At 44.1% G+C, this 72,089-nt stretch overlaps 3 protein-coding genes across 8 annotated transcripts in view; 1 reads left to right on the top strand and 2 right to left on the bottom strand.

Annotated features, from left to right (window-relative positions):
* The window catches only part of LOC109885024 (oxysterol-binding protein-related protein 3-like), a 130,139-nt gene extending 109,152 nt beyond the window's left edge, over positions 1 to 20,987 (bottom strand). Inside the window, exon 1 of the mRNA XM_031820522.1 lies at positions 20,773 to 20,987. The gene's annotated coding sequence lies outside the window, so the exon portion shown is untranslated. The remainder of the gene's footprint in view (positions 1 to 20,772) is intronic.
* Positions 20,988 to 25,595: 4,608 nt separating this feature from the next.
* LOC109878214 (uncharacterized protein C7orf31) lies at positions 25,596 to 34,513 on the bottom strand. Of its 6 annotated transcripts, none has more exons than XM_031820535.1 (10): positions 33,710 to 34,506; positions 32,058 to 32,883; positions 31,341 to 31,559; positions 30,871 to 30,942; positions 30,601 to 30,630; positions 29,147 to 29,337; positions 28,903 to 28,991; positions 28,328 to 28,508; positions 27,733 to 27,827; positions 25,596 to 27,333 (listed from the first exon to the last, which is right to left on the bottom strand). In XM_031820535.1, the coding sequence occupies exons 2-10, from the start codon at positions 32,360 to 32,362 to the stop codon at positions 27,058 to 27,060; spliced, it is 1,458 nt and encodes a 485-aa protein (XP_031676395.1). In that variant the 5' UTR covers positions 32,363 to 32,883; positions 33,710 to 34,506; the 3' UTR covers positions 25,596 to 27,057. The 6 variants fall into 6 exon arrangements, with proteins under 6 accessions (XP_031676395.1, XP_031676391.1, XP_031676393.1 ...); XM_031820531.1 differs by having other exon boundaries at positions 25,959 to 27,333; positions 27,529 to 27,827; positions 33,111 to 34,513; XM_031820533.1 differs by having other exon boundaries at positions 25,959 to 27,333; positions 27,529 to 27,827; positions 33,654 to 34,513.
* Positions 34,514 to 41,347: 6,834 nt separating this feature from the next.
* LOC109878213 (dual 3',5'-cyclic-AMP and -GMP phosphodiesterase 11A-like) lies at positions 41,348 to 62,967 on the top strand. The gene is made up of 20 exons (XM_031820521.1): positions 41,348 to 42,250; positions 45,820 to 45,978; positions 48,094 to 48,183; positions 48,744 to 48,884; positions 51,157 to 51,221; positions 51,349 to 51,469; positions 51,907 to 51,982; positions 52,106 to 52,173; positions 54,441 to 54,533; positions 56,019 to 56,069; positions 56,968 to 57,114; positions 58,319 to 58,426; positions 59,542 to 59,651; positions 59,833 to 59,923; positions 60,071 to 60,171; positions 60,531 to 60,608; positions 60,712 to 60,775; positions 60,905 to 60,979; positions 62,220 to 62,303; positions 62,555 to 62,967. The coding sequence occupies exons 1-20, from the start codon at positions 41,471 to 41,473 to the stop codon at positions 62,942 to 62,944; spliced, it is 2,892 nt and encodes a 963-aa protein (XP_031676381.1). The 5' UTR covers positions 41,348 to 41,470; the 3' UTR covers positions 62,945 to 62,967.
* Positions 62,968 to 72,089: the final 9,122 nt, after the last annotated feature.

The following is a 72,089-nucleotide window of genomic DNA, read 5'->3' as shown; positions in this document are numbered from 1 at the left end:
TCCTGTAACCGGTCACAATGTGCTGTGTTGTACTAAGCAGGTGCCCTCAGAAATGAGCCACAACTCTCATTGAGTTTCCCTACAGTCCTGGCGTGTCATTCTGAGTGGTTAATAGCCTAAAGAAATGTAAGATTAGGACTGAGGGACTCTGCAGCTTTCTGCCTTCCATTTCCACTAAGAAGGTTAAAGGATATTGGTCAATCTGTTGACCACGACAGGCAGGGGATGGAGACACTGAGGCATGATAAATGGCCCCCTATTTCCTACATAGTGCCCTGCTTTAGACCAGAGCCCCACGGGACCGAGTCAACAGTGGTGCTATATGAAGGGAATAGGGGGCCATGTGGGATAAAGATCCTGCCTCCAGCCGCAGGATCCTGGCATGAGGAACTGGCATCATCAGGCTGTCAGTCACTGTCCTGCCCTGGCTGAGACCCTTCTGTCTGTTAACAGCCCTGTTACTGTCACTCAGTCAGTCACTGTCCTGTCCTGCCTGAGACCCTTCTGTCTGTTACCAGCCCTGTTACAACTACTGCTCAGTGCTCAGTCACTGTCCTGTCCTGCCTGAGACCCTTCTGTCTGTTACCAGCCCTGTTACAACTACTGCTCAGTGCTCAGTCACTGTCCTGTCCTGCCTGAGACCCTTCTGTCTGTTACCAGCCCTGTTACAGCTACTGCTCAGTGCTCAGTCACTGTCCTGTCCTGCCTGAGACCCTTCTGTCTGTTACCAGCCCTGTTACAACTACTGCTCAGTGCTCAGTCACTGTCCTGTCCTGCCTGAGACCCTACTGTCTGTTAACAGCCCTGTCACTCAGTCAGTCACTGTCCTGTCCTGCCTGGGACCCTTCTGTCTGTTACCAGACCTGTTACTGTCACTCAGTCAGTCACTGTCCTGTCCTGCCTGAGACCCTTCTGTCTGTTACCAGCCCTGTTACTGTCACTCAGTCAGTCACTGTCCTGTCCTGCCTGAGACCCTTCTGTCTGTTACAAGCCCTGTTACAGCTGCTGCTCAGTCACTGTCCTGTCCTGCCTGAGACCCTTCTGTCTGTTACCAGCCCTGTTACTGTCACTCAGTCAGTCACTGTCCTGTCCTGCCTGAGACCCTTTTGTCTGTTACCAGCCCTGTTACAGCTACTGCTCAGTGCTCAGTCACTGTCCTGTCCTGCCTGAGACCTTTTTGTCTGTTACCAGCCCTGTTACAGCTACTGCTCAGTGCTCAGTCACTGTCCTGTCCTGCCTGAGACCCTTCTGTCTGTTACCAGCCCTGTTACAGCTACTGCTCAGTGCTCAGTCACTGTCCTGCCTGAGACCCTTCTGTCTGTTACCAGCCCTGTTACAGCTGCTGCTCAGTGCTCAGTCCCTGTCCTGTCCTGCCTGAGACCCTTCTGTCTGTTACCAGCCCTGTTACTGTCACTCAGTCAGTCAATGTCCTGTCCTGCCTGAGACCCTTCTGTCTGTTACCAGCCCTGTTACAGCTGCTGCTCAGTGCTCAGTCACTGTCCTGTCCTGCCTGAGACCCTTCTGTCTGTTACCAGCCCTGTTACTGTCACTCAGTCAGTCACTGTCCTGTCCTGCCTGGGACCCTTCTGTCTGTTACCAGCCCTGTTACTGCTACTGCTCAGTGCTCAGTCACTGTCCTGTCCTGCCTGAGACCCTTCTGTCTGTTACCAGCCCTGTTACTGTCACTCAGTCAGTCACTGTCCTGTCCTGCCTGAGACCCTTCTGTCTGTTACCAGCCCTGTTACAGCTGCTGCTCAGTCAGTCACTGTCCTGTCCTGCCTGAGACCCTTCTGTCTGTTACCAGCCCTGTTACAGCTGCTGCTCAGTGCTCAGTCACTGTCCTGTCCTGCCTGAGACCCTTCTGTCTGTTACCAGCCCTGTTACAGCTACTGCTCAGTGCTCAGTCACTGTCCTGTCCTGCCTGAGACCCTTCTGTCTGTTACCAGCCCTGTTATAGCTACTGCTCAGAGCTCAGTCACTGTCCTGTCCTGCCTGAGACCCTTCTGTCTGTTACCAGCCCTGTTACTGTCACTCAGTCAGTCACTGTCCTGTCCTGCCTGAGACCCTTCTGTCTGTTACCAGCCCTGTTACTGTCACTCAGTCAGTCACTGTCCTGTCCTGCCTGAGACCCTTCTGTCTGTTACCAGCCCTGTTACAGCTGCTGCTCAGTGCTCAGTCACACAGAGGGAAAGTAATGGTGGATAGTTGGCTCAGACATCAACACAAATCCCCAGAGACACTCACAGCATAGACTCCATCCATCTTTACCCTGAACCACCCTTCAAGATAACATGCATGCTGGATGGATTGGCACAATGGCAGTTCCTGCACCCTCAAAACCTAATAACCTACTTTCGTTTGACTGATCTACATTGGTCTTTTTTTTTGGGGGGGGGGGGCTGTTGTCCTCTTGAAATCCCTTTAAGAATACAATAGTAACTTCAAATGCACACTTCCACTTAGTTTCAAGTATTCCTTTTCAAGTGTGAATGATCTCAGAACTAGGACAGAAGAGCAGTGAACTGAAGTAAAGTGGAGCAGTGGAAAGCATCTGTAATGCTACCAAATCCCCCTAAGTCCTGGAAGTAAGTAGTGATAAATGTAGTATAAATAGAATCCATTTCCTTTTCCAGGTCCGTTTATGGACAGTTAGTGATTCACACAGCCTGACTGACTCAGTATCTCCCACATCTTAAAGCTGCCATATGTAACCTGTTGGGCGACCTGACCAAATTCACATAGAAATGTGTGTTATAGATCTGTCATTCTTATTAAAAGTAAGTCTAAGAAGCTTGAGCTACATGAGCTACATGAGCTATTTCTATGCTTCCCGTTCTTAACTTTATTTTTTGTACAACAGTTGAAAATACAATATTTTATTATTGAAAATATATTATATTATATTTTGTTATTTAAAATATATTATATTATATTTTGTTATTTAAAATATATTATATTATATTTTGTTATTTAAAATATATTATATTATATTTTGTTATTTAAAATATATTATATTATATTTTGTTATTTAAAATATATTATATTATATTTTGTTATTTAAAATATATTATATTATATTTTGTTATTTAAAATATATTATATTATATTTTGTTATTTAAAATATATTATATTATATTTTGTTATTTAAAATATATTATATTATATTTTGTTATTTAAAATATATTTCACAGTGGTTTAGATGGTTTAGATGGTACAATGATTTTATACGCCATTTTGCTTGTTTTGTCACATAAACTGAAATTAGGTGAACTATTAGAAAAACATATATTTTTTTAATGTTACCCCCCTTTTCAGGGTGTCCAATTGTTAGTAGTTACTATCTTGTCTCATCGCTACAACTCCCGTACGGGCTGGGGAGAGACGAAGGTCGAAAGCCATGCGTCCTCCGAAACACAACCCAACCAAGCCGCACTGCTTCTTAACACAGCGCGCACCCAACCCAGAAGCCATCCACACCAATACGCCCGGCCCGCCACAGGAGTCGCTAGTGCGCGATGAGACAAGGATATCCCTACTGGCCAAGCCCTCCCTAACGACGCTAGGCCAATTGTGCGTCGCCCCACGGACCTCCCGGTCACGGCCGCCTGTGACAGAGCCTGGGCGTGAACCCAGAGTCTCTGGTGGCACAGCTAAAGCCGCGATGAGGTGCCCTAGACCACTGCACCTCCCGGCAGGCCCCAACTATTAGAATTTGAGCAACCAGGAAATGGCCATTTCTGCATATTGCACCTCAGTCAAGCCCTCGGCTAACAGAAACTAACTGCCACTTTTCTACAGTAGAATATTCAAATTGTGTGGCAACGCGAACTCTGTGAACCCCAAAGTCAGTGCTAACCTACTCTGGAGCAGTCCCTCAGCTAAGGGTGATGTTAACTCACTTTAGCATGTGCAATGTTGACCAGTCACTTAGCCCCGGGCTAAGATCTCTTTTTAGCTCTGGGCTAAGATCTCTTTTTAGCTCTGGGCTAAGTGCAGTATGAACACAAGCAGAAACCAGGCGTAAATACATGTCATTGGGATGCAGATGTTCATGGAAGGCCGTGTTCTATTTGCAGCAGTTGTGATGCTGTTTCAGACAGTGATCAGATCTCTCAGCCTCATGAAGCAGCCAGTTGTAATGCTGTTTCAGACAGTGATCAGATCTCTCAGCCTCATGAAGCAGCCAGCTGTGATGCTGTTTCAGACAGTGATCAGATCTCTCAGCCTCATGAAGCAGCCAGCTGTGATGCTGTTTCAGACAGTGATCAGATCTCTCAGCCTCATGAAGCAGCCAGCTGTGATGCTGTTTCAGACAGTGATCAGATCTCTCAGCCTCATGAAGCAGCCAGCTGTGATGCTGTTTCAGACAGTGATCAGATCTCTCAGCCTCATGAAGCAGCCAGCTGTGATGCTGTTTCAGACAGTGATCAGATCTCTCAGTCTCATGAAGCAGCCAGTTGTAATGCTGTTTCAGACAGTGATCAGATCTCTCAGCCTCATGAAGCAGCCAGTTGTAATGCTGTTTCAGACAGTGATCAGATCTCTCAGCCTCATGAAGCAGCCAGTTGTAATGCTGTTTCAGACAGTGATCAGATCTCTCAGCCTCATGAAGCAGCCAGTTGTAATGCTGTTTCAGACAGTGATCAGATCTCTCAGCCTCATGAAGCAGCCAGTTGTAATGCTGTTTCAGACAGTGATCAGATCTCTCAGCCTCATGAAGCAGCCAGCTGTGATGCTGTTTCAGACAGTGATCAGATCTCTCAGCCTCATGAAGCAGCCAGTTGTAATGCTGTTTCAGACAGTGATCAGATCTCTCAGCCTCATGAAGCAGCCAGTTGTAATGCTGTTTCAGACAGTGATCAGATCTCTCAGCCTCATGAATCAGCCAGCTGTGATGCTGTTTCAGACAGTGATCAGATCTCTCAGCCTCATGAAGCAGCCAGCTGTGATGCTGTTTCAGACAGTGATCAGATCTCTCAGCCTCATGAAGCAGCCAGCTGTGATGCTGTTTCAGACAGTGATCAGATCTCTCAGCCTCATGAAGCAGCCAGCTGTGATGCTGTTTCAGACAGTGATCAGATCTCTCAGCCTCATGAAGCAGCCAGTTGTAATGCTGTTTCAGACAGTGATCAGATCTCTCAGCCTCATGAAGCAGCCAGCTGTGATGCTGTTTCAGACAGTGATCAGATCTCTCAGCCTCACGAAGCAGCCAGTTGTAATGCTGTTTCAGACAGTGATCAGATCTCTCAGCCTCATGAAGCAGCCAGCTGTGATGCTGTTTCAGACAGTGATCAGATCTCTCAGCCTCATGAAGCAGCCAGTTGTAATGCTGTTTCAGACAGTGATCAGATCTCTCAGTCTCATGAAGCAGCCAGTTGTAATGCTGTTTCAGACAGTGATCAGATCTCTCAGCCTCATGAAGCAGCCAGCTGTGATGCTGTTTCAGACAGTGATCAGATCTCTCAGCCTCATGAAGCAGCCAGCTGTGATGCTGTTTCAGACAGCGATCAGATCTCTCAGCCTCATGAAGCAGCCAGTTGTAATGCTGTTTCAGACAGTGATCAGATCTCTCAGCCTCATGAAGCAGCCAGCTGTGATGCTGTTTCAGACAGTGATCAGATCTCTCAGCCTCATGAAGCAGCCAGCTGTGATGCTGTTTCAGACAGTGATCAGATCTCTCAGCCTCATGAAGCAGCCAGTTGTAATGCTGTTTCAGACAGTGATCAGATCTCTCAGCCTCATGAAGCAGCCAGTTGTAATGCTGTTTCAGACAGTGATCAGATCTCTCAGCCTCATGAAGCAGCCAGCTGTGATGCTGTTTCAGACAGTGATCAGATCTCTCAGCCTCATGAAGCAGCCAGCTGTGATGCTGTTTCAGACAGTGATCAGATCTCTCAGCCTCATGAAGCAGCCAGCTGTGAGGCTGTTTCAGACAGTGATCAGATCTCTCAGCCTCATGAAGCAGCCAGCTGTGATGTTTCTCTTTGTAGAACCACAGTCCTTCTTCCCTCTCCATTAACACCACTCTATAACCCACTCCTAAAGCCCAGGGGCTGCATGTCAAATGGGTCCCTTCTACCTGCTCAAAAGTAGTACACTATATAGGACATAGTCCAAGACCTCCGTCTGATGCAGATAACAAGATGCAGAACTGAAGAAGCTTCCTGACAGCAGCGTTCTGAGTGACGACACTCAACCCATTAACATATCAAATCATATCTAATTGTATCTGACACACGGGCCGAATACAACCGCTGTAGACTTACAGTGAAATGATTACTTACAAGCCCTCAACCCACAATGCAGTTTGAAGAAAATACCCCCAGAAAGTAAGATATAAGAATAACAAATCATTAAAGAGCAGCAATAAATAACAATAGCAGGGGGTACAGAGTCAATGTGCGGGGGCAACGGTGTCGAGGTAATTGAGGTAATTATGTACATGTAGTTAGAGTTATTAAAGTGACTATGCATAGATAATAACATAGAGTAGCAGCAGCGTGGGGGGGGGGGGGGGGGGGGCAATGCAAATAGTCTGGGGAGCCATTTGATTGGCCGTTCAGGAGTCTCATGGCTTGGGACTAGAAGCTGTTTAGAAGCCTCTTGGACCTGGACTTGGCGCTCCGGTACAGAGAGAACAGTCTATGACTAGGGCGGCTGGTGTCTTTGACCATTTTTAGGGACTTCCTCTAACACATCTACTGCGCTGGCTGGAGGTACTGGGAGTGAGTGGTCGCTTCACTTAGCCTACAGCTTAGTAACAATCCTACCGTCTGAGGGATCACTCAGGTCAAATATCGGAGAATCTGAGTGAACAGACTGATATTTTCACAGAGCTAGAAGAAGTAAATGTGAAAATAGCCCGTTCTGTAATTCCAACTCTGCTGAATACAAACAGTGTAGAACTGATTCAGTACCAGGTGGCCGTGCCGGGTCGGCTCCCTGCAAAGGTTTCAGACAACCACCCACAATACAACAGAGGTGGTGAGACAGGCCTTTCATTAAAGTTTCAATATGGTTTTATAATGGTAAAGTCCTGGAGGTGGACTTACAGTATATACAGCCTTTTAAAGTACCAACAACTCTACATTATTGAACAACTTGAGAGCTGTAATCTCTTAACGTGTTTGAATAATTCAGAAGATAGTAGTTGTGGAAAACAGGAAGAGACGTGACCTATTGGGAGGGTGGAGGGGTTTCTGTAGAAAAGCCAGTTGGGCTCCTCCTCTACTGGTTTGTTGAAAGGTTTTATGGAGGTGGAAGTAGTGAACCACCTTGTTGAACATGTCATGTTATAAAACAAACATTTTGTAATGCTGGCGGTCGGGAGCGACCTTTCACTGTACAGAGGAGAGTAACCTTTCACTGTACAGAGGAGAGTGACCTTTCACTGTACAGAGGAGAGTAACCTTTCACTGTACAGAGGAGAGCGACCTTTCACTGTACAGAGGAGAGTAACCTTTCACTGTACAGAGGAGAGTGACCTTTCACTGTACAGAGGAGAGTAACCTTTCACTGTACAGAGGAGAGTAACCTTTCACTCTACAGAGGAGAGTAACCTTTCACTCTACAGAGGAGAGTAACCTTTCACTGTACAGAGGAGAGTAACCTTTCACTCTACAGAGGAGAGTAACCTTTCACTGTACAGAGGAGAGTAACCTTTCACTGTACAGAGGAGGGTAACCTTTCACTCTACAGAGGAGAGTAACCTTTCACTCTACAGAGGAGAGTAACCTTTCACTCTACAGAGGAGAGTAACCTTTCACTCTACAGAGGAGAGTAACCTTTCACTGTACAGAGGAGAGTAACCTTTCACTGTACAGAGGAGAGTAACCTTTCACTCTACAGAGGAGAGTAACCTTTCACTGTACAGAGGAGAGTAACCTTTCACTCTACAGAGGAGAGTAACCTTTCACTGTACAGAGGAGAGTAACCTTTCACTCTACAGAGGAGAGTAACCTTTCACTCTACAGAGGAGAGTAACCTTTCACTGTACAGAGGAGAGTAACCTTTCACTGTACAGAGGAGAGTAACCTTTCACTCTACAGAGGAGAGTAACCTTTCACTCTACAGAGGAGAGTAACCTTTCACTGTACAGAGGAGAGTAACCTTTCACTCTACAGAGGAGAGTAACCTTTCACTGTACAGAGGAGAGTGACCTTTCACTGTACAGAGGAGAGTAACCTTTCACTCTACAGAGGAGAGTAACCTTTCACTCTACAGAGGAGAGTAACCTTTCACTCTACAGAGGAGAGTAACCTTTCACTCTACAGAGGAGAGTAACCTTTCACTGTACAGAGGAGAGTAACCTTTCACTCTACAGAGGAGAGTAACCTTTCACTGTACAGAGGAGAGTAACCTTTCACTCTACAGAGGAGAGTAACCTTTCACTCTACAGAGGAGAGTAACCTTTCACTGTACAGAGGAGAGTAACCTTTCACTGTACAGAGGAGAGTAACCTTTCACTGTACAGAGGAGAGTAACCTTTCACTCTACAGAGGAGAGTAACCTTTCACTGTACAGAGGAGAGTGACCTTTCACTGTACAGAGGAGAGTGACCTTTCACTGTACAGAGGAGAGTGACCTTTCACTCTACAGAGGAGAGTAACCTTTCACTCTACAGAGGAGAGTAACCTTTCACTGTACAGAGGAGAGTAACCTTTCACTGTACAGAGGAGAGTAACCTTTCACTCTACAGAGGAGAGTAACCTTTCACTCTACAGAGGAGAGTAACCTTTCACTCTACAGAGGAGAGTAACCTTTCACTCTACAGAGGAGAGTAACCTTTCACTCTACAGAGGAGAGTAACCTTTCACTGTACAGAGGAGAGGAGAGTAACCTTTCACTGTACAGAGGAGAGTGACCTTTCACTGTACAGAGGAGAGTAACCTTTCACTCTACAGAGGAGAGTAACCTTTCACTCTACAGAGGAGAGTAACCTTTCACTGTACAGAGGAGAGTGACCTTTCACTGTACAGAGGAGAGTAACCTTTCACTGTACAGAGGAGAGCGACCTTTCACTGTACAGAGGAGAGTAACCTTTCACTCTACAGAGGAGAGTAACCTTTCACTGTACAGAGGAGAGTAACCTTTCACTCTACAGAGGATAGTAACCTTTCACTCTACAGAGGAGAGTAACCTTTCACTGTACAGAGGAGAGTAACCTTTCACTGTACAGAGGAGAGTAACCTTTCACTCTACAGAGGAGAGTAACCTTTCACTCTACAGAGGAGAGTAACCTTTCACTCTACAGAGGATAGTAACCTTTCACTCTACAGAGGAGAGTAACCTTTCACTCTACAGAGGAGAGTAACCTTTCACTCTACAGAGGAGAGTAACCTTTCACTGTACAGAGGAGAGTAACCTTTCACTCTACAGAGGAGAGTAACCTTTCACTCTACAGAGGATAGTAACCTTTCACTCTACAGAGGATAGTAACCTTTCACTCTACAGAGGAGAGTAACCTTTCACTCTACAGAGGATAGTAACCTTTCACTCTACAGAGGAGAGTAACCTTTCACTCTACAGAGGATAGTAACCTTTCACTCTACAGAGGAGAGTAACCTTTCACTGTACAGAGGATAGTAACCTTTCACTGTACAGAGTAGAGGAGAGTAACCTTTCACTGTACAGAGGAGAGTAACCTTTCACTCTACAGAGGATAGTAACCTTTCACTCTACAGAGGAGAGTAACCTTTCACTGTACAGAGGAGAGTAACCTTTCACTGTACAGAGGAGAGTAACCTTTCACTCTACAGAGGAGAGTAACCTTTCACTGTACAGAGGAGAGTAACCTTTCACTCTACAGAGGAGAGTAACCTTTCACTCTACAGAGTAGAGGAGAGTAACCTTTCACTCTACAGAGGAGAGTAACCTTTCACTCTACAGAGGAGAGTGACCTTTCACTGTACAGAGTAGAGGAGAGTAACCTTTCACTCTACAGAGGAGAGTAACCTTTCACTCTACAGAGGAGAGTGACCTTTCACTGTACAGAGTAGAGGAGAGTAACCTTTCACTGTACAGAGGAGAGTAACCTTTCACTGTACAGAGTAGAGGAGAGTAACCTTTCACTGTACAGAGTAGAGGAGAGTGACCTTTCACTGTACAGAGGAGAGGAGAGCGACCTTTCACTGTACAGAGGAGAGTAACCTTTCACTGTACAGAGGAGAGGAGAGCGACCTTTCACTGTACAGAGTAGAGGAGAGTGACCTTTCACTGTACAGAGGAGAGGAGAGCGACCTTTCACTGTACAGAGGAGAGTAACCTTTCACTGTACAGAGGAGAGTAACCTTTCACTGTACAGAGTAGAGGAGAGTAACCTTTCACTGTACAGAGTAGAGGAGAGCGACCGTTCACTGTACAGAGTAGAGTAACCTTTCACTGTACAGAGGAGAGTAACCTTTCACTGTACAGAGTAGAGGAGAGTAACCTTTCACTGTACAGAGTAGAGGAGAGTAACCTTTCACTGTACAGAGTAGAGGAGAGTGACCTTTCACTGTACAGAGGAGAGGAGAGTGACCTTTCACTCTACAGAGGAGAGTGACCTTTCACTGTACAGAGTAGAGGAGAGTAACCTTTCACTGTACCGAGTAGAGGAGAGTAACCTTTCACTGTACAGAGTAGAGAGTAACCTTTCACTCTACAGAGTAGAGAGTAACCTTTCACTCTACAGAGTAGAGAGTAACCTTTCACTCTACAGAGTAGAGAGTAACCTTTCACTCTACAGAGTAGAGGAGAGTAACCTTTCACTCTACAGAGTAGAGAGTAACCTTTCACTCTACAGAGTAGTAGAGAGTAACCTTTCACTGTACAGAGTAGAGGAGAGTAACCTTTCACTGTACAGAGTAGAGGAGAGTAACCTTTCACTCCACAGAGTAGGGGAGAGTAACCTTTCACTCCACAGAGTAGAGGAGAGTAACCTTTCACTCCACAGAGTAGAGGAGAGTAACCTTTCACTGTACAGAGTAGAGGAGAGTAACATTTCACTGTACAGAGTAGAGGAGAGTAACCTTTCACTCTACAGAGTAGAGGAGAGTAACCTTTCACTCCACAGAGTAGGGGAGAGTAACCTTTCACTCCACAGAGTAGGGGAGAGTAACCTTTCACTCTACAGAGTAGAGGAGAGTAACCTTTCACTGTACAGAGTAGAGGAGAGTAACCTTTCACTGTACAGAGTAGAGGAGAGTAGAGGACAGCAACCTTTCACTCCACAGAGTAGAGGAGAGTAACCTTTCACTGTACAGAGGAGAGGAGAGTAACCTTTCACTGTACAGAGTAGAGGAGAGTAACCTTTCACTCTACAGAGTAGAGGAGAGTAACCTTTCACTCTACAGAGTAGGGGAGAGTAACCTTTCACTCTACAGAGTAGAGGAGAGTAGAGGACAGTAGAGGACAGCAGCCTGTCACTCCACAGAGTAGAGGAGAGTAGAGGACAGCAGCCTGTCACTCTACAGAGTAGAGGAGAGTAGAGGACAGTAGAGGACAGCAGCCTGTCACTCCACAGAGTAGAGGAGAGTAGAGGGCAGCAGCCTGTCACTCTACAGAGTAGAGGACAGTAGAGGACAGCAGCCTGTCACTCCACAGAGTAGAGGAGAGTAGAGGACAGTAGAGGACAACAGCCTGTCACTCCACAGAGTAGAGGAGAGTAGAGGACAGCAGCCTGTCACTCCACAGAGTAGAGGAGAGTAGAGGACAGCAGCCTGTCACTCCACAGAGTAGAGGAGAGTAGAGGACAGCAGCCTGTCACTCCACAGAGTAGAGGAGAGTAAGTGATACCACCACCACAATTTGACGGATAAGATTGGACTCGTGAGGCAAGAGGAAGAATTACTGTGTGTTTATGTGATCACTCATATGAATCCTAATGTGTAGAAATCTGATTATGACTCCCCCACTAACAGTGGAGGCTGCAGAGGGAAGGACGGCTCATAATAAAGGCTGGAATGGAGTGAATGGAATGGCATCAAACACATAGAAACCATGTAAACCATGTAAACACATGTAAACACATGTAAACCATGTAAACACATGTAAACCTTGTAAACACATGTAAACCCATGTAAACACATGTAAACACATGTAAACACATGTAAACCATGTAAACACATGTAAACCATGTAAACACATGTAAACCATGTAAACACATGTAAACCTTGTAAACACATGTAAACCCATGTAAACACATGTAAACACATGTAAACCATGTAAACACATGTAAACCATGTAAACACATGTAAACACATGTAAACACATGTAAACACATGTAAACCATGTAAACACATGTAAACACATGTAAACACATGTAAACACATGTAAACCATGTAAACACATGTAAACACATGTAAACCATGTAAACAAATGTAAACCATGTAAACACATGTAAACACATGTAAACCTTGTAAACACATGTAAACACATGTAAACCATGTAAACACATGTAAACACATGTAAACACATGTAAACCTTGTAAACACATGTAAACCATGTAAACACATGTAAACCATGTAAACCATGTAAACACATGTAAACACATGTAAACACATGTAAACACATGTAAACCATGTAAACACATGTAAACACATGTAAACCCATGTAAACCCATGTAAACAAATGTAAACACATGTAAACCATGTAAACACATGTAAACACATGTAAACCCATGTAAACCATATAAACACATGTAAACCATATAAACACATGTAAACCATGTAAACACATGTAAACCATGTAAACCATGTTAACCATGTGTTTGGTGTATTTGATACCATTCCACTCATTCCTGCTCCAGCCATTCCCACAAGCCTGTCCTCCCCAATGAAACCAACCTCCTGTACTCATTAATCACATTGGTGTAGACCTAAATCTCCACTCATTAATCACATTGGTGTAGACCTAAATCTACACTCATTAATCACATTGGTGTAGACCTAAATCTCCACTCATTAATCACATTGGTGTAGACCTAAATCTCCACTCATTAATCACATTGGTGTAGACCTAAATCTCCACTCATTAATCACATTGGTGTAGACCTAAATCTCCACTCATTAATCACATTGGTGTAGACCTAAATCTCCACTCATTAATCACATTGGTGTAGACCTAAATCTCCACTCATTAATCACATTGGTGTAGACCTAAATCTCCACTCATTAATCACATTGGTGTAGACCTAAATCTCCACTCATTAATCACATTGGTGTAGACCTAAATCTCCATTCATTAATCACATTGGTGTTGACCTAAATCTCCACTCATTAATCACATTGGTGTATATCTAAATCTCCACTCATTAATCACATTGGTGTAGACCTAAATCTCCACTCATTAATCACATTGGTGTAGACCTAAATCTCCACTCATTAATCACATTGGTGTAGACCTAAATCTCCACTCATTAATCACATTGGTGTAGACCTAAATCTCCACTCATTAATCACATTGGTGTAGACCTAAATCTCCACTCATTAATCACATTGGTGTAGACCTAAATCTCCACTCATTAATCACATTGGTGTAGACCTACATCTCCACTCATTAATCACATTGGTGTAGACCTAAATCTCCACTCATTAATCACATTGGTGTAGACCTAAATCTCCACTCATTAATCACATTGGTGTAGACCTAAATCTCCACTCATTAATCACATTGGTGTAGACCTAAATCTCCACTCATTAATCACATTGGTGTAGACCTAAATCTCCACTCATTAATCACATTGGTGTAGACCTAAATCTCCACTCATTAATCACATTGGTGTAGACCTAAATCTCCACTCATTAATCACATTGGTGTAGACCTAAATCTCCACTCATTAATCACATTGGTGTAGACCTAAATCTCCACTCATTAATCACATTGGTGTAGACCTAAATCTCCACTCATTAATCACATTGGTGTAGACCTAAATCTCCACTCATTAATCACATTGGTGTAGACCTAAATCTCCACTCATTAATCACATTGGTGTAGACCTAAATCTCCATTCATTAATCACATTGGTGTTGACCTAAATCTCCACTCATTAATCACATTGGTGTATATCTAAATCTCCACTCATTAATCACATTGGTGTAGACCTAAATCTCCACTCATTAATCACATTGGTGTAGACCTAAATCTCCACTCATTAATCACATTGGTGTAGACCTAAATCTCCACTCATTAATCACATTGGTGTAGACCTAAATCTCCACTCATTAATCACATTGGTGTAGACCTAAATCTCCACTCATTAATCACAAAATGTATTTAGTCACGATAACATCTGTGAAATCAGAACTTGAACAGATCAGAGTAGCAGTGGTAAGTTACACCCAGGCATCCCTCCCTAGTGAGACTGCTATCCACCACCTGAAACCACACTCACCTGGACCCAAATGCCACGTGTTCCTTATATAGGGGACTACGCATGACGACGGCCCATAGGGCTCTGGTCAATAGTAGTGCACTATGTAGGGAATAGGGTGTTATTTGGGACGTAATCTACATTTCCGACCGCCATGTATTATGCATGTGCCCGCCCTCGCAGGAGGCAACACCTGCCACTGTGCATTATGGGTATTATTGTCAACAGCTGCTCTGCTCGTCCACCTGCATTCACAAATATCCTTTCTGTCTCTTCAAAGACGCAGCACGGACCCCAGAGTCCTGCTCAGCTTGTCCACCTGCCTTCACAAATATCCTTTCTGTCTCTTCAAAGACGCAGCACGGACCCCAGAGTCCTGCTCAGCTTGTCCACCTGCCTTCACAAATATCCTTTCTGTCTCTTCAAAGACGCAGCACGGACCCCAGAGTCCTGCTCAGCTTGTCCACCTGCCTTCACAAATATCCTTTCTGTCTCTTCAAAGACGCAGCACGGACCCCAGAGTCCTGCTCAGCTCGTCCATCTGCATTCACAAATATCCTGTCTGTCTCTTCAAAGACGCAGCACGGACCCCAGAGTCCTGCTCAGCTCGTCACAAACAGTTGTTTTATTGACCATTTTTAAACCAGGATTAGACCCTTGTGGCTACGAAGCTCTTTTGCGAGGGAGAACTGGAGTTAACCTGGTGGGGTTATAGATCTAATGGTCATTGGTTATAGCTACTAAATATAGGTCTGAAGAGACTGGTATATTACACATATTACCCACACGACCACATTGCCATGGCTGACATCTCATTCACACATCAGTGTCCATGGTAACTAGGCTAACTATGACTGTACCATTGTCTGATTCATCTCTGTGGCTGATATCCTGAGGTATGGCAGAGGCCACCTCCCAAATGCCATCCTATTTCCTACATAGTGCACTACTTTCAGCCAGGGCCTATGGTCAAAAGTAGTGCACTATGTAGGGAATAGCGTGCCATTCAAGCCTCAGGCTGGGTTGCAGGAAACGTCTGTTGAACAGAGGGCAATGCAGCACGATGCCGACCTACAGTACAGAGAGTAGGTGACCTGGAAAACTGCAGAAGTTATTCAGTGGTTAATGCTGCTGTGAGGCTGCTGCTGCAGGCAGGGAAAAGAACTGAGGGGTTAAGACAGAAGTCGTTGTCTCAAATACACCCTATTCTCTGTACAGTTTATCAAATCTATTTGTTTACCTATATTTAACTAGGCAAGTCAGTTAAGAACAAATTCCTATTTACAATGACGGCCTACCAGGGAACAGTGGGTTTAACTGCCTTGTTCACACACACATATAATATGGAACTATGCTGACATTATTATATATTATACAGTACATGGCCAAAGGTATGTGGCCACCTGCTCGTCGAACATCTCATTCCAAAATCATGGGCATTAATATTGAGTTTGTCTACCCCCTTTGCTGCTATATGCTCCTCCAGTCTTCTGAGAAGGCGTTCCACTAGATGTTGGAACATTGCTGCGGGGACTTGCATTTAATTCAGCAACAAGAGCATCAGTGAGGTCGGGCACTGTGAGGTTCGCAGTCGGGGTTTCAATTCATTCCAAAGATGTTCGATGGGTTGAGGTCAGGGCTCTGTGCAGGCAAGTCAAGTTCTTCCATACAAATCTCAACAAACCATTTCTGTATGGACCTCGCTGTAAGCATGGGGGCTTTGTCATGCGGAAACAGGAAAGGGCCTTCCCTAAAGTGTTGCCACAACGTTGGAAACACAGAATTGTCTAGAATGTCATTGTATGCTGTAGTGTTAATATTTCCTTTCACTGGAACTATGGGGCCCGAACCATGAAAAACAGACCCACACAATTATTCCTCCTCCACCAAACTTTACAGTTGGCACTATACATTAGGGCAGGTAGCGTTCTCCTGGCATCCGCCAAACCCAGATTTGTCCGTTGGACTGCCAGATGGTGAAGCGTGATTCATCACTCCAGAGAACACGTTTCCACTGCTCCAGTTCAATGGTGGCAAGCTTTACACCACTCCAGCCCACGCTTGGCATTCCGCATGGTAATCTTAGGTTTACGTGCAGCTGCTCAGCCATGGAAACCCATTTCATGAAGCTCCCGATGAACAGTTCTTGTGCTGACGTTGCTTCCAGAGGCAGTTTGGAACTCGTTGTCAGTGTTGCAACCGAGGACAGACCATTTTTACGCGCTACACACTTCAGCACTCTGCGGCCCTGTTCTGTGAGCTTGTGTGGCCTACCACTTCACGGCTGAGAAGTTGTCCTCCTAGACATTTTCACTTCACAATAACAGCACTTACAGTTGACCGGGGCAGCTCTAGCAGAGCAGAAATTTGACGAACTGACTTGTTGGAAAGGTGGCATCCTATGATGGTGCCACATTGAAAGTCAATAGGGTCTTCAGTAAGGCCATTCTACTGGCAATGTTTGTCTATGGAGATTGCATGGCTGTGTGCTCGATGTTATTCACCTGTCAGCAACGGATATGGCTGAAATAGACAATTCCACTAATTAGAAGGGGTGTCCACATACTTTTGTATATATAGTGCATTATAACCACAACCTATGGACTCATCATGTCAGCTCAACAGTAATGGAAGATTCTAGCATGTAAAGGACAATGGTGAACTCAAGCTGTTTAGATAGAATATCACAGTGAAGGTGACCTCATGGACTGAGCTACGTTCTCCAATCCCCACTTTTTAATATCCAGGATATTGTTCACATCCTGTTGAGTCTAGGGCTGCATCTCAAATGGCACCCTATATAGTGTGGGCCTTGGTCAAAGATAATCCACTACATAGTGTGGGCCTTGGTCAAAGATAATCCACTATATAGTGTGGGCCTTGGTCAAAGATAATCCACAAAATAGTGTGGGCCTTGGTCAAAGATAATCCACTACATAGTGTGGGCCTTGGTCAAAGATAATCCACTACATAGGGTGGGCCTTGGTCAAAGATAATCCACTACATAGTGTGAGCCTTGGTCAAAGATAATCCACTATATAGTGTGGGCCTTGGTCAAAGATAATCCACTATATAGTGTAGGCCTTGGTCAAAGATAATCCAGTATATAGTGTGGGCCTTGGTCAAAGATAATCCACTACATAGTGTGGGCCTTGGTCAAAGATAATCCACTACATAGTGTGTGCCCTGGTCAAAGATAATCCACTACATATTGTGGGCCTTGGTCAAAGATAATCCACTACATAGTGTGAGCCCTGGTCAAAGATAATCCACTACATAGTTTGGGCACCAGTCAAAGATAATCCACTACATAGTGTGGGCCTTGGTCAAAGATAATCCACTACATAGTGTTGGCCCTGGTCAAAGATAATCCACTACATATTGTGGGCCTTGGTCAAAGATAATCCACTACATAGTGTGAGCCCTGGTCAAAGAAAATCCACTACATAGTTTGGGCACCGGTCAAAGATAATCCACTACATAGTGTGGGCCCTGGTCAAAGATAATCCACTACATAGTGTGGGCCCTGGTCAAAGATAATCCACTACATAGTGTGGGCACCGGTCAAAGATAATCCACTACATAGTGTGGAACCTGGTCAAAGATAATCCACAACATAGTGTGGGCCCTGGTCAAAGATAATCCACTATATAGTGTGGGCCTTGGTCAAAGATAATCCACTACATAGGGAATAAGGGGCCATTTCGGACACACCCTCAGTTTCCTCAGGGTCTTTTTTGGTATTTTATTAGGATCCCGATTAGCTGTAGCAAAAGCAGCAGCTACTCTTCCTGGGATCCAACACAGAACATGAAACATGACATCATACAGAACATTAATAGACCAGAACAGCTCAAGGACAGAACTACATACCTTTACAACATATATAAAAGCTAATGTAGCTTAAATATCAATGCATACACACAAACTATCTAGGACACATAGGGCACGTTGTGCCGTGAGGTGTTGCTTTATCTGGGTTTTTAAACCAGATTTGCTGTTTATTTGAGAAATATGAGATGAAACTACACAGAAATGCAGTCAACATGCCTCTGGGCTAAAGGCTGAGGGAATGTAAAGAGCATGGACGTCAGGTCAGGAGCAAAGCAGGCACAGAAAGGACACCTACCTCACAGGTCAGGAAAACCCTGTTCTAAACTGTTGATGAGACTGAAGACAACGGTGTTGGAGAGGCATGAGAAAGACTACCCTGTTAATGAGACTGAAGAGAACGGTGTTGGAGAGGCATGAGAAAGACTACCCTGTTAATGAGACTGAAGAGAACGGTGTTGGAGAGGCATGAGAAAGACTACCCTGTTAATGAGACTGAAGAGAACGGTGTTGGAGAGGCATGAGAAAGACTACCCTGTTAATGAGACTGAAGAGAACGGTGTTGGAGAGGCATGAGAAAGACTACCCTGTTAATGAGACTGAAGAGAACGGTGTTGGAGAGGCATGAGAAAGACCACCCTGTTAATGAGACTGAAGAGAACGGTGTTGGAGAGGCATGAGAAAGACCACCCTGTTAATGAGACTGAAGAGAACGGTGTTGGAGAGGCATGAGAAAGACTACCCTGTTAATGAGACTGAAGACAACAGTGTTGGAGACACATGAGAAAGACTACCCTGTTAATGAGACTGAAGACAACAGTGTTGGAGAGGCTTGCTGGTTAGAATACCTGACTGAGCAGATAGATTCTGATAAATGCTTTAACCTCATGATGTGTTGTGGAAATACCTGGAATGTAAATGGTGCAGTGATCTCTGTGAGGAAAAGACACCATTTACAAAGGTAGAGTCTGATAGTGATACACCATTCATTTATACTAATGTGTTGTTCATACAACCACAAGGTCAAGGTAAATAAGTATCATTTCATTCAACAACACTATTGTCTGAAGTGCTTATGGACTGGGCTGGGCACACAGCCAGAGAATCTGAAAATGGTTCATTCCCACAACACCTCCCTGTAATATCAAATCACATGTCATTTGTCGCATACACATATTTAGAGGAATTTATTGCGGGTGTAGGGAAATGCTTGTGGCATATTATACACACACACACAGACTAACAAATGATTCACACTGTTCATGTTTTTCTGCTTAGATTCTGTGATGACTGTAATAATGAAGAACACATGTAAGGAAGCTTAGATTCTGTGATGACTGTAATAATGAAGTACACATTGAAGGAAGCTTAGATTCTGTGATGACTGTAATAATGAAGAACACATTGAAGGAAGCTTAGATTCTGTGATGACTGTAATAATGAAGTACACATGTACAGTAATGAAGCTTAGATTCTGTGATGACTGTAATAATGAAGAACACATGTAAGGAAGCTTAGATTCTGTGATGACTGTGATAATGAAGTACACATGTAAGGAAGCTTAGATTCTGTGATGACTTTGATAATGAAGAACACATGTAAGGAAGCTTAGATTCTGTGATGACTGTGATAATGAAGAACACATGTAAGGAAGCTTAGATTCTGTGATGAATGTAATAATGAAGTACACATGTAAGGAAGCTTAGATTCTGTGATGACTGTGATAATGAAGAACACATGTAAGGAAGCTTAGATTCTGTGATGACTGTGATAATGAAGAACACATGTAAGGAAGCTTAGATTCTGTGATGACTGTGATAATGAAGTACACATTGAAGGAAGCTTAGATTCTGTGATGACTGTGATAATGAAGTACACATTGAAGGAAGCTAGCATGGCAGATATAATCCACTACATGATAAAGGAATGTTCCAAAGGAGAGGAGTTTCCATGGAAACAGTGAAGGATCCATGGGTATCTTGTCTCCTGATAAAAAATCTGAAAGTATTAAAAGAGCAACTAGTTGAACGGAGAGTTTGATGAGTTTTTGAGTTTTCATATCATCATTTGAGAGAAGTCTGTCCAATCACTGTATCATAGATGATCTGAAATGATCATGTAGGCCTACAGTTCTATTCCATTCCAGTCTATAATTTTCTCATCTATTTTACTCGATTCCATGTCATTCCATCCTATTACATTCACTTGAGCAATAACAGTCTGATGGAAGGTAGTTATAGAGTATTCTTATGACAACATAAGGTCAATTGAATAATGTATGTGCTGCACTTAGCTGGAACAGGAGCATAGCTCTAACTGTACCACGCAGCTCAGTAGACTATTCACGGAAAGAAAGGTTGGCTGCTGCAACTGAAAGTGTGAAGCAGTGTGCACTGCTGAAACATGGGAGTAGCACTTCAGCTGGAAGGATTATGAGCAGGTAAAACGAATAGGTTTACTATAAAGTTGTAACAAATCAGTTAAAATACTGTCATATGCCTACATACTGAATATCGGTCAGGCTACATCAGACTAACTAGCATAAAGTATTTAGGCCTACCGAGAATACAATAAAACAACATGGGACTCACCTTTGTAAAGTTTCTACTGGGGTTTAGATTCCCGAGAGACGATAAACGAGAGTCAAATATTTTCGCTGAACTAATGTGTTATTTGTTGGCGAATAATATAAGACTATAATTTATATTTTGCGGTATAAATAAATTAAAAACTAAGTTTTAAAATGAACCTACAGTACTAGTAGCTTTCTTCCAGTCTCCAGACTGACGACTGACACCATCGTGAATTGAATGTTTCCGAAGTGCGTGCAGCCGCAGCCAGCCTCCTTCTCAGCTAAGCGGTTTATAAGGGGGCGGGGCAATATGTAAATGACAAGTACAGTCTCAAATCAGAACACTGAACCGTGGAGGACATCTCATGTTCAGAGGCGGGATTGGGTACCGTTGACAGCATCTTTTCCGTGACGTAGATAGTCATCACGAGAGAGCACCCACGAATTGTCCCAGGTATGCTTTCTGAGGATGGCTCAGGTTTCCCTTTATAGTGCGCTACTTTTGACCAGGACTCATAGTGCCCACAGGATTCTGGTCAAAAGTAGTACACTATATATAGGGAATAGGGTACCATTTGAGGGAATAGGGTGCTATTTGTCATTTGGGACGTAACCAAACAAAAAAACGTTCTAACATGCGCCCTTTGTCCTGATATTGTCCGCATTCTGAATAGTGGCCACATTTTTAGACACGTGTAGATGATTAAAAGACACATTGTGATCTGATTGTGATCAGATCTTCCTTAAACACCTCCAGAGGTAGTCCGGCACCCATTGTGTCTGGATATCAATCGAGTGTAAACAGATCTGGAGGGTCAAACCGTTTAATAAATGATCATTATACTGGTCTCTGGTCTCTAAAACCATTGACAGGTAGCACCATTGGAAATCCAATGGAATTTGTAACTGTCTAAAATGTATATGTATGTAAATGTATATATATATTTGTTTTTGAATTATTTGCATACAGGGAGATACCAGCTAATCTGGTCACAATGTGGAGACAGTGGACAGATAAGAGACACATTTTAATACAAAATGTAGAAGCAACAAACCTTGATCAGATAGTGATTGGATCATATTGATCAGATCACAAAACTGACATTTAAAAAAAAAGGCTTGATACACAACTTCTGTATGTAGGTAGGCTAAAAATGTGTTTGTCTCGTTCATTGACCTCTATCGTGCGTTCAAAAACTTGCCCAAAAACACCTGAGGTAAAGGTGTTCATCCAGCATGGCCTACTCTGAGGTAAAGGTGTTTATTCAGCATGGCCTACTCTGAGGTAAAGGTGTTCATCCAGCGTGGCCTACTCTGAGGTAAAGGTGTTCATCCAGCATGGCCTACTCTGAGGTAAAGGTGTTCATTCAGCATGGCCTACTCTGAGGTAAAGGTGGTCATTCAGCATGGCCTACTCTGAGGTAAAGGTGTTCATCCAGCATGGCCTACTCTGAGGTAAAGGTGTTCATTCAGCATGGCCTACTCTGAGGTAAAGGTGGTCATTCAGCATGGCCTACTCTGAGGTAAAGGTGTTCATCCAGCATGGCCTACTCTATGGTAAAGGTGGTCATTCAGCATGGCCTACTCTGAGGTAAAGGTGGTCATTCAGCGTGGCCTACTCTGAGGTAAAGGTGGTCATTCAGCGTGGCCTACTCTGAGGTAAAGGTGTTCATTCAGCATGGCCTACTCTGAGGTAAAGGTGTTCATTCAGCGTGGCCTACTCTGAGGTAAAGGTGTTCATTCAGCATGGCCTACTCTGAGGTAAAGGTGTTCATTCAGCGTGGCCTACTCTGAGGTAAAGGTGTTCATTCAGCATGGCCTACTCTGAGGTAAAGGTGTTCATTCAGTGTGGCCTACTCTGAGGTAAAGGTGTTTATTCAGCATGGCCTACTCTGAGGTAAAGGTGTTCATTCAGTGTGGCCTACTCTGAGGTAAAGGTGTTCATCCAGCATGGCCTACTCTGAGGTAAAGGCCACCTACTCACCATCTTAAACAGCTACACCAGACATGTTCTGTGACCAAAAGAGCGTCCTCTCATATGAGTGATTACAACCCCACCTCTCGAACTGCGGCTGCAGATGTGTTTGTTTTGTTGTTTTTGAATGGTATAAGTGTGTTCCTAAAGCCCTGGTTAAACAATCACTGCCCCTTCACTGGTGGGGAATGTGAACGAGGTGGAGAAACTTGAAGCAATTAATAGCTTTGGTCATGATGTAGGTTCCAAAAGACCTTCCCCTGGAGTTGTGCAAAACATGGTCTGCTCCCACTGTCACCATGACTACACATACAGGAGCATGATGCATATTTGTGGCCACACCTGTCTCCTTGAGATTATACCTAGTCATTATTCATGCCAATTATTTCAAAGTATAACATGTAAACAATCATGAGCATTACTGGTAATGATACCTTGTTGCCATCGGCCACTGTTTCCCAGGCAATGCACTTGATTCTAACCCTGGGTGGTGCGCTGGTTTACACTGTGAATGACTCCACTAACTTGTTTACTTTTTCAGATGTTTTCATTTGAAAGTTTAACTGACAGATTTAGGATAGATCCATATCCTGTCCTGCACATGTGCTTCTTTACCTCTATTTTACACACAGTTTTATGGTCACCCTCCCTTCACATTTCTCACTGTCAATTGTGAATGAATATTCTTCAAGTTGTACAGGTGAAACGTCCATGCAGCATCTGCATGCCAACCATTTGATCTCAATCAGTTTCATGGGACAATGCATTTGGATCTTCTTAGTGCTGTATGTCTACAGTGTTGTTCTGAGTTAGTCCTACAGTGTTGTTCTGAGTTAGGCCTACAGTGTTGTTCTGAGTTAGGCCTATAGTGTTGTTCTGAGTTAGGTCTACAGTGTTGTTCTGAGTTAGGCCTACAGTGTTGTTCTGAGTTAGGCCTACAGTGTTGTTCTGAGTTAGGTCTATAGTGTTGTTCTGAGTTAGGCCTACAGTGTTGTTCTGAGTTAGGCCTACAGTGTTGTCCTGAGTTAGGCCTACAGTGTTGTTCTGAGTTATGTCTACAGTGTTGTTCTGAGTTAGGTCTATAGTGTTGTTCTGAGTTAGGCCTACAGTGTTGTTCTGAGTTAGGCCTACAGTGTTGTTCTGAGTTAGGCCTACAGTGTTGTTCTGAGTTAGGCCTACAGTGTTGTCCTGAGTTAGGCCTACAGTGTTGTTCTGAGTTAGGTCTATAGTGTTGTTCTGAGTTAGGTCTACAGTGTTGTTCTGAGTTAGGCCTACAGTGTTGTTCTGAGTTAGGCCTACAGTGTTGTTCTGAGTTAGGCCTACAGTGTTGTTCTAAGTTAGGCCTACAGTGTTGTTCTGAGTTAGGCCTACAGTGTTGTTCTTTTGTTTTTACAATCAAAACACATATTTTACATGGTGCCATGCTGTTGAGTTATGGCCACATGAGAGAATTATGCAACAGGGTAGTGGGGTCAAAGGTCACTTGTCTGAGGTCAGCTGAGCATCCTTTGAGAGGCTTCCGGGAACTACCCACACAGTTCTAAAGACCAGAGACAGTTGGGAGATCCTGGCCTATACTGCCATCTACTGGACAAACGGTATAATAGCCACTGATGTACCAGAGAAGCTGTCATAGGAAGAAATTATGGTCATAAACCTACTGAAAACAATGTCTATATTTTCTATGTGAATGAAACTGATTTACACAGTGAATTGGCACTACACATCTAGCTAGATAAAACATTATCAAGAGCTTTTAAGTTATTTCACATGCAGTCTTATACAAAACTAGTTATATTTCTCTGAACAACATCAGTACATGATCAGTGATCAGTAGATCTCTCCAGATCCCTGCTGTACTCTGAGCGTCATTTCTTAGAGAGTATGTACCTGACTAAGATGGAATGACAGACTGCTGTAGAACGCTCAAGGACATTCCACTCCGGCATGACTCACTGGCATGGAACACAGAACAGTCTTTTGTGTCAAGCTGTAAAGCCGATCTGACTGGCAACACATGGTGTTGGAGGTGAAAAGGGATTTTTCTCTCTCAGATGCTGCTGCTCGAAAGAAGGTCAATGCAGAACTTGCGTTGTGAAAATATGGATTCTGTATCTGGATTCTGTATCTGGATTCTGTATCTGGCTCTGTATCTGGATTCTGTATCTGGCTCTGTATCTGGATTCTGTATCTGGCTCTGGATTCTGTATCTGGCTCTGTATCTGGATTCTGTATCTGGATTCTTTATCTGGCTCTGTATCTGGCTCTGTATCTGGATTCTGTATCTGGCTCTGTATCTGGATTCTGTATCTGGACTCTGTATCTGGATTCTGTATCTGGACTCTGTATCTGGCTCTGTATCTGGACTCTGTATCTGGACTCTGTATCTGGATTCTGTATCTGGACTCTGTATCTGGCTCTGTATCTGGACTCTGTATCTGGATTCTGTATCTGGCTCTGTATCTGGACTCTGTATCTGGATTCTATATCTGGATTCTGTATCTGGATTCTGTATCTGGATTCTATATCTGGACTCTGTATCTGGATTCTGTATCTGGATTCTGTATCTGGATTCTGTATCTGGATTCTGTATCTGGATTCTGTATCTGGATTCTGTATCTGGATTCTGTATCTGGATTCTGTATCTGGCTCTGTATCTGGACTCTGTATCTGGACTCTGTATCTGGCTACATGCACATCAGTATATTGTCTGAGGTGGACTCCTTGGTCCACTTGTATTATTAGTCATCTGTAGATTTCTTTAGGCTTTTTTAACGGACCATAAATGTGTCCCTTTCATGTGTTCATCAGTCATTCCATCTGTCATTGTGTCATGTATAGTGCCGCATATATACACTCAAAGCATGTAAACTACTTCTGGATGATTTTATTAGAACCATCTGCACATGGAAAGACAGACATCATAAGACAGACATGATAAGACGGACATGATAAGACAGACATGATAAGACAGACATGATAAGATAGACATGATAAGATAGACATGATAAGATAGACATGATAAGATAGACATGATAAGATAGACATGATAAGATAGACATGATAAGATAGACATGATAAGACAGACATCATAAGACAGACATGATAAGATAGACATGATAAGATAGACATGATAAGATAGACATGATAAGATAGACATCATAAGATAGACATCATAAGATAGACATCATAAGATAGACATCATAAGATAGACATCATAAGATAGACATCATAAGATAGACATAAGATAGACATCATAAGACAGACATCATAAGATAGACATGATAAGATAGACATGATAAGATAGACATCATAAGACAGACATCATAAGCAAAACATGTCAGTAGCTTTGAGTAAGCGACAGTATATGGTTGGATTTCCCATCATGAAGAGAGAACGTTGTAGACCGTAGACCCATTCCACTCACGAAGCCCTCTGATGTCTTCCACTCCCTACAGACTGTGGGCATAGTGGTAGGTCTACAATACAGTGCTCAGTTGTGGAAATAGAAGGAGTTGAAGCCGTAGAAGCGGTGCTTTCTCCCGGTGTGTACATTGTCCTGCAGGTCGACCGCGCCCCCCTGGAGGGAGCTGTGGAAGAGACGGTGGACCTCCGACTTACTGAAGGAGTCCTGGAGCTCCAACAGGGCCAGCTGGCACCGGCCCCTCTCCCCTGGGTGGGTGGAAGGCAGGGCATGTGGACGGGGTTGAATACAGGGGTTGGAGATACTGCGTGGGATGGGGATCTCGCTGTTCTGCCACTCCCGATCCTGTTCTTCAAGGGTCTGATAGACAGTCATCTCAGAACCCAGAACTAAATTCCTGCCAGAACGCCAGTTACGGATGTTGGGAGAGACCAGATCAGCAGCAGACAGTTCTGTCTCAGATTCATATGCCGCCCCTGTGTTGTTAGTAGCCAATGCTGGAACTGGCTGGCTCAGGCTGAACAGGTTACCCCCTGATGCTGTGTAGCTCTGCTTCTTGCTGCTAGGAATGTCCTCGTACCACACCTCTCTCTGGGTGTTATTCTCTTTGGTGACCTCTGTGGTCTCATTTAGGGGAGAATGGCAGCTGTACAAGGCCAGAGGGCTCTCTGTGTCTGTGACCTTCTCCAGGGAGGCTCTGGGAGCCTGGCTGCTCTGCTGGGGGTCTGATGCCCCTGGCCCTGGGTGATGGAGCCCTTCTCTGACCTCCTTGACCTGGCACTCACACCTCTCCTCCCCACACCTCTCACACCTAGAGCCGTGATCTTGAAGGTGGTGACCAGGGAACACATAGCCAGACACCTGAGCAGGCTCCGGCACAGACACATCTCCAGCCCCAGGCCTGGCTAGAGCTCTGAGTGGCCATGGCTGTTGTTGGGATGGCCGTCCTGAGTAGAAGGGTTCCTCTTTATCTCCTGATGACTTTGATGACCAGACATAGTTCCTAGAGGCCCAGCAGGGTGATTCTGTGTGGAAGTCTGGTCTGTGCTGTGGGACTCTGCTGCTGGGGCAGTGACAGGAGGGTGGTAGGTGCTCTCCACCTTATGACGGCCCTGGCGTATTCTGGCCTTGCGCCCGTCTCGTGGTTTAGGGGGCAGCAGGACGGGGTGGGATCGCTCCCTCTGAGAGAGACGAGCACAGGTTTGTTAGGAGGAGGTTTGTCTTGTTCAGTCATCAGAGTAAAGTGATACTGAAGAAAAACTGTTTGTTTAAGCAGTCTAAAACTATTTCTATGGTAGTTGGGGAAGTTAAAGAAGGTTTGGAGGCTAATGTGTTGTGTAGGGAGTTGTCTTCCCAGTGATCATGTCTGTACGTACCAGCTGTGTTGTGTAGGGAGTTGTCTTCCCAGTGATCATGTCTGTACGTACCAGCTGTGTTGTGTAGGGAGTTGTCTTCCCAGTGATCATGTCTGTACGTACCAGCTGTGTTGTGTAGGGAGTTGTCTTCCCAGTGATCATGTCTGTACGTACCAGCTGTGTTGTGTAGGGAGTTGTCTTCCCAGTGATCATGTCTGTACGTACCAGCTGTGTTGTGTAGGGAGTTGTCTTCCCAGTGATCATGTCAACGGTGTTCTCATGGTAGTCATCCAACCTCCAGGGATTAGTAGACCCAGTGCCTGGAGTAAAAACATATGACATGCTTGCCATATTTAATATGATATCTGAGTGAGACTGACTATCCAAATCAATGGGGCCCCCTGGTCGGTGATTCCACCATGATTACTACAGGTTTAGATAGCTGGCTAGACTAACTAACCAATCTAAACAATGGTAGTGGACATGGGGCTAATTGAGTGACTGTAGAAAAACTGCTGATCCACAACCAAATTTCAAAACTTGCACCTTGTGTATTCTACTATTCTAACTCTTAACAGGAAGTTGAGACCCAGACTGAGTTCCTAAAAACATGTACAACAGTAATTGTTAAATTGATCCGCGGGCCGCCAGTTCCCTGGTCCAACTAGTGTGGGTATTCCTCCATGTCTCTGGTAGCGTCTCAAATGGCACCCTGTCCCCTATAGAGGACACATCTTTTGACCAGAGCTGTATGGACTATATAGGGAATAGGAAGCCTGTTGGGATACAGCCTGCGTGTTCGGGGCTCTGCTCTCTATACCTGTGTAGTGAAGCTGGTAGGAGGTGACCCAGTGGGACTTCTCCACGTTGCGGAGCATGTTGGCTGTTCGTTCAGACAGCGTGACGTCCCAGTCACGCAATGTGGGGTTGGGAAACACTGTCTTCTGGGACTTAGGGTAGAATACCTGGGTCTGGGCCTCGCCCTTAACTGGCTTGGGGTGCTGAGAGAGAGACAAAGGTGACACAGGTGTCAGGAACAGATGTAGTGTGCATGTGACCTTCTTCCTTAGGTTGTTTCCCGAATGGCACCCTATTCCCTTAAGAGTGCACTACTTCTGAGCATGGCCCTGGAATAGGGTACTATTAAGGAATAGGGTACCATTTAGAACAAATCCCTAGTCATTCACTTCATTGAGAACATTCATTTATTGGGCTTCACTGGTCAGATGAGATGAACTATAACATTAAGGATCCTATTCTGCCTCCCAAATAGCACTCGATACCCTATGCAGTGCACTCTATGGGGAATAGTTTGCTATTTTGGGACGCACATGTTTCTGTGTACAGTGAGAGGGAAACCTGACTTAGCTAAATGACTGTACTGTAGCTACTCACATCCAGGAAGCCATGTTGTCCTGGCCATGAGATGGTTTTCTTCCTGGTTGTCATGGGTGCCTCCAGTACCTCATGACGGTAAGGACCTCCTGGGATTGAAGACAAGACACTTCATCTGGGAATGAGGCTTGTGCTTGTGTGTGCAACCTTATACGGGCAAGCACACAGACACACACACACACACACATACAGACACGCACAGACACACATGCAGTTCGCACACACAAGCACGCACGCACACCACCTTTTGTCTTTCTCAGCACGGTGACCTCTGGAGCAGAGGACGGGACGAGGGGGTTCAGGGGTCGTAGGGACGCAGCTCTCACGCCTGTGTCGGGGTCGTCTGGTGAGCGGAACGTTGGGAACAGGGCGAAGCGGGAGATGTGGGTCTGATACGGATGTTCTTTTGGAATTGGAACCTTTATCATTATCTCTCTGTAGGGAGGGAGGGCAAAGCAGTGAAGGGAGGACAGCCATTACAGCTGTATCATCATCTCTCTGTAGGGAGGGAGGGCAAAGCAGTGAAGGAAGGACAGCCATTACAACTGTATCATCATCTCTCTGTAGGGAGGGAGGGCAAAGCAGTGAAGGAAGGACAGCCATTACAACTGTATCATTATCTCTCTGTAGGGAGGAATGGCAGAGCAGTGAAGGAAGGACAGGCATTACAACTGTATCATTATCTCTCTGTATGGAGGGAGGGCATAGCAGTGAAGGAAGGATAGTCATTACAACTGTATCATTATCTCTCTGTAGGGAGGGAGGGCAAAGCAGTGAAGGACAGCCATTACAACTGTATCATTATCTCTCTGTTGGGAGGGAGGGCAAAGCAGTGAAGGAGGGACAGCCATTACAACTGTATTGAAGCAGTCAGTGTAAAATTATATTAGCACTATAAACTGCGTCCTCCTTTCTCCACTCTCTGTTGGGAGGGCAGAGCAATAAAGGACAGAGACAACATTTCATATACAGTAAGCAGTTAGATGGATATGAATCCTGTACATTTTATAATGATCTTACTGTTGAGGAGGAGGGCATAACAATAAAGGAAGCAGAGATCAACTGTATATAAGTAGTTTCTGTAGAACTGGGGTCTCCAACCCTGTTCCTGGAGAGTTACTGTGTTACCCTCCTGTAGGTTTTCTGCTCCAACCCTGTTCCTGGAGAGATACCTTCCTGTAGGTTTTAACTCCAACCCCAGTTGTAACTGACCTGATTCAGCTTATCAACCAGCTAATTATTAGAATCAGGTGGCTAGATTAGGGTTGGAGGGAAAACCTACAGGAGGGTTTCTCTCCAGGAACAGGGTTGGAGGGAAAACCTACAGGAGGGTAGCTCTCCAGGAACAGGGTCGGAGATAAAACCTACAGGATGGTAGCTCTCCAGGAACAGGGTTGGAGATAAAACCTACAGGAGGGTAGCTCTTCAGGAACAGGGTTGGAGATAAAACCTACAGGAGGGTAGCTCTCCAGCAACAGGGTTGGAGATAAAACCTACAGGAAGGTATCTCTCCAGCAACAGGGTTGGAGATAAAACCTACAGGAGGGTAGCTCTCCAGGAACAGGTTTGGAGTTATAACCTACAGGAGGGTAGCTCTCCAGGAACAGGGTTGGAGAGCCCTGCGGTTGAAGGATATTCCAGTAGTACTGTAACAGTTGAGAACGAGAAACTGATCTAGATCACAGAATGAGTACTTACCCGATGTTGATGTCCGTTGGTTTTGGTATACTGAAAATAAATGTTTGTAAAATAAGAGGATAATCAATATGAACATTATATTGGTGTAAAACTGATTTCAGCCATGGTCCAGTGATGAACTATAGCAGTTCATCCCAAATGGCACCCTCTTCCCTTTATAGTGCACTACTTTTGACCACAACCATATGGGCCCTGGTCAACAATAGTGCACCATATCAGGAATAGGGTGCCATTTGGGACACACTATATAATATGTAAAAGGCGACCTACAGCTGGTCGTTGAGGCGGAGGTTACTTTTCTTGGTAGGTGTAAGGTCATAAAACTGTTGAATGGTGATGTTCCTGTGAAGACATTAAAGGAGAAGAACCCTCAGTTGCCTCTCAAATGGCACCCTATTCCCTATAGAGTGCACTACTGGTCAAAAGGAGTGCACAGTGTAGAGAATAGGGTGCCATTTGGAACACAAACCCAACCTATACAACATACCCTTGGTAGGTGAATGTGGACATTTCAAAGGAGAAAAATGGTTAGTACATTTTCAATCAATCCACAATCTCACAATTACTCGAAATCAAGGACTTTGGCTCACACTTGGAATAGTTAAAAAAAAAAATGTTTATATTATTTTGAGAGAGAATTTTCTGAATGCTACTGAATGCTTGATACTCAGAAGGGTTCAAGTAAATCAGAAGACAAGTTTCCGCCATTAAAAAGTAATGGTCCTTAATGCTAATCTTACTCAGGTGGGACGGATCCTCCGTAGCTTAAGTGGCGATGGCCCTTAATGATGGCAGGTGTGTGTTTACTCTTCTGGGAGGAGGAGGAGGAGGACGCCATCTTGTGGCTGGAGTGCTGGCTCAGTCTACGCTGGGTACGATCCGACGGTAAAACACTGCTGCTGCTACTGGGAACTCCGGGAAGTGGTGGGACTCTGCTGCTAGGGCCTCTGGGAAGAGGACTGCAAGAGGACATTTACACCTGTTGCTGATGAACAAGTCAAGGTCAAGGGCATCCCTAATGGGACCCTATTCCCTATTTGGACAGGTCAAAAGTAGTTCACTGTAAATGGAATAGGATGGCATTCGGGATGTAGACTAGGGTTCCCAACGACACTCCTGTTCAGATGTGACCCGCTAACATTCCCATGTGACATCATTCATAACATCTCTGACCATCAAGTCTATGACAGACTAAAGGATTTCATTCCATCAGCTAAGCTACATGTAGTTCCCATAGTGCACCAAGACATGATGTACAACACAGACAGTACATAGTGCACCAAGACATGATGTACAACACAGACAGTACATAGTGCACCAAGACATGATGTACAACACAGACAGTACATAGTGCACCAAGACATGATGTACAACACAGACAGTACAATAACCAAATATACTGTAGGGCACTGGCAAACAAAATGGAGTCATGCAGGAGGATAAGACTGTTCTCTTACCTGGCCAGAGGTGGAGAGTGAGGCTGTTGCTTACACCATGGCTTCCTGCTCTGTACCTGTTTCAGATCCTTGTTCTGTTTGTACATGTAAGTCTCCTCTTTCAGACGCTGGAGGAGGGAGAAGTAGTCACCCAGCGACGGCGGGTCTGTCTGGGGCTCAACGACAGCATACGGCCCCCCAGCCTGGTGCAGGTGTTTCAGGAGGGGCAGGGAGGAGGAGGACCTCTGTTTGTGAGACAGGAGTAAAGGACTCCTCCCTATCTGTCTGTGGTCAGTGGGACGTTGCTGGATCCCTAGGCTGGTCATAGTGACGATGGCGTTGTCAACAGCAGTAGGCTAGCATCTGCAACAGGATCTGGGTTAGTGACACCCTATCCACTGTCTAGGCTGAGCAGCACACAGGCTTCATCTCTGTGTCTGTGCTCTCAGCAGGACCTGTACCATACAGGAAGATACTACTAATATCACAGCGTCACAGCTCAGTGAAGTGTCATGGAGTCTCCTCAGTGATAATATCACAGCGTCACAGCTCAGTGAAGTGTCATGGAGTCTCCCCAGTGATAATATCACAGCGTCACAGCTCAGTGAAGTGTCATGGAGTCTCCCCAGTGATAATATCACAGCGTCACAGCTCAGTGAAGTGTCATGGAGTCTCCCCAGTGATAATATCACAGCGTCACAGCTCAGTGACGTGTCATGGAGTCTCCCCAGTGATAATATCACAGCGTCACAGCTCAGTGACGTGTCATGGAGTCTCCCCAGTGATAATATCACAGCGTCACAGCTCAGTGTAGCAGCAGAGAGAAGAATGACCAGCCTCACAAAGCCTGAAACCGAAACAGGTTAGCATGAGGCAGTGTCTGATGCCAACAGATGGGTTCAATGACAGAGGTGGGCTCTGATTACTGCATGGCTACTCATGTTCCTCCACGCACGCACGCGCACGCGCACACGCACACACACACACAGACACACCTGTGAACTAATCCAGACCTCAGGTCACAGTGTATAGCCAACATTATCCATGCTTTTATGTATATAGGCCTGCACTCACCTGCATGCGCACATAACATTAGATTGACAGGATAGATACACCGCTAGAATACAACACATAACATTAGATTGACAGGATAGATACACCGCTAGAATACTACACATAACATTAGATTGACAGGATAGATACACCGCTAGAATACTACACATAACATTAGATTGACAGGATAGATACACCGCTAGAATACAACACATAACATTAGATTGACAGGATAGATACACCGCTAGAATACTACACATAACATTAGATTGACAGGATAGATACACCGCTAGAATACTACACATAACATTAGATTGACAGGATAGATACACCGCTAGAATACTACACATAACATTAGATTGACAGGATAGATACACCGCTAGAATACTACACATAACATTAGATTGACAGGATAGATACACCGCTAGAATACTACACATTGAATTCGCTCTCTTTATGTTATTAAACATTCGCACACGACTGACTGCAGTACTTTCTAATTTTATGTTCGTTTCACATGCAGGCCTATGTGTTGTTTTTCTCTACAAGACATCAAAGACTGACCCAGAATAAATTGGGTCAACGGGGTAATGTACTTCAGCGCGAAGAGGTCTACCGACCTTATGTTCCCAACGGCAACGCCATTGTTAGGTTTAGATCGGAAAGAACTGTCAAGAGTTGTATGAAGCGAAGGCCTCGCTGTCGCTGAGATGTTCTTTGCGGTCCGTACAGGTTTGAGGCAGTACAATCATGCGTTGTTGATTACGTCAGAGCAGGTCACCTTCTCCTGTGAAATCACAATGGAATCGGGATCAAAGGCTGGATTTCGCGGCGTTGAATATATTCTCTCCTTTAGCTGTCCATGGTGCTGAGTCTATACGAGGATCGGGTTGTTCCAGAAAACACAAAAACGGCTTTTGTCCAGGAGCAATTGGCCTAGTTTGTGGATCAATTTCTCACAGTATCAAGAATAGAAGTAGGACTTTCTTTGTTTACTAATTTAATAAACTGGTCAATGCTAAGGGTGTTTTATTGATTTGAACCTCGTCAACCTTGTTAAAAACAGGCGCTCTCCCGCTCCATGTTTTAATTCACACTGCGTCTATCAATAAAAACATCGACCCGCCATGAAAAACAACACACCTCTAGGCTACAATGCCCTGCCCTTATTCTAGAATCTAGGCAACCGTTCCATCCCCCGCATCCCTCATAATCAATACAATTTCGGACGTGACGTGGGGGCGTCCAAAATGGCACCCTATAGCCTGCATAATGCACGACGGGCCCAGGTCAAAGTAGTACACTACAAAGGAAATAGGGTGCCATTTTGGACGTAAACATTGAGTGTTTGCCAAGAAGCCTTAGACGTGCCTGGTTTACCAACTGTTTTAAGGAAATATATTCAGCATTAGCTCCTTAATTGGGATTCTCGTGAGACCTTGTCCAAAGTCTCAGCAAAACACAGAGATGTATCACTTCATGCAGCTGAACCAGAACTAAGCTCTCATCCCGAATAGCACCCTATTCTCTATATAGTGCACTTATTTTGGGCCAATAGGCTCCCATAGGGCTCTGGTCAAAAGTAATGCACTACAGTATATAGAGAATAGGGTTCACTTGCCTTGCGACACTCTGCACTACCATCTATGAACTCTGGTCAAAAGTAGTGCACTATACAGGGAATAGGGTCCCATTTGGGGCATAGACTAAGTCCAGTGACCAATCAGCCTGTTCAGCCTCAACTGAAGAGCTGCTCTGCTCTCTGGATTCCATTTCCTGCTGCTGCATTATACATGTGGAATAGATGCAGAGATTTCTCCAGGCTCTGTTGGCTCTGCTTGGTGTTAATACCCAGGATATTATAGAGGTGGTTTGATTAGCTCACTACACACTGGGGCCCACAGAAAACGTTGCCCGCAGGGCTGAAAACATACCAGTGTTGTGTTATACAGTAGATATCTATCTGTCTGTCTGTCTGTCTGCCTGTCTGTCGTTCAGGCCTCATTAGGCATAGACTAGACAACAGTCTCAGTGTCAACATGGGTTGACATTATGCTGTATGGGAAGACATACAACTATGCTGTATGGGAAGACATATAACCATGCTGTATGGGAAGACATATAACCATGCTGTATGGGAAGACATATAACCATGCTGTATGGGAAGACATACAACTATGCTGTATGGGAAGACATACAACCATGCTGTATGGGAAGACATATAACCATGCTGTATGGGAAGACATATAACCATGCTGTATGGGAAGACATATAACCATGCTGTATGGGAAGACATATAACTATGCTGTATGGGAAGACATATAACCATGCTGTATGGGAATTAATATATGAAATGAAAAGTACATTTGCAGAACATGTGATTGTATGACATTTAAATGAATGAATCAACAGCCATTGTACACAGACTAATGATGAGCGTTTACAATGTTGCAACATGTTGCAACAGCCACCGACCCCCCTGAGACATCATCACACCACTTCACGTCTCCTCTGCTCTGTACCAGATCTCAAACACAATGAAAAGGGGCGGACTGGAACCAGAAAGGGAATTTATAACACACCGGCCCATTTATTCCCAACGAGGCCCCCATACCACACACGTTTTTCCAAGATGCCCTCACGATTAGCCAAATAATGATCATTCTGCCAAAACATCCCATTTAGACAGGCCCGCATGGGATAAAGGAAGATGGTAGATGTAACGGCAGGGTAAGCATCGGACCAAGATGCGGCGTGGTAAGTGTTCATGACGATTTTAAAAACAAAAACACTGAACACTATGAAATACAAAAACAATAAACGAATACGTGACATAACCAAACAGAAACAGTCCCGTGTGGCGACAAACACACACAAACCAACAGTGAAACCCAGGCTACCTAAGTATGATTCTCAATCAGAGACAACTAACGACACCTGCCTCTGATTGAGAACCATACTAGGCCGAAACAGAAACCAAACATAGAAACACAAAACATAGACTGCCCACCCCAACTCACGCCCTGACCATACTAAATAAAGACAAAACATAGACTGCCCACCCCAACTCACGCCCTGACCATACTAAATAAAGACAAAACATAGACTGCCCACCCCAACTCACGCCCTGACCATACTAAATAAAGACAAAACATAGACTGCCCACCCCAACTCACGCCCTGACCATACTAAATAAAGACAAAACATAGACTGCCCACCCCAACTCACGCCCTGACCATACTAAATAAAGACAAAACATAGACTGCCCACCCCAACTCACGCCCTGACCATACTAAATAAAGACAAAACATAGACTGCCCACCCCAACTCACGCCCTGACCATACTAAATAAAGACAAAACATAGACTGCCCACCCCAACTCACGCCCTGACCATACTAAATAAAGACAAAACATAGACTGCCCACCCCAACTCACGCCCTGACCATACTAAATAAAGACAAAACATAGACTGCCCACCCCAACTCACGCCCTGACCATACTAAATAAAGACAAAACATAGAATACCCACCCAACTCACGCCCTGACCATACTAAATAAAGACAAAACATAGACTGCCCACCCCAACTCACGCCCTGACCATACTAATAAAGACAAAACATAGACTGCCCACCCCAACTCACGCCCTGACCATACTAAATAAAGACAAAACATAGACTGCCCACCCCAACTCACGCCCTGACCATACTAAATAAAGACAAAACATAGACTGCCCACCCCAACTCACGCCCTGACCATACTAAATAAAGACAAAACATAGACTGCCCACCCCAACTCACGCCCTGACCATACTAAATAAAGACAAAACATAGACTGCCCACCCCAACTCACGCCCTGACCATACTAAATAAAGACAAAACATAGACTGCCCACCCCAACTCACGCCCTGACCATACTAAATAAAGACAAAACATAGGAAAATAAAGGTCAGAACGTGACAGTAGAGCCCATCTGCCCTGTGGCCAGTCCATTTCTGGCTCATGGACAATGGACTGGCCATACATACTAGAGCAGTTATATGATGGAGACAACTCTCCTGGCTTAGTGCTCTCTCATCTGTGCTGCTGACAATGATAGGAGCCTGGTGCTCAAAGCGATCCAGCTGGACTCATTTCCAGTTTCCAGGAGAATAAAGTGAATATTTCAAAGCACATTTCAAAACAAATCAGAACTAATCTATGGAGACCGAGAGGGGAGAATGTGTGTGTGTGTGTGTGTGTGTGTGTGTGTGTGTGTGTGTGTGTGTGTGTGTGTGTGTGTGTGTGTGTGTGTGTGTGTGTGTGTGTTTGCGTGTGTGTGAGAGAGACAGATAGAGAGGGAGGGAAATAGACATGTATAGCACAATAAGTAGCTTTCTGACAGCCCTGTTTATTAAGAAGGACTAGATATGGAGAGACAAGACTACTGGACTACAGCCCTGTTTATTAAGAAGGACTAGATATGGAGAGACTGGACTACAGCCCTGTTTATTAAGAAGGACTAGATATGGAGAGACTGGACTACAGCCCTGTTTATTAAGAAGGACTAGATATGGAGAGACTGGACTACAGCCCTGTTTATTAAGAAGGACTAGATATGGAGAGACAAGACTACTGGACTACAGCCCTGTTTATTAAGAAGGACTAGATATGGAGAGACTGGACTACAGCCCTGTTTATTAAGAAGGACTAGATATGGAGAGACAAGACTACTGGACTACAGCCCTGTTTATTAAGAAGGACTAGATATGGAGAGACAAGACTACTGGACTACAGCCCTGTTTATTAAGAAGGACTAAATATGGAGAGACTGGACTACAGCCCTGTTTATTAAGAAGGACTAGATATGGAGAGACAAGACTACTGGACTACAGCCCTGTTTATTAAGAAGGACTAGATATGGAGAGACTGGACTACAGCCCTGTTTATTAAGAAGGACTAGATATGGAGAGACAAGACTACTGGACTACAGCCCTGTTTATTAAGATGTACACGTGTAGGGCGGTTAAGACAAGAGCTGAATGTATCCCCCTTTCCCATTGCAGGACTCAATGACAAAAGAGATATTAAACATAGAAGGACGCCTGAACAGAGTCGCTGCTTCTGCTTTTCATGGGAAACGAAAATTAAGTTGAAAATGACTGTATAATGAAAACGAGAAATCTCCACTTCCTGTCGACTCTGCAGGGAGTGATGTAATTGTAAAATGAGTTCTAGAAAGAAAGAAAATACCAGTGCGTAGATCCAGCTGCTGGTTTTGGCAGGAACATCTATACAGTGTAAAAACGGCACACTAGAAAATACAGAAAGTTATATAGAAATATAAAATAGTAGGTTTGGAGCAAGATTGTGTCCTAGGCCTTTAGTCATCACCATCATTACTGTTAGTCCGACCACTCAGCCTTTAGTCATCACTGTCATTACTGTTAGTCCTACCACTCAGCCTTTAGTCATCACCATCATTACTGTTAGTCCTACCACTCAGCCTTTAGTCATCACTGTCATTACTGTTAGTCTGACCACTCAGCCTTCAGTCATCACTGTCATTACTGTTAGTCCTACCACTCAGCCTTTAGTCATCACCATCATTACTGTTAGTCCTACCACTCAGCCTTTAGTCATCACCATCATTACTGTTAGTCCTACCACTCAGCCTTTAGTCATCACCGTCATTACTGTTAGTCCTACCACTCAGCCTTTAGTCATCACCGTCATTACTGTTAGTCCTACCACTCAGCCTTTAGTCATCACGTCATTACTGTTAGTCCTACCACTCAGCCTTTAGTCATCACTGTCATTACTGTTAGTCCTACCACTCAGCCTTTAGTCATCACCGTCATTACTGTTAGTCCTACCACTCAGCCTTTAGTCATCACGTCATTACTGTTAGTCCTACCACTCAGCCTTTAGTCATCACTGTCATTACTGTTAGTCCTACCACTCAGCCTTTAGTCATCACTGTCATTACTGTTAGTCCTACCACTCAGCCTTTAGTCATCACCGTCATTACTGTTAGTCCGACCACTCAGTCTTTAGTCATCACCGTCATTACTGTTAGTCCGACCACTCAGTCTTTAGTCATCACTGTCATTACTGTTAGTCCTACCACTCAGCCTTTAGTCATCACTATCATTACTGTTAGTCCTACCACTCAGCCTTTAGTCATCACCGTCATTACTGTTAGTCCTACCACTCAGCCTTTAGTCATCACCGTCATTACTGTTAGTCCTACCACTCAGCCTTTAGTCATCACTGTCATTACTGTTAGTCCTACCACTCAGCCTTTAAACATCACTATCATTACTGTTAGTCCTACCACTCAGCCTTTAGTCATCACCATCATTACTGTTAGTCCTACCACTCAGCCTTTAGTCATCACCGTCATTACTGTTAGTCCTACCACTCAGCCTTTTCTGTTTTATATTATCAACTATTGTTGTTTATCCAGAAGGATTTGAGTCCCAAATGGCACGCTATTCACCATATATTGCACAACTTTTTTACCAGAGCCTATGAGGATGGTCCAAAGTAGTGCACTTTATAGGGAATAGGGTGCCATTTTAGACACGAGCGTAGTGTTTTAATAATGTAATTAAAATGTGCATATGGACAGTAAATCCCACTGTAAATAACGAATTGTGCTCCATAAACTTCAAAGTTGGTGTTCCATATCTGAGAGCAGAGGGAGGATTATTTATGTGCTGTACAAAGTGGTAATTGGCTTCTCAAGGTGTGCTGGCTGGCTAGTGTGTGTCGACAAAGGAGAACTTGGACATTAATATTAATGTTCTCTCTTCTTTTTCTCCCTCTCTATCTCACTCTGTTCTTTTATACACTCACACACACACACACACACACACACACACACACACACACACACACACACACACACACACACACACACACACACACACACACACACACACACACACACACACACACACACACACACACACACACACACACACACACACACACACACACACACACACACACACACACACACACACACACACACACACACACACACACACACACACACACACACACACACACACACACACACACACACACACACACACACACACACACACACACACATACACACACACACACACACACACACACACACACACACACACACACACACACACACACCTACACACACACACACACACACACACACACACACACACACACACACACACACACACACACACACACCTACACACACACACACACACACACACACACACACACACACACACACACACACACACATATAATATATTTGTCTGCAGTCACTCTAAAATGATTCAAAGGAAATGTAATTTAATATTCTCATTCATTTTAAATTGGAGCCCTGTAAAGAGAGAGAGAGCCCGAGTCTGAAATGACACCCTATTCACTCATCATAGGCCCTGGCAAAAAGCAGTGCACTAAATATGGAATAGTGTGCTATTTCAAGTGTCCCTGGCAAATAAAGAAAGAGAACTTCTACAGCTACAGACGGACAGTGTTTTCCTCCTGATCTGCAGCAAGCTGACAGTGTTTTCCTCCTGATCTGCAACAAGCGGACAGTGTTTTCCTCCTGATCTGCAGCAAGCTGACAGTGTTTTCCTCCTGATCTGCAACAAGCGGACAGTGTTTTCCTCCTGATCTGCAACAAGCGGACAGTGTTTTCCTCCTGTTCTGCAGCAAGCGGACAGTGCTCCTGATCTGCAGCCGATGCTGACAGTGTTTTCCTCCTGATCTGCAGCAAGCTGACAGTGTTTTCCTCCTGATCTGCAGCAAGCTGACAGTGTTTTCCTCCTGATCTGCAGCAAGCTGACAGTGTTTTCCCTCCTGATCTGCAGCAAGCTGACAGTGTTTTCCTCCTGATCTGCAGCAAGCGGACAGTGTTTTTCTCCTGATCTGCAGCAAGCTGACAGTGTTTTCCTCCTGATCTGCAGCAAGCGGACAGTGCTCCTGATCTGCATTGTATAAGCTTCAGAACCACCAGGGAATCTGGTGCTGTAGTCTCAGCTGACTGACACACAGCCCCTCAACTTGCTACACTCGGCGTCCTCAATTTAGTCGAAAGAAGTAAACAGAATTCATCAATAATTGATTTAATACTCAAGCTGAAAATCTTTGATTGCAGCATTCCATAGAAGAGGACGAAGACGGATTGTTTTAAATGGGCAGCAGGGAGTAAATGAAGAACTGTAACAGCATCCTCTCTCTCTCTCTCTCTCTCTCTCTCTCTCTCTCTCTCTCTCTCTCTCTCTCTCTCTACAGAACCTGAACAACCGTCTGCTCCAGAGCACCTCATGAATTGACTCGGTATCTCCTGTTATCCTGATATTATTTTGCTTCTTCTTAGGGTCTTTTATTTTTCCCCGATGACTACTTTTGACTTCTCTGATGTGGAAGCGTTTCTGGACTGCCACCCGGACCTCTTTGAGGAGTATGTCGTGCGTAAAGGAAAATGCGATACGGTGAGCAGGTGGTTGAAGGACCAACAGCCGTCCAAAGTCTCCCTTGCCGAGGAAAAGTGTGGCGGAGTGCCCAGGGACCCGCTCTGGCCGACCAACCCTGACGGTCTCCGGCGCCGCTCCTCCCACATGGAGCTCCGAAGGAACTTTGCCCGGTCCAAAGCCACCACCGCGCACAGAACCTACGATGAGCACGCCAGTCACAGGGAACACGATGATTCCCAGTCCAGCATGAGACGCCGCGCGTTACTGCGCAAAGCTAGTTCTTTGCCACCAACCACCGGGCACATTCTGAGCGCCCTTCTCGAATCCAGGGTCAATGTGCCCCAGTACGCTTCCAGTGCCATCGACTACAAATACAGACTGAAGGAGACCAACGAGAGGGAGTTCTTCCTTGAGTTGGTGAAAGATGTCTCCAATGACCTGGACATGACCAACCTGAGTTATAAGATCCTAATCAATGTGTGTATCCTGGTGGATGCGGATAGGTGCTCGCTGTTCCTAGTTGAGGGACCATCTCACAAGAGAACGCTCGTGTCTAAGTTATTCGACGTGCACCTGGGCACCACGGTGCGACCCTCTTCGAGCACTCTGAACTCTAACGAGGTGCAGGTGCCGTGGGGAAAGGGCATTATTGGATACGTGGCAGAGCATGGGGAGACTGTAAACATACCCAACGCATATGAGGTAAACATTATCAATTTGGAAACACCAGGTTTCCTAAATTAGACCCATCGCTGCAAACCACAAATGCAAAATTGTAATATTTAATTTTGATTCAATGCTATTATTGGGATAAAGAAACGAAAAACCATGACATTAAAAGTGTGTGAATCCTCTATGGATACGATCTACACAAAATACTCTGTAATGTGAAAGTGGAAAAGAAATGTGAAATGGCATCCTTTCAGTCTCTCTCTCTACAGAACCTGAACCACCGTCCTTTCAGTCTCTCTCTCTACAGAACCTGAACCACCGTCCTTTCAGTCTCTCTCTCTACAGAACCTGAACCACCGTCCTTTCAGTCTCTCTCTCTACAGAACCTGAACCACCGTCCTTTCAGTCTCTCTCTCTACAGAACCTGAACCACCGTCCTTTCAGTCTCTCTCTCTACAGAACCTGAACCACCGTCCTTTCAGTCTCTCTCTCTACAGAACCTGAACCACCGTCCTTTCAGTCTCTCTCTCTACAGAACCTGAACCACCGTCCTTTCAGTCTCTCTCTCTACAGAACCTGAACCACCGTCTGCTCCAGAGCACCTCATGAATTGACTTGGTAACTCCAGTTATCCTGATTTTCCTAATTCCCCTTTGACATTATGGGGTATTGTGTGTAGACCAGTGACACAAATATCTACATTGAATCCAATTGAAATGCAGGCTGTAACACATTTGTCTGGGCCAAAGTAAAGGGGTGTGAATACTTCCTGAAGGCTGTATATCTTCCCCCATCAGGACACCTCCATTTTATGCTGTCATCCACACATTATCACCATGACAACAATTTGCGGCAAAGAAATGGTGTAATTATTACAATTACATGAACAAACATACTGCCCATCCACCATCGTTTCCTCCATAGACAGGGATATGAAAACCATGGCCATTTCATTCCCTGCAAGGCTGCATCTCTCACCCTCTCCGGAGTCCCATCCACCAGTCGCGCGCTACACATCATTATATCATGGCCATGGGCGTCTGGCGAGGCAGAGGCAACATGTTGACGCTGGTCCAGCCTCGTGGGAACTGGGCTACTGGCAATAGACAATAGGCTAGCAGGAATAGAGAAGCCTCGTGGGATTGAGATGTTAAGCCCAGTCCTGGGACCCAGTGGACCAATGTATTTGACATGTGTCATCCCAAATGGCAACCTATTCCCTCCATAGTGCAGTACATTTGAAAATATAGTGCAGGCCCTGGTTAAAAGTAGTGCACTAGTTGGGTAATAGGGTCACATTTGGGAGACACATTTGTATTAGAGCAATAAGGTGTACAGGTAACTGCCAAAATAAAGGAAACACTTGAGTAAATGAGAGACACATGTATATAGACACCAGGTGTGGTTGCTGAGTTAATTAAGCAATTCACATCCCATCATGCTTAGGGTCATGTATAAAAATACCCAGTTGCCCATTATTTTGGCTACTATGGCTAGAAGAAGAGTTCTCAGTGACTTTGAAAGAGGGGTCTCAAATGAGCATAGAGGGTTTAAAGAGATTGTGTGTGTGTGTGTGTGTGTGTGTGTGTGTGTGTGTGTGTGTGTGTGTGTGTGTGTGTGTGTGTGTGTGTGTGTGTGTGTGTGTGTGTGTGTGTGTGTGTGTGTGTGTGTGTGTCTCAGTCACCAGATCTCAACCCAATTAAACCCTTATGGGAGATTCTGGAGCGGCTCCTGAGATAGCGTTTTCCACCACTATCAAATTATGGAACTCCGAATTATGGAATTTTGTGGAAGAATGAAAAAAACTGAAATAATGTTGTATTGTCACATACCTCTGGATAGGTGAAGTGAAATGTGTTGTATTACAGGGCCAGACATTTTTTTACCTTTATTTAACTAGGCAAGTCAGTTAAGAACAAATTCTTATTTTCAATGACAGCCTACAAACAGTGGGTTAACTGCCTGTTCAGGGGCAGAAAAATACAGATTTTTACCTTGGCAGCTCTGGGATTCAATCTTGCAACTTTTCGGTTACTAGTCCAACGCTCTAACCACTAGGCTACCTGCCGCCCCAGACATATGGCACCCCAGGAGCAAATTAGGGTAAAGTGCCTTGCTCAAGGGCACATCAAAAGATTTTTCACCTTGTTGGCTCGGGTATTGAAACCAGCCACCTTTCAGTTACTTGCCCCACGCCCTCCAATAGTTCCAGGTACTGGCTCGTGGTGCCCCAACGCCCTCCAATAGTTCCAGGTACTGGCTCGTGGTGGCCAACGCCCTCCAATAGTTCCAGGTACTGGCTCGTGGTGCCCCAACGCCCTCCAATAGTTCCAGGTACTGGCTCGTGGTGGCCAACGCCCTCCAATAGTTCCAGGTACTGGCTCGTGGTGGCCCAACGCCCTCCAATAGTTCCAGGTACTGGCTCGTGGTGACCCAACGCCCTCCAATAGTTCCAGGTACTGGCTCGTGGTGGCCAACGCCCTCCAATAGTTCCAGGTACTGGCTCGTGGTGACCCAACGCCCTCCAATAGTTCCAGGTACTGGCTCGTGGTGGCCAACGCCCTCCAATAGTTCCAGGTACTGGCTCGTGGTGGCCAACGCCCTCCAATAATTCCAGGTACTGGCTCGTGGTGGCCCCACGCCCTCCAATAGTTCCAGGTACTGGCTCGTGGTGACCCAACGCCCTCCAATAGTTCCAGGTACTGGCTCGTGGTGCCCCATGCCCTCCAATAGTTCCAGGTACTGGCTCGTGGTGCTCCATGCCCTCCAATAGTTCCAGGTACTGGCTCCTGGTGCTCCACGCCCTCCAATAGTTCCAGGTACTGGCTCGTGGTGGCCCCACGCCCTCCAATAGTTCCAAGTACTGGCTCGTGGTGCTCCACGCCCTCCAATAGTTTCAGGTACTGGCTCGTGGTGGCCCCACGCCCTCCAATAGTTCCAGGTACTGGCTCCTGGTGCTCCAGGCCCTCCAATAGTTCCAGGTACTGGCTCGTGGTGCCCCACGCCCTCCAATAGTTCCAGGTACTGGCTCGTGGTGACCCAACGCCCTCCAATAGTTCCAGGTACTGGCTCGTGGTGGCCAACACCCTATTAAGACACTTTATGTTGGGGTTTTCATTATTTTGGCAGTTATCTGTAGGTCTCTGGTGCACTGCACATAAGAATACCATGTAGCTCTCGCTGCAGTGCTGTAGGCTTCATTAACACAGTGTACTGCAGTGCTGTAGGCTACATTAACACAGTGTACTGCAGTGCTATAGGCTACATTAACACAGTGCACTGCAGTGCTGTAGGCTACATTAACACAGTACACTGCAGTGCTGTAGGCTACATTAACACAGTGTTTTGACCCATATTAACTAGGCTCCAGTCAAATCAATTCTGTTGGTTCAGATTGATTTTAGGCCGTCACTGATTTCTGAATAATAAAAAGATGTGTGTATGTGTCTGTATTCGTATGTGTGTGTGTGTGTGTGTGTGTGTGTGTGTGTGTGTGTGTGTGTGTGTGTGTGTGTGTGTGTGTGTGTGTGTGTGTGTGTGTGTGTGTGTGTGTGTGTGTGTGTGTGTGTATTTCTTCTCCTATATGTCTCCCCCTGTAGGACCATCGGTTCAGTGACGAGATAGACAAACTAACTGGCTATAAGACCCAGTCCATCCTGTGTATGACCATCTGTAACAGTGATGGAGAGGTCATCGGGGTTGTGCAGGCCATCAACAAGAACCCAATCGGAACACCTTTTACTGAGGACGACGAGAAGGTCAGTCCACAGCACACCTGAGTTCAGAATACTACTAGAAATCATTTCAAATCCTTTAGCTGGGCTCGATTGAGCTTGTCTGGCTTCATGGACCAATAGAAGAGTGGTAAAACTAAAGTTCCTGTACGATGAGAATTCATTATTGTCATTGACAACATCACCACTATCTCCACCAATGGGAGATCAGTGTTACTGTCTCAGAACCAACCTGGTAGATTATTATTTCACATACAGGAATATCCAATAAGAACTAACCCCAATACAGATGTTGTAGCTATAGGGCTTTCACTACTAACCCCAATACAGATGTTGTAGCTATAGGGCTTTCACTACTAACCCCAATACAGATGTTGTAGCTATAGGGCTTTCACTACTAACCCCAATACAGATGTTGTAGCTATAGGGCTTTCACTACTAACCCCAATACAGATGTTGCAGCTATAGGGCTTTCACTACTAACCCCAATACAGATGTTAGAGCTATAGGGCTTTCACTACTAACCCCAATACAGATGTTGTAGCTATAGGGCTTTCACTACTAACCCCAATACAGATGTTGCAGCTATAGGGCTTTCACTATGAAACCCCAATACAGATGTTGTAGCTATAGGGCAATCATTACTAACCCCAATACAGATGTTGCAGCTATAGGGCTTTCACTACTAACCCCAATACAGATGTTGTAGCTATAGGGCTTTCACTACTAACCCCAATACAGATGTTGCAGCTATAGGACTTTCACTACTAACCCCAATACAGATGTTGTAGCTATAGGGCTTTCACTACTAACCCCAATACAGATGTTGCAGCTATAGGGCTTTCACTACTAACCCCAATACAGATGTTGCAGCTATAGGACTTTCACTAACGTACATATTTTTTCACACATTGGTCCTGTTCAACCATTTCCTGTGAAATAGTTTTTTCTCTCTTAGTGGCCAGTTGATTTTTGTTTTGATGTCCTGAATGGAACCCTATTCCCTACATGGTGCCCTACTTTAGACCAGGACTCTATGGACCCTACGTTGGGAATGGTGTGAGTAAAGAACAGGGAGCCATTTGGGATTGGCCACAGAGTTCTCCTTAATGTCCACCAGGTGGCAGGATTTAGTTAAACAAGACCGTCAACTCTTTTTCAACACTTTATGCATTAGATCTTCAAAAGAGCGATAGACACAGACTCATTTATATGAAGACGTGCAATTCTTGGCAACCCCTTGTTAAAACAATTTTTACAGATGCATGCTATCTGTGATGCATGCTATCTGTGATGCATGCTATCTGTGATGCATGCTATCTGTGATGCTATCTGTGATGCATGCTATCTGTGATGCATGCTATATGTGATGCATGCTATCTGTGATGCATGCTATCTGTGATGCATGATATCTGTGATGCATGCTATCTGTGATGCATGCTATCTGTGATGCATGCTATCTGTGATGCATGCTATCTGTGATGCATGCTATATGTGATGCATGCTATCTGTGATGCATGCTATCTGTGATGCATGCTATCTGTGATGCATGCTATATGTGATGCATGCTATATGTGATGCATGCTATCTGTGATGCATACTATTTGCTAATCTAGGTTTGAACCTAGTCTTTGTGAGAAATGGCAGCACATATCAAAGAGTTGGGTTGAGATGTATGTTCAGTGTGTGTTGGAAAATAGATCTAGGCAGTAACCCCACAGGCTGCTTAACAGAAAACCAATTAAAAAAGACTCAGTCTTACGTAAGTGACTGCTTGTTGTCTAGCACATTCAGAATACCTACTTAATACCTGAGTAATTAATTTACTAAATCAATACTCCATTAAGAGGAAAGCAGCCAGGTGTGTTATTAGACGTTGAAGAAAAGAAGAACGTTATCAATGGTAAACTAGCCACCAACACACACACATGCACACGCGTTTACACAGATACTCTTGAAGGCCCAAAAAAGTTTGTTATATCCCACTGATGGGTTTTGTGACTTGGCTTTTTAGAAGGAACACAGTAAAGTTGAGATCAGACTCCAACAACTGAATTATAGATGTTGTTTTTTCTGTTTATCATTTAGCCTCAGAACTAGAACTATTTCTGTCTTCTCCTCTGCTTTCCCCCCCATCAGGTGCTGCAGATGTATCTACCGTTCTGTGGAATATCCATCTCCAATGCCAAGTTGTTTTCAGAGTCTCGGAAGGAGTACGAGAGGAGCAGAGTGAGTTGGCTCACACACTTCCGTTCCAAAACGGTTCTTTGGCTGCCCCCATAGGATAACCCTTTTGGTTCCAGGTAGAACCCTTTCCACAGAGAGTTCTACATGGAACCCAAAAGGGTTCTACCTGGAACCAAAAGGGTTATCCTATGGGGGCAGCCAAAGAACCGTTTTAGGTTCTACATAGCACCTTTTTTTCTAAGAGTGCATAGCCTGTCTGTCTCTCACATAGCCTGTCTCTCTCACATAGCCTATCTGTCTGTCACATAGCCTGTCTGTCTCTCACATAGCCTGTCTCTCTCACAAAGCCTGTCTGTCTCTCTCACATAGCCTGTCTGTCTCTCTCACATAGCCTGTCTGTCTGTCACATAGCCTGTCTGTCTCTCTCACATAGCCTGTCTGTCTCTCACATAGCCTGTCTGTCTGTCACATAGCCTGTCTGTCACAAGCTAAACTTTATACCCTCTGAGGAGTTGTACACTACACCGTTCTGCAGACTCTCTCTCTCTCCATTTCTTAGACAAATAGAGAGAGTGGTCAGTGTTGTTGTTGTGCTCCTCCAGGCTCTGCTAGAGGTGGTGAATGACCTGTTTGAGGAACAGACAGACCTGGAGAAGATAGTGAGGAAGATCATGCAGAGAGCTGTGACCCTGCTGCAGTGTGAACGCTGCTCTGTGTTGCTGCTGGAGGATATACACTCACCTGTGAGACTGACCTCTCCTCTCTTCTCCTCTACTTCCTTCTCCCTGGCTCCTCTCCCCTCTTCTCCTCTGCTTCCTTCTCCCTGTCTCCTCTCCCCTCTTCTCCTCCGCTTCCTTCTCCCTGTCTCCTCTCCCCTCTTCTCCTCCGCTTCCTTCTCCCTGTCTCCTCTCCTCTCCTCCGCTTCCTTCTCCCTGTCTCCTCTCCTCTCCTCTCTTCTCCTCCGCTTCCTTCTCCCTGTCTCCTCTCCTCTCTTCTCCTCCGCTTCCTTCTCCCTGTCTCCTCTCCTCTCTTCTCCTCCGCTTCCTTCTCCCTGTCTCCTCTCCTCTCTTCTCCTCCGCTTCCTTCTCCCTGTCTCCTCTCCTCTCTTCTCCTCCGCTTCCTTCTCCCTGTCTCCTCTCCTCTCTTCTCCTCCGCTTCCTTCTCCCTGTCTCCTCTCCTCTCTTCTCCTCCGCTTCCTTCTCCCTGTCTCCTCTCCCCTCTTCTCCTCTACTTCCTTCTCCCTGTCTCCTCTCCTCTCTTCTCCTCCGCTTCCTTCTCCCTGTCTCCTCTCCCCTCTTCTCCACTACTTCCTTCTCCCTGTCTCATCTCCTCTCTTCTCCTCTGCTTCCTTCTCCCCGACTCCTCTCCTCTCTTCTCCTCCGCTTCCTTCTCCCCGGCTCCTCTCCTCTCTTCTCCTCCGCTTCCTTCTCCCTGTCTCCTCTCCCTTCTTCTCCTCTGCTTCCTTCTCCCTGTCTCCTCTCCTCTCTTCTCCTCCGCTTCCTTCTCTTCGACTCCTCTCCTCTCTTCTCCTCCGCTTCCTTCTCCCTGTCTCCTCTCCTCTCTTCTCCTCCGCTTCCTTCTCCCTGTCTCCTCTCCTCTCTTCTCCTCCGCTTCCTTCTCCCCGGCTCCTCTCCCCTCTTCTCCTCTGCTTCCTTCTCCCTGTCTCCTCTCCCTTCTTCTCATCCGCTTCCTTCTCCCTGTCTCCTCTCCCTTCTTCTCCTCCGCTTCCTTCTCCCTGTCTCCTCTCCTCTCTTCTCCTCTGCTTCCTTCTCCCCGGCTCCTCTCCCCTTTTCTCCTCTACTTCCTTCTCCCTGGCTCCTCTCCCCTCTTCTCCTCTGCTTCCTTCTCCCTGGCTCCTCTCCCCTCTTCTCCTCTGCTTCCTTCTCCCTGGCTCCTCTCCCCTCTTCTCCTCTGCTTTCCTTCTCCCTGGCTCCTCTCCCCTCTTCTCCTCTGCTTCCTTCTCCCTGGCTCCTCTCCTTCCCCTCCTCTAATTTCTTCTCCCTGGCTCCTCTCCTCCTCCTTCTCTCATTTCTCTCCTCTGCTATGAATGTGTCATAAACAATAAACTCATCTGTGAAACCTCAGCTCTTCTCTCCTCCTTTATTTTCTAAATTTCTCTTTCCTTCTGTTTTCCCTCTCCAATACTTCACTCTCCAATTCTCCCCTCTCCAATTCTCTCCTCTCCAATTCTCCCCTCTCCAATTCTCTCCTCTCCAATTCTCCCCTCTCCAATACTTCACTCTCCAATTCTCCCCTCTCTAATTCTCCCCTCTCCAATACTTCACTCTCCAATTCTCCCCTCTCTAATTCTCCCCTCTCCAATACTTCACGCTCCAATTCTCCCCTATTCTCCCCTCTCCTATTCTCCCCTCTCTAATTCTCCCCTCTCTAATTCTCCCCTCTCTAATTCTCCCCTCTCTAATTCTCCCTTCTCCAATTCTCCCCTCTCTAATTCTCCCCTTTTCCAATTCTCCCCTCTCCTTTTCTCCCCTCTTTAATTCTCCCCTCTCCAATTCTCCCCTCTCTAATTCTCCACCCTCTCTAATTCTCCCCTCTGTAATTCTCCCCTCTGTAATTCTCCCCTCTCCTATTCTCCCCTCTCTAATTCTCCCCTCTCCTATTCTCCCCTCTCTAATTCTCCCTCTCCTATTCTCCTCTCTCCTATTCTCCCCCTCTCTAATTCTCCCCTCTCTAATTCTCCCCTCTCCAATTCTCCCCTCTCTAATTCTCCCCTCTCCAATTCTCTCCTCTCCAATTCTCCCCTCTCTAATTCTCCCCTCTCCAATTCTCCCCTCTCTAATTCTCCCCTCTCTAATTCTACCCTCTCCAATTCTCCCCTCTCTAATTCTCCCCTCTCCAATTCTCCCCTCTCCAATTCTCCCCTCTGTAATTCTCCCCTCTGTAATTCTCCCCTCTGTAATTCTCCCCCTCTGTAATTCTCCCCTCTCTAATTCTCCCCTCTCTAATTCTCCCCTCTCTAATTCTCCCCTCTCCAATTGTGTGTATTTTATGCAGGTGGTAAAGTTCTCAAAGACCTTTGAGCTCATGTCTCCCCTGTGCAACATGGACCGTGACATCAGGTGAAGTCTCCGCTGCTTGGGAGAAGATATTTGAACAGTTATACATAATCATTTATAGGAAGGACTGACATCCTCCTGTATCCCCAATGGCATTTCTTGAGAGTGTGTGTCTCTTTGACAAAGTCAGCATGGAGAAGCTGTCCTGCTCTGATTGGCTGATCAATAACAGCATTGCTGAGCTGGTGGCGTCCACAGGACTGCCTGTCAACATCAGCGACGTCTGTCAGGACCCTCGCTTTGATGCTGAGGTGGGGCACCAATCACTCACAATCAACACACGCACACACACACACACACACACACACACTTGGACACACAAACACACAGGCACACGCAGGCACGCATGTACAGATGTAGGATCTTAATTTGAGCCAGTTTGCTACAGCAGGAATATAATCCTGCAGAAACAGGAAATGTGAATATTATGTGGATTATGATTCATTTAAATGTTTTTTAGGGGGTTGATACATTTTTTGATCCTGACAATCCTGACATTTCAAAGTGGAAATTAAAAACTACTACTAATACACTGCAGGTTTGCATTTCCTTCTGTGCAGGAACATTCTCAGCAACAAAAGTGTGATTAAATTAAGATCCTACATCTGTATGCGTGCACACACACACACACACACACAGAGATGCGTGGGCTTGCACACACAGTAACATTCCACTCCGTACTCCCCAGGCAGATCAAGCCTCAGGATTCCACATCAGATCAGTACTGTGCGTCCCCATCTGGAATCGGACTCATCAGATAATAGGTGGGTTCACCAGTCTGTTCAGCCATCCACTGTCACTTGAAAACCACTCTGTCTTTTTACCTTTCTGCTATTCCACCCATTCAATAATTACAAATATTGATGTATTTTCTGTACTGTTTTAAGGGGTTGCCCAGATTCTAAATCGCCTGGACAGGAGGACGTTCAATGATGCAGATCAAAGACTGTTTGAGGCGAGCTCCCTCTCCACTGAGGTTCTATCTATATATCTATAATGAGACAGTGGGTTGAGCAGGTTCTATCTATCTATATGTATGATGAGACAGTGGGTTGAGAAGGTTCTATCTATCTATATCTATATATGTATGATGAGAGTGGATTGAGCAGGTTCTATCAATCTATATCTACAGTGAGGGAGAAAAGTATTTGATCCCCTGCTGATTTTGTATGTTTTCCCACTGACAAAGAAATGATCAGTCTATAATTTTAATGGTAGGTTTATTTGAACAGTGAGAGACAGAATAACAACAACAACAAAATCCAGAAAAACGCATGTCAAACATGTTATAAATTGATTTGCATTTTAATGAGGGGAATAAGTATTTGGTCCCTCTGCAAAACATGACTTAGTACTTGGTGGCAAAACCCTTGTTGGCAATCAGAGAGGTCAGATGTTTCTTGTAGTTGGCCACCAGGTTTGCACACATCTCAGGAGGGATTTTGTCCCACTCCTCTTTGCAGATCTTCTCCAAGTCATTAAGGTTTCGAGGCTGACGTTTGGCAACTCGAACCTTCAGCTCCCCCCACAGATGTTCTATGGGATTAAGGTCTGGAGACTGGCATAGGCCACTCCAGGACCTTAATGTGCTTCTTCTTGAGCCACTCCTTTGTTGCCTTGGCAGTGTGTTTTGGGTCATTGTCATGCACGGAATACCCATCCCCGACCCATTTTCAATGCCCTGGCTGAGGGAAGGAGGTTCTCACCCAAGATTTGATGGTACATGGCCCCGTTCATCGTCCCTTTGATGCGGTGAAGTTGTAGCAGAAAAACACCCCCAAAGCATAATGTTTCCACCTCCATGTTTGACAGTGGGGATGGTGTTCTTGGGGTCATAGGCAGCATGCCTCCTCCTCCAAACATGGCGAGTTGAGTTGATGCCAAAGAGCTCCATTTTGGTCTCATCTGACCACAACACTTTCAGCCAGTTGTCCTCTGAATCATTCAGACGTTAATTGGCAAACTTCAGACGGGCATGTATATGTGCTTTCTTGAGCAGGGGGACCTTGCGGGCGCTGCAGGATTTCAGTCGTTCACAGCGTAGTGTGTTACCAATTGTTTTCTTGGTGACTATGGTCCCAGCTGCCTTGAGATCATTGACAAGATCCTCCCGTGTAGTTCTGGGCTGATTCCTCACCATTCTCATGATCATTGCAACTCCCCGAGGTGAGATCTTGCATGGAGCCCCAGGCCGAGGGAGATTGACAGTTCTTTTGTGTATCTTCCAGTTGCGAATAATCGCACCAACTGTTGTCACCTTCTCACCAAGCTGCTTGGCGATGGTCTTGTAGCCCATCCAGCCTTGTGTCGGTCTACAATCTTGTCCCTGACATCCATGGAGAGCTCTTTGGTCTTGGCCATGGTGGAGAGTTTGGAATCTGATTGATTGATTGCTTCTGTGGACAGGTGTCTGTCATACAGGTAACAAACTGAGATTAGGAGCACTCCCTTTAAGAGTGTGTTCCTAATCTCAGCTCGTTACCTGTATAAAAGACACCTGGGAGCCAGAAATCTTTCTGATTGAGAGGGGGTCAAATACTTATTCCCCTCATTAAAATGCAAATCAATTTATAACATTTTTGACATGCGTTTTTCTGGATTTTTGTTGTTGTTATTCTGTCTCTCACTGTTCAAATAAACCTACCATTAAAATTATAGACGGATCATTTCTTTGTCAGTGGGAAAACGTACAAAATCAGCAGGGGATCAAATACCTTTTTCCCTCACTGTATATATGTATGATGAGACCGTGGATTCAGCAGTCAGATGGAACAGAGTAAATAGACATTTCAATGTCATAGATTTAGCCGGTGGTAACTTGTGGAATAGACACTGGCTAGAATGTGGTTTTAACCAATCAGCATTCAGGATTAGACCCACCTGTTGTATAATAGATATTATAAACTGGGTGGTTCGAGCCCTGAATGCTGATTGGCTGACAGCCATGCTATGACAAAATATTTATTTTTACTGCTCTAATTACATTGGCAACCAGTTTATAATAACCAGTTTATAACAGCAATAAGGCGCCTCTGTGGTTTGTGATATATGGCCAATGTACCACGTCTAAGGGCTGTATCCAGGCACTCCGCGATGTGTCGTGCTTAAGAACAGCCCTTTGCCGTGGTATATCAGCCATATACCACACCCCCTCGTGCCTTATTGCTTCATTAGAAAGCTGTTTAATTGGTGGAAACGTTTTTCTACCCTGTCTCCATACAGGCCTTTGTGATATTCTGTGGGCTGGGGATCAACAACACCATGATGTACAATCAAGTGAAGAAGACCTGGGCCAAGCAGTCTGTGGCCCTGGATGTGAGCATTGATAGGATGCGTCCCAAATGGTCAAAGGTAGTGCACTATAAAGGGCTTAGGGTGCAATTTGGGACTGAGTCATGTACTCTTCTCCCTTCACTCACGAGGCATTTAGGATAATTTTTTTTAAATATGCCTTTCGTGCACTAACACTCGCACTTGACTTCCCCCCCCCCCTACTAGCTCTGACTTTACTGATAACTGTTTTACTGAGAAAACATGTATTTACTATGACTGAGATAGATGGTTGTCCCACTTAGCTACCTTAAGATGAATGCACTAACTTTAAGTCGCTCTGGATAAGAGTGTCTGTATATTATATATACTATATACTAGTATATTATATTATGTATACACTCTATATTAGTATATTATATTTACTATATACTAGTATATTATATTATGTTATGTATACACTATATACTAGTATTTTATATTATGTTATGTATACACTATATACTAGTATATTCTATTTACTATATACTAGTATATTATATTTACTATATACTAGTATATTATATTATGTATACACTATATATTAGTATATTATATTTACTATATACTAGTATATTATATTATGTTATGTATACACCATATACTAGTATATTATATATACTATATACTAGTATATTGTATTATGTTATGTATACACTATATACTAGTATATTATATATACTATATACTAGTATATGATAATATGTATACACTATATACTAGTATATTATATTTACTATATGCTAGTATATTATATTATGTATACACTATATACTAGTATATTATATTTACTATATGCTAGTATCTTATATTATATTATGTATACACTATATACTAGTATATTATGTATACACTATATACTAGTATATTATATTATATACACTATATATTAGTATATTATATATACTATATACTAATATATTGCATTATATATACTATATATATATACTATATATTGGTATATTAAATTATATACACCATATATTATACTAAATATACTATATATTGATATATTATATGCTAGTATATTTTTACTCCTGACACTTTTTGCAGTGTGCAATCTTTTTTTGACAGCATCCTCTCTTTGGAAACAGTGAAAATACCTGAAATATTTATGGTGGGAGAGAAGAACCCTGCTGAATATTAATGTGTCGGATCGGCTCAGGCAGTAGAGGATCATACTGTAAAAATGCAGTCATGAGTAGTGTGAAGAAGACAATATTGCGTCTATGTATGCATCCCAAATGGCACCCTATTCCCTATATAGTGCACTACTTTGTGCTAGATCCCATATCATCATGCATGTCCCACACCCACCTGCAGGGGGCCAGAGAGAGAGAAAGAGAAAGAGAAAGAGAAAGAGAAAGAGAAAGAGAAAGAGAAAGAGAAAGAGAAAGAGAACGAGAAAGAGAAAGAGAAAGAGAAAGAGAAAGAGAGAGAGGGATATAAAGAGGGAGAGAGAGTATATGATGATGTTTTCTCCTCCCTCAGATGCTGTCCTACCACGCCACATGCTCCAAGGTAGAGGTGGACAGACTCAAGGTATGTCTGAGAATTACATTACATGTAGAAGAAATAGAAAAACAAACAAACAAACTAAATCTACAAGATAATAATGAAAACAGTAGAAGTCCCCTGGTTACTTTCCCACGGGTGTATTCACTAGGAACCAAACAGAAGAAAATGGAATGAAACAGGGAGGAATCTACCTGAATTTGACCAATAGAAACGTCCATTTCCGTTGCAAAACGTTTTACGTTTTACGTCAGACTAACGAGTACACCCCAGGACTATCATAAAGAGGGACTGGTGAGGGTGGAGGAGGAGGTGGGGGTCGGAGGACCTATCATAAAGAGGGACTGGAGGGACTGGTGAGGGTGGAGGAGGAGGTGGGGTCAGAGAACCTATCATAAAGAGGGACTGGAGGGACTGGTGAGGGGTGGAGGTGGGGTCAGAGAACCTATCATAAAGAGGGACTGGAGGGACTGGTGAGGGGTGGAGGTGGGGGTCGGAGGACCTATCATAAAGAGGGACTGGAGGGACTGGTGAGGGTGGAGGTGGGGGTCAGAGGACCTATCATAAAGAGGGACTAGAGGGACTGGTGAGGAGGGGGGGTAGAGGTGGGGGTCAGAGGACCTATCATAAAGAGGGACTGGAGGGACTGGTGAGGGTGGAGATGGGGGTCAGAGGACCTATCATAAAGAGGGACTGGTGAGGGTGGAGGAGGAGGTGGGGGTCAGAGGACCTATCATAAAGAGGGACTGGTGAGGGGGGGGGGGTGGAGGTGGGGGTCAGAGGACCTATCATAAAGAGGGACTGGAGGGACTGGTGAGGGGGGGGGGGTGGAGGTCGGGGTTGGAGAACCTGAGGCTTTGAGTTTGTTATTTCCTGTTCACCTACTAGGACGCTCAATATTCACCCCCACATTCTACTCCCTCAGGCTGCTAAGATCCCTTTGAGCAGTGAGCTGGGCATCGAAGAGTTCCACTTCAACGATTTCTCATTGGACAACGACGCCATGATCACTGCCTCCCTCCGGATGTTTCTGGAACTCGGAGCCGTCCAGAAGTTTAAGATTGACTACGACGTGAGTGAGGTCAACAATGAGGGAGAATGGAGAGGCTTTCTTATTTCTCTCCAGCAACTTTTCCAAAATCACTACATTTTCCAGAAATCCTGGTTGGAATGTAGCAGATTTCCTGGTTATTCTGTCCTGATCCCGGGAATTTGGGAGTACCAGAATATTACAACCCTTTTGGGAGTACCAGAATATTGCAACCCTATTGGGAGTACCAGAATATTGCAACCCTATTGGGAGTACCAGAATATTACAACCCTATTGGGAGGACCAGAATATTGCAACCCTATTGGGAGGACCAGAATATTACAACCCTATTGGGAGGACCAGAATATTACAACCCTATTGGGAGTACCAGAATATTACAACCCTTTTGGGAGTACCAGAATATTGCAACCCTATTGGGAGTACCAGAATATTGCAACCCTATTGGGAGTACCAGAATATTACAACCCTATTGGGAGTACCAGAATATTGCAACCCTATTGGGAGGACCAGAATATTGCAACCCTATTGGGAGTACCAGAATATTGCAACCCTATTGGGAGTACCAGAATATTACAACCCTATTGGGAGGACCAGAATATTACAACCCTATTGGGAGTACCAGAATATTGCAACCCTATTGGGAGGACCAGAATATTGCAACCCTATTGGGAGTACCAGAATATTACAACCCTATTGGGAGTACCAGAATATTGCAACCCCATTGGGAGGACCAGAATATTGCAACCCTATTGGGAGTACCAGAATATTACAACCCCATTGGGAGTACCAGAATATTGCAACCCCATTGGGAGGACCAGAATATTGCAACCCTATTGGGAGTACCAGAATATTACAACCCTATTGGGAGTACCAGAATATTACAACCTTATTGGGAGTACCAGAATATTACAACCCTATTGGGAGTACCAGAATATTACAACCCTATTGGGAGTACCAGAATATTACAACCCTATTGGGAGTACCAGAATATTGCAACCCTATTGGGAGTACCAGAATATTACAACCCTATTGATCTTGTTTTTGATGAACTCTCTTGGTGACATGTTACAGTAACACCTGATATGAGAACAACAACAAAGCAAACATTTATTCCTTATGACTGTTTATTCCTTATGACTGTTTATTCCTTATGACTGTTTATTCCTTATGACTGTTTATTCCTTATGACGGTTTATTCCTTATGACTGTCCCTCCTCCCTCTCAGGTCCTGTGTCGCTGGCTGTTGACAGTGAGGAAGAACTATCGCACGGTGGCATACCATAACTGGAGGCATGCCTTCAACGTGTGCCAGTGCATGTTCCTCATGATCACAGTGAGTCAACGCAACAAAAGATGCTCGATGTACACATTTAGAAAAGAGGGTTCCTCAAGGGTTCTTTGGTAAGGCGGATGGTTCTATGTGGAACCGAACCATAATGAGTCAAAGTTCACTTTGAGCCCTTAAATGGTTCTTTGCAGTTCAGAAAAGGGTTCTTTGATCTTTTAGTGATAATTCAAATTTAAGGACGTGGTTTCCTCAAAAATCTTTTTGTGCTGCCGTGAGTGAAAGTGTCATTCCAGTTGATCTAATGTGTTGTGTTATTACATGGCCAGGACAGGGTCTTGTAAAAGACTCTGTGTAAGACCTTGTGTCAGTTCTGTTTGCTGAGTCAGACGATCCCAATCCTCTCCTCAGGGACCCCAGCCCTTCCACAGCTACCAACTATGGAGTTTTAACAATATAATACGACTAACCAGAATAAAACACAGTGTAATGTTAATTTGAAAGGTTATTTGTAGAACTTTTGAGATTGACAAAGATTCTTTGAAGAACCATTCTCCATAAAGGTTCTATAAAGAACCATTAAAAAGCGTTCTCAATAGCAACGAAAAGGGTTGTAAGCATAGCGGAACCTTTTTGGTGCTATTGTATGTAGAACCATATTTGAATGGTTCTTTGTAGAACCTTAGGAAAGGGTTCTCTACAGCACTGTAAAAGTTCAATTTAAAACCCTTATAGAACCTTCAAAAAAGGGTTCTACTGTGCCTTCATCAAGAATCCACACCCCTTGACTTTCTCCACATTTTGTTGTGTTACAGCCTGAATTAAAACATTTCTTAAATTGAGATTGTGTCACTTGCCCACACACAATACCCTGTAATGTCAACGTGGAATTCTGGTTTTGAAACTTTTTAAATGAATTTAACATTTAAGGCTGAAATACCCTTTGTCATGGCAAACTGTTTTGTTCACATTGTTCCTCAATTTGTTTCCCCACCAAGGCAATTAAAGTAAAGATTAACCAATTACAATGGTTCTGTCCCAAATTACCTATTTTGACCAGGGACGAGACAAGGGTAGTGCACTATATAGTGAATAGAGTGCCGTTTGGGACACAAGTAATGTCTTGGATAGTTTTTGTACTTCCGTTACCTCTGTGTCCGCAGACGGCTGGTTTCCAGGATGTTCTGTCGGATGCAGAGACCCTGGCGTTGATGGTGGGTTGTCTCTGCCATGACTTAGACCACCGTGGCACCAACAACGCCTTCCAGGCCAAGTGAGTCACCTCGGCTGAGCACCGAAGAGAAATAAGGACAATGAAGGAAAACAAAGAAAAATGAGGACGATATTAGTCTGATCAGTCAGTCAGTCTGCACGTCCGTCCGTCTGCCTGTCCGTCAGTCCATCTTCCCTGTTAATCAATCAGTTGAATGTCCCTCCTCTGCTGCTTCCTACAGGACTGGCTCTGCTCTGGCCCTGCTCTACGGGACATCAGCTACTCTGGAGCACCATCACTTCAACCATGCAGTCATGATCCTACAGAGTGAGGTGACCTTGGCTACCATCACCTTTACTTAAGAGCTTCCATTTATTCCTCAACCCTGACATTCCCCCTTCCATGTATTACCTGATAATATATCTTTTTCAACAGGGTCATAAAATCTTAATATATATTTTGCTCATATCTTCCAACAGGGTCATAATATCTTTGCCAACCTGTGTTCCAAAGAGTACAGTAGTATGATGCAGCTACTGAAACAGGCCATCCTCTCCACTGACCTCACCCTGCACTTCCAGTAAGACTTCCACATGCAGTTGTAGAACAGAAACTTGATAACACAAACCGACCGGCACTCAGGCCACCTCCCGTCTGCTTTGCCATTGACCCTCCCACCTTTTCCTTGTATCCGTTCTGTGACTCCGTCTGTGCTCCTAAACAGGAGGAGGAGCCAGTTCTTTGACTCTGTCTGTGCTCCTAAACAGGAGGAGGAGCCAGTTCTGTGACTCTGTCTGTGCTCCTAAACAGGACGAGGAGCCAGTTCTGTGACTCTGTCTGTGCTCCTAAACAGGAGGAGGAGCCAGTTCTTTGACTCTGTCTGTGCTCCTAAACAGGAGGAGGAGCCAGTTCTTTGACTCTGTCTGTGCTCCTAAACAGGAGGAGGAGCCAGTTCTTTGACCGTGTTCTCTCTGGAGAGTTCAGCTGGACAGACGAGGCTCACAGAGAACTTCTCAGGTCCTTCCATCTTTCTTACTTGTCTATTGAACCATGATCAACAATCTCCTTATGTGGAGACTTGGTTAGGTTCTAAACAACCTCTGACCTCTGTCATCACCAGGTCTATGCTAATGACAGCATGTGACTTGGGTGCAGTGACCCGCCCCTGGGAGATCTCCAAACAGGTGAAATGTTACAAAACTTCTTCCTGTGTCACAAATGACACCCTAATCCTTGTATAATGTACTAGTTTTGACTAGGGTCCATAGGATCATCATTGACATCATTGACATCACTTTGAAATCCCCCTGCAGGTTGCGGAGTTGGTGACCAGTGAGTTTTTCGAGCAAGGTGACAGGGAGAGGTCTGAGCTCAAGTTAACTCCAGCGGTAAGCAGTATACAGTACTACTGTAACACCTTTCAAACTACACTTCCCTTCAAACTACACTTCCCTTCAAACTACACTTCCCTTCAAACTACACTTCCTGTTAAACTACACTTCCCGTTAAACTACACTTCCCGTTAAACTACACTTCCCGTCAAACTACACCTCCTGTTAAACTACACTTCCCGTTAAACTACACCTCCCGTTAAACTACACTTCTTGTTAAACTACACTTCCTGTTAAACTACACTTCCTGTTAAACTACACTTCCCATCAAAGTACACTTCCCATTAAACTACACTTCCTGTTAAACTACACTTCCCGTCAAACTACACCTCCTGTTAAACTACACTTCCTGTTAAACTACACTTCTTGTTAAACTACACTTCCCGTTAAACTACACTTCCCTTCAAACTACACTTCCCGTTAAACTACACTTCCCCTCAAACTACACTTCCTGTTAAACTACACTTCCTGTTAAACTACACTTCCCCCCAAACTACACTTCCTGTTAAATTACACTCCCCCTCAAACTACACTTCCTGTTAACCTGCACTTCCCTTCAAACTACACTTCCCGTTAACCTACACTTTCCGTTAAACTACACTTCCCTTCAAACTACACTTCCTGTTAAACTACACGTCCTGTTAAACTACATTTCCCGTTAAACTACACTTCCTGTTAAACCACACCTCCCTTCAAACTACACTTCCTGTTAAACTACACTTCCCGTTAAACTACACTTCCCGTTAAGCTACACTTCTTGTTAACCTACACTTCCCGTTAAACTACACTTCCTGTTAAACTACACTTCCCTTCAAACTACAATTCCATTCAAACTACACTTCCTGTTAAACTACACTTCATAGTACAACTTCACTTCGCTTCCAACTACCCCTCCCTTCAAAATAAACTTCTCTTCACTACACTTCTCTTCAATGTCAGATCATCAACTTTGATATTAACTCTCCATCCACTACGACCTTGATTCCCTTGAGTCCAAACTCCATTAATGCACCTTTAGTCTGCACAGCATTTAGGAAGTCGACTTTTATCTTTCCTTCTGCTGAGCTTCAGTATCTTTCTAACGCCCTCTGGGATCCCAGACGTTAGCCTTGATGTAGGGAGTTCTTTCTTTAGATATTCAACTGTTGGCATGAAATGACTGAAGTTAGTTAAGTGATTAGGAGGGCCAGGATGATACTGTAACCATGCCCCCCCCCCCCCCCGTCTCTCTGCTCAGGCCATATTTGACCGTAATCGTAAAGACGAGCTGCCCGCCCTGCAGCTGGAGTGGATAGATGGGATCTGTAAGCCCCTCTACCAGGTAACGGACTCGCCTGTTCTAAACCCATCTAGTCTGTTTGTTACTGACACACCAAGTTCAAGGGGAAATCCAACGCAATAAAATCTATGTCCAGTACTTTCATTTAGTCCAGACCTGTATGTTTTCACAGTGATGTCTTCTGAAATGTCTTTATTTCCTCCCTTTTCTCAGTCATCCTGCATGAAATGAGCCAATGTCTGTCTGCGATACAGCCCCTTCTAAGTCAGTCTCCCACACTGTCTCCCCTCTAGGCTCTGATGAAGCTAAACGTGAAGCTGAAGCCTATGGTTGATGGGATAGCAGCCAACCGCATGAAGTGGACGGAGCTGGGCTCGTCCTATCAGCAGCACACACACAGAACTGCAGCGACCAATCAGAGTCCTGGCTCTGAGTCAGGACCCAACCCAGAGACCAATCAAAATCCAGACTCCAGTCAGAACTCGCAACTAGAGTTTGGGTCAAATTCAGTATTTGATCAGACTTCAGTTCTTACTACAGAGTCTAGTGGTCATCCAGAGTTTGGATCAAATTCAGTACTTGATCAGACTTCAGTTCTCACTACAGAGTCTAGTGGTCATCTGGGGTCAGATGGAAGTATAGGGTCTGGTCAGCTGTCTCAGGGGCAGGGGGCTGAGGTTTGAAGAGAGAGGGAAAGGGAGAGTGAAGGAGGGAGGAGAGAGGGAGGGGGATTAGGAGAGAGGGAGGGGGAATTAGGAGAAATGGGAGGGGAGAGAGAAGGAGGGAGAAGAGAGGGAGGGGGAATTAGGAGAAATGGGAGGGGAGAGAGAAGGAGGGAGAAGAGAGGGAGGGGGAATTAGGAGAAATGGGAGGGGGAGAGAAAAGGAGGGAGGAGAGAGGGAGGAGGAATTAGGAGATAGGGAGGGGAGAGAGAAGGAGGGAGGGGAGAGGGAGGGAGGGAGAATTAGGAGATAGGGAGGGGAGAGAGAAGGAGGGAGGGGGAATTAGGAGATAGGGAGGGGAGAGAGAAGGAGGGAGGAGAGAGGGAGGGGGAATTAGGAGATAGGGAGGGGAGAGAGAAGGAGGGAGGAGAGAGGGAGGTGGAATTAGGAGATAGGGAGGGGAGAGAGAAGGAGGGAGGGGAGAGGGAGGGAGGGGGAATTAGGAGATAGGGAGGGGAGAGAGAAGGAGGGAGGGGAGAGAGAAGGAGGGAGGGGGAATTAGGAGATAGGGAGGGGGGAGAGAAGGAGGGAGGAGAGAGGGGGGGGGAATTAGGAGATAGGGAGGGGAGAGAGAAGGAGGGAGGAGAGAGGGAGGGGGAATTAGGAGATAGGGAGGGGGAGAGAGAAGGAGGGGAGGCTGTGTGGTACTGTAGTGTCTGTACCTCAACCTGATCTAGTTGGGGTATTAAAAAGGTCTGTTTTTTACACTTTGTTTCCACCTTGTAGGACACGTCAGTGGACTACGTGTTGATCTTTATCACATTGTAATGACAAGAACATTGAGTGTGAAACATCCATTCATGTTAGATTCCTGCTCACACCTTCGTTGCACTGCTCTTGTGAAATGTAGTAATGCTGCCCACGTTATAAACCTCCTGTTTGTTAAAGCTTGTGCATCCATGGACCGGCTTTGAAACCAAAGATGTCCAGTAACCAATGTGTTATGCCTTCATGTACAAGAAATCACTGTGATCTCTCTCTTTCTCGCTCTCTTTCCGTCTCTCTTTCCCTCTCTGTATCTCACTGTATCTACCCCCCGCCCTCTCTCTCTGTATCTCTCTCTGTATCTACCCCCTTCCTCTCTCTCTGTATCTCTCTCTGTATCTACCCCGCCCTCTCTCTCTGTATCTCTCTCTGTATCTACCCCCTTCCTCTCTCTCTGTATCTCTCTCTGTATCTACCCCCTTCCTCTCTCTCTGTATCTCTCTCTGTATCTCTCTGTATCTCTCTCTGTATCTACCCCTGCCCTCTCTATTTCCGTCTCCCTCTATCTATCCTGTCGTTTTCCTTAATGAATGTAGACCGGAGCATGATCTTGTTCCTGAATGTTTATGTCAGTAGCTGACATGTCTATGTCTGTGTCACAAATGGCAACCTATACAGAGTATAGTGTGGGACTTTGAGCTGGTCTAAACTAGTGCACTATATAGGGAATAGGGTATCATTTGTGACGTAGCCTATGACCAACCTTTTGGTTGCATGCGTTTATTGTACATGTTAGTGTACTCAGCCTGTGGCTGAACATTTGCTCTGTTCAATGTGTACATGCATGATATCAATACTGGATGTGTACACTATATGTGTATGCATTTATTTGTCATATGTATCTGTAGAGTTGAAATATGCTGAGGTTTCTACAGTGCAAATGTATCTGTAGAGTTGAAGTATGCTGAGGTTTCTACAATCCAAATGTATCTGTAGAGTTGAGGTATGCTGAGGTTTCTACAATCCAAATGTATCTGTAGAGTTGAGGTATGCTGAGGTTTCTACAATCCAAATGTATCTGTAGAGTTGAAGTATGCTGAGGTTTCTACAATCCAAATGTATCTGTAGAGTTTAATTATGCTGAGGTTTCTACAGTCCAAATGTATCTGTAGAGTTGAAGTATGCTGAGGTTTCTACAATCCAAACGTATCTGTAGAGTTGAGGTATGCTGAGGTTTCTACAATCCAAACGTATCTGTAGAGTTGAGGTATGCTGAGGTTTCTACAGTCCAAATTGGACAGCATGCTGATATTTTTTGACATGGTCGTTCTGTTGTTGACACTGAATATTGTGTTGATCAATTATTTTTGATGTACCTGTAAACTCTCTTTACTCCACAGTAGTTTGTCTTCACTGATGAGAGTAGCGAGATGTGTACTGGTGATGAGAGTAGGGAGATGTGTACTGGTGATGAGAGTAGGGAGATGTGTACTGGTGATGAGAGTAGGGAGATGTGTACTGGTGATGAGAGTAGGGAGATGTGTACTGGTGATGAGAGTAGGGAGATGTGTACTGGTGATGAGAGTAGGGAGATGTGTACTGGTGATGAGAGTAGGGAGATGTGTACTGGTGGCGGTGCACTATTGAAAGTGGTACTATACGTACAGACTCAGTTTCCTATTTTAGATAGCAACTCCGTATCAGAATTCAAACGGCCAATTTTTTCATATATTATAGTTAAACAAAGGTTAAATATATATATATATATTAGGCTCTATATGTATTGTATGGGGGATACACGATTAGCATTTTGCTCACCGTTTCTACATTCTACACTAATACTTAAATGAAATATTGAGAGAAATTGTGCAATGGAAAGGTTCAATAGAATTGATGTCTGTCTTCCTCAGGTGGTTTTGTAAATAATTAAAAATCACTGGCATGCGAAAAGATTTCTTTGTGTGGTTTGTGTTGAAAATTGTGAAGTATTTTATTTTGTTTTATGCTTTAGGGTTATTTAATGCTTTGGGGTTATTTACTGCTTTGGGGTTATTTACTGCTTTGGGGTTATTTAATGCTTTAGGGTTAGGGTTATTTAATGCGTTAGGGTTATTTAATGCGTTAGGGTTATTTACTGCTTTAGGGTCAGGGTTATTTAATGCATTAGGGGCAAGGTTATTTTATGCTTTAGGGTTATTTCATGCTTTAGGGTTAGGGTTATTTTATGCTTTAGGGTTAGGGTTATTTAATGCGGTAGGGTTATTTACTGCTTTAGGGTCAGGGTTATTTAATGCGTTATGGGTATTTAATGCTTTAGGGTTAGGGTTATTTAATGCTTAAGGGTTATTTAATGCGTTAGGGTTAGGGTTATTTAATGCGTTAGGGTAATTTAATGTTTTAGGGTTAGGGTTATTTAATGCGGTAGGGTTATTTAATGCGTTAGGGTTATTTAATGCTTTAGGGTTAGGGTTATTTAATGCTTTAGGGCTATTTAATGCGTTAGGGTTAGGGTTATGTAATGCGTTAGGGTAATTTAATGCTTTAGGGTTAGGGTTACTTAATGCATTAGGGTTAGGGTTATTTAATGCTTTAGGGCTGGGGTTATTTTATGCTTTAGTGTTAGGGTTATTTAATGCGTTAGGGTTATTTAATGCGTTAGGGTTATTGTATGCTTTAAGGTTAGGGTTATTTAATGCGTTAGGGTTATTTAATACGTTAGGGTCATTTAATGCGTCAGGGTTATTTTATGCTTTCGGGGGAGGGTTATTTAATGCGTTAGGGTTAGGGTTATTTAATGCGTTAGGGTTATTTAATGCTTTAGGGTTAGGGTAATTTGATGCGGTAGGGTTATTTTATGCTTTAGGGTTAGGGTTATTTGATGCGTTAGGGTTAAAGTTATTTAATACGGTAGGGTTATTTAATGCGTTAGGGTTATTTTATGCTTTCGGGTGAGGGTTATTTAATGCGTTAGGGCAAGGGTTATTTAATACGTTAGGGTTATTTTATGCTTTAGGGCTAGGGTTATTTAATGCGGTAGGGTTATTTACTGCTTTAGGGTTAGGGTTATTTAATGTGTTAGGGTTATTTAATGCTGGGGTTATTTAATGCATTAGGGATATTTAATGCTTTAGGGTTAGGGTTATTTAATGCTTTAGGGTTAGGGTTATTTAATGCTTTAGGGTTATTTAATGCGTTAGGGTTAGGGTTATTTAATGCGTTAGGGTAATTTAATGCTTTAGGGTTAGGGCTATTTAATGCGTTAGGGTTATTTAATGCTTTGGGGTTATTTAATGCGTTAGGGTTATTTAATGCTTTAGGGTTAGGGTTATTTAATGCTTTAGGGCTCGGGTTATTTTGTGCTTTAGGGTTGGGGTTATTTAATGCGTTCAGGTTATTTAATGCTTTAGGGTTATTTAATGCGTTAGGGTTATTTAATGCGTCAGGGCAATTTTATGCTTTAGGGTTAGGGTTATTTAATGCGTTAGGGTTAGGGTTATTTAATACGTTAGGGTTATTTAATGCGTTAGGGTTATTTTATGCTTTCGGGCGAGGGTTATTTAATGCGTTAGGGTTAGGGTTATTTAATGCGTTAGGGTTATTTAATGCTTTAGGGTTAGGGTTATTTAATATGTTAGGGTTATTTAATGCGTTAGGGGTATTTAATGCGGTAGGGTTAGGGTTATTTAATGCGTTAGGGCTATTTAATGCTTTGGGTTATTTAATGTGTTAGGGTTATTTAATGCGGGAGGGTTATTTAATGCGTTAGGGTTAGGGTTATTTAATGCGTTAGGGTTATTTTATGCTTTAGGGTTATTTAATGCTTTAGGGCTAAGGTTATTTAATGATTTAGGGTTAGGGTTATTTAATGCTTTAGGGTTGGGGTTATTTAATGCGTTAGGGTTAGGGTTATTTTATGCTTTAGGGTTAGGGTTCTTTTATGCAGTAGGGTTAGGGTTATTTTATGCTTTAGGGTTAGGGTAATTTAATGCATTAGGGTTATTTAATGCTTTAGGGTTAGGGTTATTTAATGCTTTGGGGTTATTTAATGCTTTAGGGTTATTTAATGCGGTAGGGTTATTTAATGCGGTAGGGTTATTTAATGCTTTAGGGTTAGGGTTCTTTTACGCAGTAGGGTTATTTAATGCTTTAGGGTTCGGGTTATTTTATGCAGTAGGGTTAGGGTTATTTAATATGTTAGGGTTAGGGTTATTTAATGCGTTAGGGTTATTTAATGCTTTGGGGTTATTTAATGCGTTAGGGTTATTTAATACTTTAGGGTTAGGGTTATTTAATGCTTTAGGGCCCGGGTTATTTTGTGCTTTAGGGCTAGGGTTATTTAATGCGTTCGGGTTATTTAATGCTTTAGGGTTATTTAATGCGTCAGGGCTATTTTATGCTTTAGGGTTAGGGTTATTTAATGCGTTAGGGTTAAGGTTATTTAATACGTCAGGGTTATTTAATGCGTTAGGGTTATTTTATGCTTTCGGGCGAGGGTTATTTAATGCGTTAGGGTTAGGGTTATTTAATGCGTTAGGGTTATTTAATGCTTTAGGGTTAGGGTTATTTAATGTGTTAGGGTTATTTAATGCGTTAGGGGTATTTAATGCGTTAGGGTTAGGGTTATTTAATGCGTTAGGGCTATTTAATGCTTTAGGGTTATTTAATGAGTTAGGGCTATTTAATGCGGGAGGGTTATTTCATGCGTTAGGGTTAGGGTTATTTAACGCGTTAGGGTTATTTTATGCTTTAGGGTTATTTAATGCTTTAGGGTTAGGGTTATTTAATGCTTTAGGGTTAGGGTTATTTAATGCTTTAGGGTTGGGGTTATTTAATGCGTTAGGGTTAGGGTTATTTTATGCTTTAGGGTTAGGGTTCTTTTATGCAGTAGGGTTAGGGTTATTTTATGCTTTAGGGTTAGGGTAATTTAATACATTAGGGTTATTTAATGCTTTAGGGTTAGGGTTATTTAATGCTTTGGGGTTATTTAATGCTTTAGGGTTATTTAATGTGTTAGGGTTATTTAATGCGGTAGGGTTATTTAATGCTTTAGGGTTAGGGTTCTTTTACGCAGTAGGGTTATTTAATGCTTTAGGGTTAGGGTTATTTTATGCAGTAGGGTTAGGGTTATTTAATATGTTAGGGTTAGGGTTATTTAATGCTTTAGGGTTGGGGTTATTTAATGCGGTAGGGTTGGGGTTATTTAATGCGGTAGGGTTGGGGTTATTTAATGCTTTAGGGTTGAGGTTATTTAATGCGTTAGGGTTGGGGTTATTTTATGCAGTAGGGTTAGGGTTATTTAATGTGCTAGGGTTATTTTATGCTTTAGGGTTAGGGTTATTTAATGCGTTAGGGTTAGGGTTATTTAATGCGGCAGGGTTATTTAATACGTTAGGGTTATTTTATGTTCTAGGGTTAGGGTTATTTAATGCGTTAGGGTTAGGGTTATTTAACGCATTAGGGTTATTTAATGCTTTAGGGTTCGGGTTATTTAATGTGTCAGGGTTATTTAATGCGTTAGGGTTATTTAATGCGTTAGGGTTATTTAATGCTTTAGGGCTATTTAATGCTTTAGGGTTATTTAATGCGTAAGGGCTATTTAATACGTTAGGGTTAGGGTTATTTAATGCGCTAGGGTTATTTTATGCTTTAGGGTTATTTAATGCTTTAGGGTTAGGGTTATTTAATGCTTTAGGGTTAGGGTTATTTAATGTTTTAGGGTTAGGGTTATTTAATGCGTTAGGGTTAGGGTTGTTTTATGCTTTAGGGTTAGGGTTATTTTATGCAGTAAGGTTAGGGTTATTTAATGCGTTAGGGTTAGGGTTATTTTATGTTTTAGGGTTAGGGTTATTTAATGCGTTAGGGTTATTTAATGCTTTAGGGTTAGGGATATTTAATGCTTTAGGGCTAGGGTTATTTAATGCTTTAGGGTTAGGGTTATTTAATGCTTTGGGGTTATTTAATGCTTTAGGGTTATTTAATGCTTTAGGGTCAAGGTTATTTTATGCAGTAGGGTTATTTTATGCAGTAGGGTTATTTAATACGTTGGGGTTAGGGTTATTTTATGCTTTAGGGTTGGGGTTATTTAATGCGTTAGGGTTGGGGTTATTTAATGCTTTAGGGTTGGGGTTATTTAATGCGTTAGGGTTGGGGTTATTTTATGCAGTAGGGTTAGGGTTATTTAATGCTTTAGGGTTGGGGTTATTGAATTTTTTTAGGTTTAGGGTTATTTTATGCAGTAGGGTTAGGGTTATTTAATGCGTTAGGGTTGGGGTTATTTTATGCAGTAGGGCATAAACAATGATCCCAATGATACTACACAGTTACGGAATACCAGAGTATTTTTAAATAGGCAAAATCCACAAGAATCTTACAATTACTGAAGGGTGAATTCAGAAAGAGTGGGACACCATATAAACTGGGACAGACTTGTTAATCCAGGGACAGACTTGTTAATCCTGCGCCTGACTCCTGCACTCACTACTTATTGAAGCCGTGACAACAGAGGGAGCATTGCGAACCGTAGGTTGAGATTTTTCACCTGGCTACATGTACATTGAACAACACATGTTTTTTAAATTTCTGTATTACCAAAAAATCAACAACAGAGTTGCCTCTTTTACAATGGAGGTCGATAGGAAAGAACATTGGACTATGGCTCTGCACAGAACTAAGAACACACAACGGACAATTCATGGAGTTAACATTGACAGGACATTTCCATGGTAATATGGAATGTTCTATCAGCTCATGCTGGTTTCCATGGTAATATAGAATGTTCATTCAAATGATGTGAAGTAACTGATGTGGCTCATAGAATGTATTTTTTTTTAAATGTCAGTTGAGTTGACACAACATATCACAGCATAGATTGAGTGGAACACCTGCTATTGCTTCTTGCTGTGCTCCTGATAACACTCACAATGGCTGCCAGTCCACCGATAATGGCTGCCAGTCCACCAATAATGGCTGCCAGTCCACCAATAATGGCGTATTCATTTGAATGGGGAGGGCCGTTCTACTCTTTCTAATTCTGTTATTTCACATTTGACCATGGAAGGAGGACCACGCAAAGGATCCGCCAAGTGGTGGTTCTGCTATTGTTTTCTGTGCTGTGCCTCCCTTGATGTGTACGACGGCCCAGTCATCTTTAATGGAAGACTGCGATCAGACAATGAAAATCCAGAGTTTATTGAGGATCTGCACAACATTGTTGACAAGAGAGACTCTGAAACAGATGGCCATAGTTGGTCTGATACAAGAGGATCAACCACACAAGTAGTGGACCAAGAAATGACTGCAAACGATGACTGCACAGGTTCAATATCTGTTCAGTCATGGAACATGGAGCAGGCCATCCTGTCCTCGGACAAGGAGGAGCCAGACACAGACCAGGAAGAGAAAGAGAGAGACTCCTCCCCCTGCTTGATAGTCCTGCCCACTGCCCCTCTGGGCATCACCTACATTCCTGTAATTCTTTACGACCTGGAACAAGAGCAACGGGAGGAGGGAGAGGAGGAGGAGAAGGAGGAGGAGAGCCAAGGAGAGAGGGAGCAGGTAGAGGAGAGTGGTGAGGAGACCAACTTCCCTGCTGCTGGTCAGGAGTGAACTGCTAGAGGAAGACCGCGGTGGGCCTCAGTGTTCTCTGCTGGTCAGTGGATGTACTGTAGAATAGGGCTCTGGTCAAAGGTAGTGCACTATGTGGGGAATAGGCAGCCATTTGGGACATGGTTGTGTCCTGTTCTGTAGTGTCAGAGGATATAATTATGTGTTGCTTGTGTTGATAATCATTGGTCATTGGATGCAATCTCATAAGTAAAACATGTCTTCCTCTTTGCAGATGAGACACCTCAAGGTGGAGCTTCATTTTATGGAAGCCGCTTCCTTTATGGATTAAATGATCTATTCTGCAGTAGACATCATCTGTTTTGTTGACTGGTGTGTGTTTGTGTTCTAGGTTGTCTATGAGAGCTACCTGAAGAGTTCTAACACAAGCTGAAGACCAGAAACATGGTCATCCAATGTTCTAAAAGCTGGAAATATGAAGGAAAGGAAGACATTTTCCACTCCTACAGCCACACAGCACAGTATGTACAGAACAGTGTTGCATAGACAGCCTGGTAACATGGAACAGGACTAAATAAACAAAGTTCTCCATATCACACCACAGAGTTCTCCATATCACACCACAGTGTACTCCATATCACACCACAGTGTACTCCATATCACACCACAGTGTACTCCATATCACACCACAGTGTTCTCCATATCACACCACAGTGTACTCCATATCACACCACAGTGTACTCCATATCACACCACAGTGTACTCCATATCACACCACAGTGTACTCCATATCACACCACAGAGTTCTCCATATCACACCACAGTGTACTCCATATCA

The sequence above is a fragment of the Oncorhynchus kisutch genome, unplaced genomic scaffold (assembly GCF_002021735.2).
Source record: "Oncorhynchus kisutch isolate 150728-3 unplaced genomic scaffold, Okis_V2 scaffold3465, whole genome shotgun sequence".
NCBI classification, from domain to species: Eukaryota; Metazoa; Chordata; class Actinopteri; order Salmoniformes; family Salmonidae; genus Oncorhynchus; species Oncorhynchus kisutch.
The sequence above is the reverse complement of the archived record's forward strand: the minus strand, read 5'-3'. Positions and strand labels throughout refer to the sequence as shown.

Coding starts and splice junctions, on each gene's coding strand:
- LOC109878214 (XM_031820530.1), bottom strand. CDS start 32,362: ATGACCAGCCTAGGGATCCAGCAACGTCCCACTGACCACAGACAGATA. Junction 30,631..30,870: donor CTCCGCCTCAACGACCAGCT/GTAGGTCGCCTT, acceptor ATTTATTTTCAG/TATACCAAAACCAACGGACA. Junction 28,992..29,146: donor CGTGCTGAGAAAGACAAAAG/GTGGTGTGCGTG, acceptor CTTCAATCCCAG/GAGGTCCTTACCGTCATGAG.
- LOC109878213 (XM_031820521.1), top strand. CDS start 41,471: ATGACTACTTTTGACTTCTCTGATGTGGAAGCGTTTCTGGACTGCCAC. Junction 48,184..48,743: donor AGGAGTACGAGAGGAGCAGA/GTGAGTTGGCTC, acceptor GTGCTCCTCCAG/GCTCTGCTAGAGGTGGTGAA. Junction 51,983..52,105: donor TCGGACTCATCAGATAATAG/GTGGGTTCACCA, acceptor TACTGTTTTAAG/GGGTTGCCCAGATTCTAAAT.